This window comes from Helicoverpa zea, chromosome 31, assembly GCF_022581195.2.
Source record: "Helicoverpa zea isolate HzStark_Cry1AcR chromosome 31, ilHelZeax1.1, whole genome shotgun sequence".
In the NCBI taxonomy this organism is placed as follows: domain Eukaryota; kingdom Metazoa; phylum Arthropoda; class Insecta; order Lepidoptera; family Noctuidae; genus Helicoverpa; species Helicoverpa zea.
The window spans coordinates 12,157,952-12,218,899 of NC_061482.1; the positions used below are offsets into that span (position 1 = coordinate 12,157,952).

General features: G+C 36.4%; 5 protein-coding genes and 1 long non-coding RNA gene across 9 annotated transcripts in view; 4 read left to right on the plus strand and 2 right to left on the minus strand.

Annotated features, from left to right (window-relative positions):
- LOC124645257 (tyrosine 3-monooxygenase) overlaps positions 1–4,156 on the plus strand; it is a 7,082-nt gene extending 2,926 nt beyond the window's left edge. The window contains exons 2-8 of the mRNA XM_047185049.1: positions 796–907; positions 1,222–1,335; positions 1,431–1,472; positions 1,557–2,376; positions 2,977–3,103; positions 3,284–3,513; positions 3,603–4,156. Coding sequence (XP_047041005.1) covers positions 796–907; positions 1,222–1,335; positions 1,431–1,472; positions 1,557–2,376; positions 2,977–3,103; positions 3,284–3,513; positions 3,603–3,777 — 1,620 coding nt within the window. The 3' untranslated portion in view covers positions 3,778–4,156. The remainder of the gene's footprint in view (positions 1–795; positions 908–1,221; positions 1,336–1,430; positions 1,473–1,556; positions 2,377–2,976; positions 3,104–3,283; positions 3,514–3,602) is intronic.
- A 1,824-nt stretch (positions 4,157–5,980) lies between these two features.
- On the minus strand, positions 5,981–14,972 carry LOC124645294 (dynein regulatory complex subunit 4-like). Its single transcript, XM_047185095.1, has 10 exons — positions 14,892–14,972; positions 14,627–14,755; positions 14,347–14,418; positions 13,477–13,623; positions 12,906–13,037; positions 12,339–12,449; positions 10,674–10,826; positions 9,548–9,687; positions 7,132–7,381; positions 5,981–6,354 (listed from the first exon to the last, which is right to left on the minus strand). The coding sequence occupies exons 1-10, from the start codon at positions 14,970–14,972 to the stop codon at positions 6,187–6,189; spliced, it is 1,383 nt and encodes a 460-aa protein (XP_047041051.1). The 3' UTR covers positions 5,981–6,186.
- An 822-nt stretch (positions 14,973–15,794) lies between these two features.
- Positions 15,795–32,227, plus strand: LOC124644780 (endoplasmic reticulum mannosyl-oligosaccharide 1,2-alpha-mannosidase). Of its 3 annotated transcripts, none has more exons than XM_047184314.1 (12): positions 15,795–16,043; positions 16,431–16,627; positions 17,262–17,402; positions 19,389–19,494; positions 19,854–20,039; positions 20,474–20,622; positions 21,710–21,898; positions 23,539–23,726; positions 24,803–24,911; positions 28,326–28,505; positions 29,172–29,345; positions 29,657–32,227. In XM_047184314.1, exons 2-12 carry the CDS (start codon positions 16,472–16,474, stop codon positions 29,870–29,872), a joined length of 1,794 nt encoding a protein of 597 aa, XP_047040270.1. In that variant the 5' UTR covers positions 15,795–16,043; positions 16,431–16,471; the 3' UTR covers positions 29,873–32,227. The 3 variants fall into 3 exon arrangements, with proteins under 3 accessions (XP_047040270.1, XP_047040272.1, XP_047040271.1); XM_047184316.1 differs by having other exon boundaries at positions 29,205–29,345; XM_047184315.1 differs by having other exon boundaries at positions 15,809–15,872.
- Positions 32,228–33,179: 952 nt separating this feature from the next.
- Positions 33,180–34,706, plus strand: LOC124644783. Its single transcript, XR_006986111.1, has 2 exons — positions 33,180–33,432; positions 33,845–34,706. It is a non-coding gene; the product is annotated as an uncharacterized LOC124644783 (long non-coding RNA).
- A 67-nt stretch (positions 34,707–34,773) lies between these two features.
- Positions 34,774–42,983, minus strand: LOC124644782. Of its 2 annotated transcripts, XM_047184319.1 has the most exons (4): positions 42,798–42,983; positions 38,013–38,428; positions 36,674–36,881; positions 34,774–36,289 (listed from the first exon to the last, which is right to left on the minus strand). In XM_047184319.1, exons 2-4 carry the CDS (start codon positions 38,021–38,023, stop codon positions 36,032–36,034), a joined length of 477 nt encoding a protein of 158 aa, XP_047040275.1. In that variant the 5' UTR covers positions 38,024–38,428; positions 42,798–42,983; the 3' UTR covers positions 34,774–36,031. The 2 variants fall into 2 exon arrangements, with proteins under 2 accessions (XP_047040275.1, XP_047040274.1); XM_047184318.1 differs by lacking the exons at positions 38,013–38,428; positions 42,798–42,983 and adding an exon at positions 37,112–37,949.
- Positions 38,881–40,484, plus strand: LOC124644781 (pachytene checkpoint protein 2 homolog). The gene has a single exon (XM_047184317.1). It carries the CDS (start codon positions 39,024–39,026, stop codon positions 40,296–40,298), a length of 1,275 nt encoding a protein of 424 aa, XP_047040273.1. The 5' UTR covers positions 38,881–39,023; the 3' UTR covers positions 40,299–40,484.
- Positions 42,984–60,948: the final 17,965 nt, after the last annotated feature.

Genomic DNA, 60,948 nt, shown 5'->3' on the forward strand with positions numbered 1-60,948 from the left:
GAATTAGCTCAATGTAGTCATTAGTGAAACTCTGTCATCCGTAGAGCCGTTTAAATTACGTATAAAGACGTGCAAATTAAATGTAGCATTGAGAATGAGCGCGAATTTCGTACAATTAGCACCGTGGCTGGCTCGTCTTTGTTTCGCTCGAAGCTCTAAGTAAAGACATGAACGAGCGAGCGTCGCATTGTCACAGAATGACATCTTGTAGTCACAACTCTCAAGTGTATAATTGGCTCCATTTGAGCGCAGCCGACCAGAAAGTCGCGTTCCTTTGAAAGATTTCAGTCGCACGACTTCGCATCCGGGGCGACGCGCAAGCCGGGTATAATGGGAGCACTTTACACCCGGCCACACTCAGGAAATAAGCTTACGAACTTCGTAAAAGCAATTCCTGCTCTCACATGAAATATAATGCGATGTGACCGCTTTATATTTATAAGGATTTAGAAGATCAAACTGTTTTAGAGGCGAGTCCTTTGTGCTCGCTCGCTGGAGTGGAGACGTTTTCTCACCCACGCGTCAGCATTTTAAGTGTTTTCTTTAGAACGAAAGTTATAAATAAAAATAGAGTACTATTGAAAACTCGATTCGATGGCAACATACTATTGAAGAAAACTTGTCAAGTTTTCGATTAGAATAAATTGCTTTAAGAATTAACGACGTCCGATAACTCTGGGCCTATCAACACAAATCATCATTTTCATTTACGAATCATTTCATTCACACACTAGACACAAAACAGAATTTGTGAAGAAATACAATAATAATTAATGTTTTATTGTTTTGTTTTAGAACGGTTATCCGTCTCGTCGCCGCTCGCTCGTAGACGACGCCAGGTTCGAAACCCTGGTTGTAAAACAGACCAAACAAAGCGTTTTGGAAGAGGCTCGCGCCCGAGCCAATGGTAAGTACCCCTAAGCACGTAATATAGGACCACCGGCAAAACATCACGTCAGTGCAGAGAACCAATTTTGCAATCACATTTTTTTATGATCACTCCAGCTCTTACTGGATATCATTGTAAGCGAGTGCGCTTTTGAAACCGTAATAAAGTCACCGTGATAAAAGTATAATGTTGATATTCATGAACGATCGACGAAATTGCGGCGAAATCAAACGGGTCATTTCACTTATCGTTTATTATTTTTTTTTCTTTCCCTCCATTTTTTTAAATGTTTTATTTTTGGTTTTTCATATAATTTTTCTTCTTTAATTTAGACTCTGGCTTGGAATCCGATTTTATCCAAGACGGGATTCATATTGGCAATGGTGACAACTCCCCGACTGTCGAAGATGGCACCCAACAAGACGATACTAAGAATGGTCACCTCGGTAATTGTTGTTTTTTTTTTTAATATTTCAATCGTTTGATTTTCATTTATTTTTTATTTTGTTTCTTATTTTTCTTTTATTTTTATTACTTTTAGCTGATGCTGATATTGGTGATGACGCCGGAAAAACGGACGAGGGTCAGTATTTTACACGGTTTTGTTTATAACGACCGCTAATAATCTTTTAAGTGTCAATTTGTGCAATGTGTAATGTCGTTACAGATTATACTCTGACCGAAGAGGAGGTGATCCTGCAGAACGCTGCGAGTGAGTCTCCCGAGGCAGAGCAGGCGATTCAACAAGCCGCGCTGCTACTGCGCATGCGAGATGGAATGGGCTCTCTAGCGCGCATCCTCAAGACCATCGACAACTACAAGGGATGTGTGCAGCATCTCGAAACCCGTCCGTCCCAACTCTCCGGTGTCCAGTTTGATGCTCTCGTGAAAGTTAGCATGTCCCGCATCAACTTGCTGCAACTTATCAGATCTCTTCGTCAGTCAACATCCTTCGCTGGAGTTAACCTCGTTTCCGAGAACAACATCTCAAGCAAAACCCCGTGGTTCCCTCGCCACGCCTCAGATCTGGATAACTGCAATCATCTCATGACCAAATATGAACCTGAATTGGATATGAACCATCCTGGTTTCGCTGACAAGGACTACAGGGAACGCAGGAAGCAAATCGCTGAGATCGCTTTCGCGTATAAATACGGAGACCCAATCCCATCCATCAGCTACAAGGAAACCGAAAACGCGACCTGGCAGCGAGTGTTCAACACTGTGTTGGACCTCATGCCTAAACACGCCTGCAAGGAGTACAAAATTGCTTTTGGCAAGCTCCAAGCGGCGAACATCTTCGTGCCCCAGCACATTCCTCAGCTCGAGGACGTGAGCAACTTCCTCCGCAAGCACACCGGCTTCACGCTCCGCCCCGCTGCGGGTCTGCTCACCGCCCGCGACTTCCTCGCCTCCCTGGCCTTCCGAGTCTTCCAGTCTACTCAATACGTACGCCACGCCAACTCTCCCTTCCACACTCCTGAACCGTAAGTACCATTCATTTTCATTTCACTTTATTGACTCCCGATGACCATAATTTACATATTTTACAATTATTATTATCACGGAACAAAGTATCGGATACGAATATGTCCGAAACGTTAATTAGCGATAATTAAAATAACTTTAAAAGTTATTACCTTGACGCGTCTCTTTGCGGAAATATTACGCAAGAAGTCCTTGTTCTTGTTATGTAAATTGAACTAAATCTAAAACTTTGTATAAAAACTGAATATTAATTCCGGTTTTTTACTTGCAAGTTCTATGTAAGTAATAAGTAGGTACTTATTATGTAGGTGTTCACATATTCGCCGTCCTTGAACATAAAACAATTTGCGAGTCCGAAGAGAGGACGGCAGCAGCGTAGTGGCGTGATGGAACTGTAACTTTGTTAAATTGGATTGCTCGCTTATTATATAACTGGGTTACACTTTACGATGAATACAACCTAGAGTCAATACGTAGTATATCGAGTTCCTGCAACTGTCCAGAACCCTTTCGGATTATCGTTTGATTATTACAACATAAAGATGTCAACAGATCATTATTAACATGATAAAACCTAACAAATATTTGTATCTTTGCAGCGATTGTATCCACGAGCTCCTTGGACACATCCCACTCTTGGCCGACCCCAGCTTCGCTCAATTCTCTCAGGAGATTGGACTTGCATCTCTTGGCGCCTCGGACTCCGAAATCGAAAAGCTCTCTACTGTAAGTTTCGACTCTGGAGGCAAATAATAACAGTCTGAATACTTATCATTACTTATTACTGCCAATGCGAATATGTAAATTTTGTGAATGGGCCCAGCTGTTGCGAAATGTATCTTAACAGTGTTGCTGCATTAATACGCCCGATGGCGGTACATTATAAACGATGTTGTCTTTGCTCAGGTGTACTGGTTCACCGTTGAATTCGGACTGTGCAAGGAGAACCAACAGCTGAAGGCGTACGGTGCCGCTCTCTTGTCCTCAATCGGCGAGCTACTGCACGCCCTCAGTGACAAGCCGGAACTGAGACCCTTCGAGCCCGCGTCCACCTCTGTGCAACCCTACCAGGACCAGGAATACCAACCTATCTATTACGTAGCCGAAAGTTTCGAAGATGCCAAAGACAAGTTCAGGTAACTTGCAACACTTTATAGAACACACTTATTATTTATACTCGTACTTTTCACAAGTTCAAGTGCTAATACATACGCTCTTTTAACAGACGCTGGGTGTCGACCATGTCGCGACCCTTCGAGGTGCGCTTCAACCCTCACACGGAGCGCGTCGAGGTGCTGGACTCCGTGGACAAGCTGGAGACGCTGATCTGGCAGCTCAACACCGAGATGCTGCACCTCACCAACGCCGTCAAGAAGCTCAAGGACACTCAATTCGAGTAAACAGCCTACCCGTAGTACACTTCAATGGTTCATTGCACGCGGCCTCGCCGCATACTGTATAGCTAGTGATATAATAGATGTAAGACTGTTGTTGGCGTCTGTGGAGCGTATGTGTGAGTGATTGTGAAAACCATCCGATGGTACTTCGTTGAATTCCTTTTTGTACCTTACTGTATTATTTATTATGCCAGCTTATTGCCCGGGTCTCGAAAACTGCACGGAACTCCCGATTGCCCATTTACGGAGCCTGTGTGCGTTTCTCGAGACCTATACTATTATTAGAATTAATTTATAATTTAATGAAACACAAATGAATAAAAAATGGAGCACCAAAAATATATAAAAATGAATCATAAAATAAATATGCGTTTGCGTGGAATACGATGTTTTATTTAACAACCTGACAAATTGTCTATTGATACCAAAGCCTCTCACTTCACTTAAATCCATATCCACATCTTAAATTTTGACCATTTATTTCCATTCAATTCAAAATAACTACCATAACTCAAGTAAATATAGCTTGCACTTCGATATCAAAATTCTATTCATCTTCACATCATTTGAATACAATACAATTCATCTTATTAATTTCTGCCGCAAGCTTATACCAGACATTTATTGGAATCAGATTTAAAAGACAATTTAAAAGCAAAATTAAATAAATATAGGTAAGTAAAGGCACGGAGCAATCAGTAAAAGCGGCGGGCTTGCCGGAGCACACCTGTAATAAGATTTGTGGGCCCTCCGAGGAATACGATCGCAACTCCTCGAACCTAATCGGATTGTCAGAAAGAGAACATTAATTGACTTTTAAGACACTAGGAAGTCCAGAATTATTTTTAAAAGGTATTGAAATAAAATCTCTTGTACATACTTCCTTCCTTATAATTAGCGCAGATCTTTTAGAGGCAATGCTCATATTCGCACCTCTTTATTGACTCTCAATAAGCTTCGAATAACATGCGTGCGACTACTGGAATTTAATACAACCATTAAAGGCCTAGATTCTGCCTTATTTATAATTTTAACTCGCGTGAAGGTTATTCATTCTTGTCAACGACGAGCCAACCTGTTTATATTTCTGTTGAATAAATACTTTCGGGATGAACGATTTCTATATAGTTATGTATTTTTTAAATACAAAATTGTTTTTGTAGCTACAATGACAATACGACCTTTATCATAGATCGTTCGCGATGTCCTGTTATGGGGCATTACATTTTCAAACAACTATGTGAAATTAGGTCATAGCAAGGATATTTTGATTTCATTGGAATAAAGTACCTATTCCTGTGAAATAATCAAGCAACGACTAATCTAAAATCACGGGCTTGCCATCTAGCCTTACAATATCTCTACTCTATATTTCTTTACCACCGCAAGTCGTAAAAACAAATCTTTTACTACAAAAACTGGTAGTGCGTCAATAACAAGGGTATAGGGAAACCATTGAAATGTAAAAAAACCTTAATACAGATACAACATGTAGCGTGGTTGGTGCGTTGACATTAAACGAGTCAAGTGGAGAGGTACGGCCTCAAATCGAGCAAGGGCGCAGGCCGGCCGCTCGAACAAAGCAGGCTTGTATGACCGACGACCATTGCGTACGCAATATGCAACTAATATTTTGCACGCTTTTGTTAAACGCGTGCGAATACGAGACCAATATTCCTGTTTTACAACTGTTTTGCCACCTGATGTTTGCTTTTTTTCAGTTGTCGTTTATTATGAGTGTCAGAGATAATAGTAGGTACGTATGCCAGCTATGTTCTTGCTAAATAAGTAGGTATGCTATCTACTCGTGTGCTATAGGGAACGAACCTATTATTCCATATTATTATAGATTCCATATTTTTTGAAAAAGTCGAGTTCTCTTGAATAGTAGGTAAACAACGTAATAAGGAAAGTTCCTGGAGACTCAGAATTAATGAAGCGATTAAATCTCATGAATCATTGTGTACTCTTATCAAGTAACGCATTTTGTCATACTATTGTTATTACTCAACCAGATATCATGAACCACAACTAAACTACCGATTTTTTTACTACCTATAATTTGTAAAGGTAGCTACTGATAAATGGCAAGGAAACTTTTACTTACAATTACAGCCAGGTAAAGGTTATCAAATAAAACAATCAGTAGGCTACCTCAGACACAAGAAAGGTTTATTAGACACAAAGGCATAGACGTCGAATTTTTTTATACATTTTTTTGTTGCAAAATGATAACAGTATGAAGTTTTCACTTTTCATACCCGTTATGAAAATAGTCCATCTTTTTAGCGGTTCGGTGTTCGAATTTTAAAAGACTTTCCTATTTTTTTTAAACGCTTTTATTATAATTATAATTTCTGTATTACAAGAATACAGAATAGGTTATTTTATAAAATAGGAATCTCAATGTTATTATGTCGTGATCTTGTTTAGTTCTGTTATTTCTTCGTTGTCAGCAAGGATGACTGTATAGCTGTTTTTCAATGAAGTTACTTGATTTTGGAGAGCCCGAAGTCTAATTTCCACTAATTCGAAATTTTCTTGAAGATTATTTATTTGAATCTGCATACGCTGGCGGATCTGAAAAGAAATAATAAATACATAGGCAATATTAACTCCAAAAACGCGCAAAACGGAATATATATTACGTTTTCCTTTCTCGTACAAAGTATCCCATGTAGGACCTCCAAAAAAACTTGTCAGCCTTCGCTCAGTCAGGACAAATCAAAATCGGCACTCCTATATTAAGTTATCATGACAGCTAAAAATGCCACCAATCATTAAGTGCCCTGCCTACTTAATTAAGGTTTACGGGTATTCTAAAGCATTAGTTTAGGTATATCTACCCACTTAATGAATATTTTAACATAAACTAATTACATTATAAATTAATCAAATAAAAATTGCGCAGTTTTCAAAGTTCGACAATGACGTATGTGTGCCAAATTCTATTTTAAGATTTGTCAAACAAGTGTGGGTAAACGGCATTCTTTTGAATAATTAAGCTAGATTATTCGCTGCTCCTGAAACTTAAGATTTTTCAAGAAGACTTCGGAATGCTAGACTAGAAAGATGAACACGGGACCGAGAGAAAATATAAAGCTCTTTGAAACTATAAGACTGAAATGTTATGGTGACACAAACGAGTATCACGCCTGAAAGATATCCTGCAAAATGAACTGCAATTCTCTGGCAATCCAAAACACTCACTCAAAACTTATGACAACAAAGTATGCGCACGACCATAAGGCACAAAAAAGAAAAGAGATACCTGGGCAGTACTTACGAAAGATCTTCAGCTACCACATAATATACAACCTCATTTCGCAACCTCTACAAAGACAATCCTCAACTTACCTCGTCCCTTTCCTTCTGACAGGCCCGGCAATGGGCTCGACTCTGTATTAACTGTCTTTCGAGCTCCGATATCTGGGTCTGCAAGTATCTGCGCATGGAATCAGCCCTCTCTTTACATCGACCAAGTGATCTGCTGCTTTCAATTCTCATTTCTTCTAAATCCTTGAGCAACTGAGCACATTCGTTAGCCTTCTCCTTGTATCTGATCTCTTGTTGTGTCAACTTTTCTTCTACTCTCAGTGATTTGCATCTAAGGAATTGAAGGTGATAATGTAAATGCCGTTTTAGCTATTTCTTACCGTTTCATTGGTGTCCTGAGAGAATTTTACGTGCTTGGATAAAAAGTAGCCTAGTTATCTTTGACTAAGTATATTTTGATGGTCATAAGTTGGTTTACTGACCTAGCCTAACAAATTAATAAACTGACATTCACATATCATTGTACTAACTACCAGCGGTTCCATTCGTGTCTAGATTAAATTACTTCCCGTGCATAGACAAAAGTAGTTAAAAATAGCCTATAATAGGGTAGTGTCCAGGGTCGAAATAATGAAATAATATTTAGTCCGCTTTTTAGATAATCAAAAAATATTGGATACGTATTTTTTCTTTTTTTAATTAAACATAAAATGACAAAGATAATACACTTCAAAAATTAGGAGTGGGGGTTTTTACGTCACAGTGTCCTGAAAATTGTAGCAACTTGTGACGTCACACTCAACTTTAACACGCTATATCTTAACAAGTTCTGATCCAATTTAAAAAAGAAAAAATACGTATCGCTTAATTTTGGACAATCTACAAGACGGACTAATTATTATTTTTTAGGAAACTAGCCTATTAGGCATGTTATTATTTCTGCTAAGTTTCAACCAAGTTCATTCACGCACACACATTCACATAGCTTTTGCATGAAAGAATAACAGCCCTACATTACCTACACATACGTACTTACATACAAACTTTCAAGATCCTAGTATTAATAGGATAAAGAAAGATTTAATTCTAAAGTATCCTTAAGCAGCAGGTAGAAGTGCTCATAGCAATTAACGTGCAGGTACTAATCCGATCCGGGGTGTTCCCTATGACCAGTTTTAAGGGAACCCGATGTAGACAGGTAAAATTATAGACACCGCAACAAATAATAAATGTTGCAACTGATTCAACATCTTTTAAACTGATATTTATCGAGAACTCTGCTGGATAGTAGCAATATTATAAATCAGTTTGCGATGCGTTCACGCCTAAACAACTGAACCTCTTAATTTTCAGCCTAGAGCCTGAGAAAGGGCTATTTTTTATCCGGGTGTGAAAAGCAGTTCCTTCGAAACGCCAATCAGGCGTTGGGATCGGCTTCCAGTCTAACTGGTTGCAAGGGAACCAATGCATTCCCTAGAGATGCAAATTAGTCTATAAATGCAGCTTTTAGTTCCAAAACCTAGCAAGCAATATAAGCTTAGAAAACTTATAATTATAGTAAAAACAATTATATACCTAGTCATACTAAGGAAATGACGATATATAAACATAAAACGCACAACCCGATACGCGAAGGAAATTTCTATGAAACTGCATTATCTTAAGAAATAAACTATAATTATTCCGAGGTTGATTTTGAAGGTCCGGTATGACATAACTGCTGTCATTAATAATGATTGTATTTATTACCTTATGCATAAAAATTGCACAATGGCGATTTCAATGCCTGAGGTATTATCTAAGACCTCTTATTCAATTATGGGAAAATGTTGTGGAGGGAAATAAAGAAAATTTATAAGAAACTTTTCCGAATACACGTATAAAGCTTGTGGCACATTATAGCAGCACCGCAACAGCACGGCTGCAGCACGGCGTCGCCGTCGCCTCGAATTAAGACTCCGGCGAACGGACAGCGCGCCAACCACGCGCTTTCCGCTCGCCGTCGGCGCGCCGGCCGCGCGCCGGCCACGCGGGCGGCGAGTCGAGTTGTGTGGAAGCGGCAAGCACGCTGACTGCTCGCCGTTGGCTTTTTCATATTGACATTACGAAATATATTATAATATACACGATTTAATGCTCTAAATTGAATGACAACTTAAATGCTGGTGTGGAGCCGTGCTGTAGCGGTGCTGCTATAATGTGCCACAAGCTTAAATCTTTACTGTTTAATACCTTTTATAAAAGTAAAAGTAACAGTATATCTGTCGCGCTTTCACGCCTAAATTAATATACTGATATAATACACAGTCTAGACTTTCAGAGTCGGAGAAAGGATGAAGGCTACTTTTCGTCCCTTCGGTTCTCTTCGGACTTCATGTGAAACCGTAGGTAACAGCTAGCTAAAATAAACTAACGTATTGAACCTATGTAACACCAATCTATTTAAATACATAGACCATTCTGTAAAAACTACTTTATATTACTTGGTCAAACTTACTTGTAATCATCTAAACTTTTGGACATTTCCTCAATTTCCCGTGTTTTATCTTCCAGTGCTGCCTTTAGTAATTTATTCTCATCGACGAGTTTGGTTTTTTCGACTTTTTCTTGGTTCAAATTATTCACAGCAACGACTAACTGCAAGCGTAGTTTTATAAAACCTCTAGGCGCATCTATTTCAAGCCATTCTGCATTTACGATAGAAAATCAAGACTAAACTTGAAAGTCTAGATAAATCATCATCATCATCATCTCAGCCATAGGACGTCCACTGCTGAACATAGGCCTCCCCCTTAGATCTCCACAGATACCTGTTGGAGGCGACCTGCATCCAGCGTCTTCCGGCGACCTTTATAAGGTCGTCTATCCACCTTGTTGGTGGACGTCCTACGCTGCGCTTGCTAGATAAATGTCGTCAAGAAATTCTATTGAAAGAGGTTAAAAGCAACATGGTTTCAGGACAATCGTAGCATCCAAAAATGTAGCAAGAATACCCGGCCGGCCGGGCCGCTGGCTCTTTCTATAGCGTTAAGAGGACGAATTGGAATTTTTGGCGCCAAGGATCTCAATTTTTCTCAGTAAATACAAAACGGATCAAAATACAACTTGGTTACCTGAAAGTTCATGATATAAACCTTATTTTGTTAGACGTGAAAACATGATTAGGTAACTTTTATAACAGAGAAAAATATATCAAACATACCTCTTTTTAAAAAGAGATTCACATATTATGGGCAAACGGGACCGATTTAAGCCTCTGAACTTTTTTAGTAGTTGAGTATATACATACTCTTTAAAATTGTAGAAGGAATTTTTATCAAATTATCATTTCTAAATAATAAAATTACAAAACCATTTTGTCGCTTACGACTTTTAGTTATAAGCTAGCGCGCGTATTGTTATCCTCGCCCCGCTCAGACGCTCCGACCCCTTTTGGCGCCTTAGATGCGCGTACCGGTTATGGAATTATAGTTGACCAATTCGTCGCCTTAAGTTAGGGGACTCAAAAACACTTACATAAATAGGTACGTACTATAATACCGGGCCGCTGGCTCTTTCCATATTAAGTTCAGGGACTCTTAGTTAGGGGACACTTACACAAATGCGTACAATAATATACAAACCTTTTCTTTGACTCTGTGCAACTCATTAGAAAGTTGCTGGGAACTGTCTTCAGCCAGTCGTTGCAATTGTTTCGCCTCCTGTAGTTGTATCTGGGCTCCTTTTAGCAAGTCGGGTAGAGGAGCTAGTTCCTGTAACTTCTCTTGGAACTGCATCTACGTACACAGGTGTATCATTCAACTTCTGTAAGCTATCTAACATTAGCTTCGTATAAATTATGGCAAAAAACTATCGAAATTCATTTTCAAAATTCGATCTCTAATCGATGGATTGGTTATTGTAATCCACAGTAGGCAGGTAGGTACATTTGTTATACAGAGGTAGTTCAACAGCGAGAGGATAATACAGTCTTTACCTAGATAGACATGCACAAAAAATAGCAAGCAAACAACTCGAACTAAAAATCTTCGAAAACTTCTAGAACATTCTATAATCTAAATACGAGTTTCAAGGGGTATAATGTGTAAATAATGTGTAAACCGGATCAATAAGACGTTGTACTCTTTGATACTGAAGAGATCTGTTAATATTAATCACCTTCCGCATACTTAAATGCAGTTGACCTTCTACAATAATAATGTGCGATGTAAGGGTTGCTGTAAATTAACCCCTGTTTTTAGGGTTCCTTACCCGTAGGGTAAAATGGGACTCTATTGTTTTAGCTCCTCTGTCCGTCCGTCCGTCCGTCCGTCTGTCACCAAACTGTATCTCATGAACCGTGATAGTTAGAGAGTTGAAATTTTCACAGATGATGTATTTCTGTTGACGCTATAACAACAAATACTGAAAACTAGAATACAATAAATAATTTGGGGGGCTCCCATACAACAAACGTCATTTTTTATAAATAATAGTACGGAACCCTTCGTGCGCGAGTCCGACTGGCACTTGGCCGGTTTTTTTTAACATCTGCTTAAGTACATTGCAAATGTTTCGATTCACCCCTATAGATATTAAGATCGACCCCTTCCTTGCGCGTAATTTATGCACCTTTTTTTGCTAGGTCATAAAGGTAAAGCTTGTGAGTTGAAAGAGTGAAATCTTACGGACTGTTTTTATAATATTTTACTTATTAATAACCAAGCTCGTTGTTTCTGGCCACAGGGTTTATTCTATTACCTATGTGACTGTTGTGAGTAAATCCTACTTATATTATAAATGTGAAAGTTTGTGAGAATGTATGGATGTATGTTTGTTATTCAATCACGCAAAAACGGCTGGACCGATTTGAAATTTGGTATGTAGATAGGTGATACCCTGGATTAACGCATAGGCTACTTTTTATCAACACACCACGCTGGCGAAGCCGCTGGCGGAAGCTAGTAATTAATAAAAATGAATAATAGGTAAGCAATTTTTTTCGAAGTACCCATATACGTAAGTAATTGCGATGATGTCAAAAATAATATAAATAGTTAATCTCCAATATTGCACATATTGAATTCATTGAATATTGTTATACATTTCCATACAATAAAATCGAAACAAAATAAATATTAGTAACCAGGTATCTAACCTGTGGTTGCAATAGCGCCATCTATGTTTATACAGGGGAACTACGTACCAATATCTACATTCTATTACCTCTAGTTATTACACTAGCTTTAGCTAGATGGCGCTGCATATGCTCACGGCTAATGGTGACCAAAAAATAGTATTTTATTTACCTTCATCTTCTGTATTTCTATCTGTATTTGATCAGACACTTGTTTGTTATCGAACTCTATTATGTCTAACTGACGCTTGAGCTCCTCTACCTGTTGTTGAGCTTGAAGATACTGGGCATTCACATTAAAATGCAGATTAGTATTTGCATCTACATTATTGTATTATATTGAGTAATGTTAATCCTATCACCATGGAAATGGGGAAGTAATGCCCGTTTTCACCAACAATTTCTTAACGTTTTCCTAACTAAGTGTCACTTAGAATAAGGGCTCCCCCAATAATAAAGGTTATAAGGGACACTTAAACTTTGGTGAAAACGAAATTCGTATTAGGTGTTCCCTAAATGCTCTTAGGGGGTCCCTAAGTTTAGGTATTTGTTGGTGAAAATGGGCATTAGTATATCGAGAAGTAGTTACATAAGGAGGTACATAGGGACTACTTAAGGGCAAAGAGTTCATAAGCCTGCAATGGAAAGCTACACCTAGCTGTGACCGGTTAAACCTAGGTGTAGCCGCACTATGGTCGTTACCGTAACATATCTAAATAAAATCTTCAACGAAGCTCACCTTCATACGATACTCCTGCAATTGCTCAGTTTTCTCCACCAAAGTAATTTTTAACTCTTCCGTTTCCTCCCTCATATCCCTGACCTGAGTTTTCAGAACTGTCATTTCCTCATCAGAATGTTTTTTCGTTTCCTATTGTCATGATAAAAATACAATGCTCAGTAGGTATTTAAAGACTGTTATTTACACTGTTGTATAGAACAATTAAATAGGAATCTTCCTAACTGATTAATTGGCGTGGAAAACTTTGTTTTGTAATTAGATACCTACAATGATGAATGAGCACTAAGACTGTTCTCGATTAGTGCTAGCTGTGCGTCTTGATTAAAAACTGATTGCATAACAATCATCATCTGCGCAGGCTTTTCCCAACCACGTTGGGGTCGGCTTCCAGTCTTACCGGATGCAGCTGAGTAACAGGGTTTTACAAGGAGCGACTGCCTGTCTGACCTCCTCAACCCAATTACCCCAGCAATACCCCAATACACCTAGGTAAGACTGGTTCGTTGCCAGACTTACTGGCTTCCTGTACACTGGGCCTTGACAGGAGTTGAACGGGCAAACAAGGTACCTTTATTTCAGCAATCATCCCAGAACAGCAGATGTTATTGAGCTTTAATTCTAGGTCTTTCAGTTTAGCCTCATATTTTTCTCGCTGGAATCGCTCTTCATCTGCTGCATTTTTGGCTCTGATTAATTCCTCCCGAAGCTTTGCAATCTATGAGAATGAAAAGATTTGAATCATGTTCTAAAAAAGTGTTTTAACTTGCGATAAAATTGTCGCGTTTTATCGCAAGTTCAAACACTTTTTTGGAACATGATTAAATATTTCAAGTAATGGGCAAAAAATTCTAACAAAATTTCTCGCTGTCCCCCGCGAATGTTTCGTGTGAAATCGCGCCTGTTATAAGTAGGTATATGTATAGACACTCACTATTTAAATAATTAAGGGTGCGTCCACATCTGGCGAATGCGCCGCGAATGCGCAGCACGCGAGCCGATCGCGAGCTGTCCGCGAGCTGCGCGCGTGCAGTCACTGCAATAGTTCGGTGCGCCTCTTTAGCGCAACTCACGCAAGGCTCGTATAGAGCGCGCGAGCGGCGCGCGAGCGGCGCGCGATCTGCGCGCGATCTGCGCGCAATCAGTTCTCGCCCTTACAGTTCCGTATATTGGCTCAGTACTATCGAAGATGGCAGACGTCGCGCGCCGCCTGCGCGCCGCTCGCGTGCGGCGCTTAGGTCGCGCGCGAGCTGCGCGCGGGCGGCGCAGAAGCGGCGCACGAACAAAAATGCACGCGCGCAGCTCGCGAACAGCTCGCGATCGGCTCGCGTGCTGCGCATTCGCGGCGCATTCGCCTGATGTGGACGCACCCTAAGAGAGAGAGAAACCTAAGTTCATGAGATATTAGTTGGTATAGGATGATAGATAGACAGATACATACTTCTGGAAATTTTGAATAATTTTCTTCATTCGACGTATTGGTAGTTCCCAGTTTGAGCACGTCTTCAGGATCCTAAAATTCAATACATTGCTCAGGTATTATTTAACATGCACTCGCTTTCTGAGACTTTAGATCAGTATAAATTCGGTATATTATTCCCTAACAAATTATTAATGCAAGATTCTGCAGTTGCAAATGCTCGTCATTGCTCAATAAATTAGTGAAGGCGCTACAATACTAAAACCAATGAAACAAGTAGGTACTCAAGATAATAACTTACTATAGCACGAACTGATTCAACTCCTTTAGACTGTTTACGAGTGAATAAATCCATTCTGTCTCTTTTGATTGCCGCTAATTCCATCTGAATCTCTTTTACTTCTCCTTCCATGTCCCCCAACTTTTTTTGCTATGAAAAATGTGAATAATCAATAAAGCTCAAACGACCATAATGTACCTATAGCGAACATGATTATGCAACATTTTTTTCAAAATTCATGATGCCTCAATCGTCATTAATTATAAAAAATACACATTCTACGTACTAAAATCGATGCTTCTTCAGTATACTCAACATTTTCTGAGGTCTTCCCTTTGGTAAACGGCCAGAAATCTGATTGAGGCATTAACACTATTAAATGTTAAAAAGGATCCGGTAAAATATCCAATATTAATTTATGGACTATGTAACAGACTGGGTATAATGAGCACTTGTTTCCAAAAAGTATATTATGATTATGAAGCAAAATATTACGAAATTAAATTAACTATACAAAATAATCACAACTACCAAGAATCTTTTAGGAAATGTCAACTATAAATCTTCATTTTGTAAAAAATGGCCAGAGCTCCCTCCTGAATAACTGTATTCAATAATACACAAGGAGTATCAATACAAGTAGGTCGTACATTTGTCGAAAGGGCTTTCCCTCGTTTCGCATGTGTAGGTACAGAACGTGGGTGGCGTAAGTACGTACGAGCTTTGTCGGTTTTGATTCAAGGTGTGTGAGGAAAGATATTTATTTTAGTTTATCTTGAGTACCAATGATTGAATAAAGGTGAGAGTTGACATCTTTAAGAAACTTTAAAATCTTTAAAATCGGGAAACCGCAATATGCCTTTAGCAAACGTGATTGATACACTCTCAACTCTTCTTCGTGTAATAGGAGGCCTGTGCCCTGTAGTGGCTGATGATGATGCATGCAGCATTGTTAAGACATTTTAGACGCACCAAACTCTTTCAAATTTGATTAACAATATTTGAGCAATTTTTCCTATTGTGAAAATATTGAAATATACACGAAGACGTATTTGGTAGTTTTTGTTTTGAAAATAATAAATTTTTCATATTTTGCGATTTTTTATCTGTGCTTTTGTCTATGACGACAAGTGACAACTTTGACGTTCAGCGCATCAGTGGTTTCGTTCCTCTCATCTGGCCTGTGGCTCATTCATTCACTTTGATTTGTTCTGTCATCTGTATGTGCTGTGGCCGCTGTGGCTGTGATCTCGATCTGTGCGATCTGGTACATGTTCTTGCACTTCGTTTTTTATTGCGATTTTTATCTCGGAATTTATATTCCACAAAAATTATGTATGTACATATAACATAATGTTAATGAAGTGCTGTGTTTTGAATTGTGAGAACGTGATTTTTGCGAAAATGCTGCATGCCAGTTCATTTGGCACTCTTTTATGTAAGAACAATAATTATAAAATATTTGAGGCATTTGAAAATGGCATTGTCCTTTTATACTTTGCGGACGTGGAACTAGCTATAGTATACAAATAAGCTCTTAAATATTGAGCTCCCAAAATCTATGTGATCACTAAAAATAAGTTAAGATCCTACATGCCAGTGAAATTGTAAATTCTGTGCTACTTTTTAATAAGACTGTTATTTTTTTGTGCTCCACTTACCGGCTTCATTTACGATTATTTTGTGTTGTACGATTATAATATATTTTTTATTTATAACACATACGTAAATGAGCAAACATGCTTCTAACGAAATCACCTTTTTTTTTAATCCTGCGAATCTATATCGACATTCTTCTGATTCCAATTATTTTGTTTTCATTCAGAAACAAAACATGTTATAAATATAATGCACAAGTGAAAAGACATGAAATCCACCATGGATATGAAGATAGACTTTAATGAGGCTGGCCAGCCCCCTATAGTTCCTCAACCCAGTATTGGCAAGTGGAGTCTTAAGAGTGACACCTCCGTGCTGATCACAGACCAACAGCAGAGTGGGTCACATAGGAAAATTATTAGGGTAAGTAATTAAATTAGTCATTCAAATTTTATACTGCTTACTTTGGTCTGGCTTCTAATACTTGAACTCAAGGTGACTATAAAAACAAGAAAGACTACAGTTTTTTTAGGTTTACACTATTATGAAAGGAACAAGTTCATCTCCCTATTCTTTGTCCATGGTCGAACATGGTGACAATGGGATTGATAAAAGCTATGCTTCCAACATATTATATAAAAAAACTTTCTTAATTGGTCCATTAATTAAATTAACTCGATTTTACTGTGATAGCAGATAACTTTTGCAGAAACAGATTTGCTAGTGCTAGCTGCTGGCTTTCATTAATACCCAATTGCCAAATAAGATAATGTTCTCCATGCATACCTTGTTTACAATGTTCTGATGATTCTTAGCTTTTCATTGGCCTAATATTTTCAGGATAATTATGATTTTATTTGTTTACCTTGAGTTTTTAAAGACATGTTTTGTCCGTGTTGTTATAACCACAATTTTTAGACCACTACCTAGAGATAAACCTACTGAGGAATTATTTACATTCATCCATTAAAAAGAAATAAAAAATAAATAATCCATAAAAAGTAATAAACCTTTTTCGTAGCAATAGCATGTTCAAATTGTTTGTTATTTTTTTCAGAGATGGAATCGCCTCTCAAGACTGCAACGTTCCATAGTTTATGCCCTATTTGTTATAGCAGCTACTATCCTAGCTATGTTTTATATCTCAAGAATGTCTGCTGCTAATGTAAATAAGATTAATCATAGTGAATTAGCACAAGTAAGTATTTTTAATTTGTTAATTATTATTTTTAAGTAGCTTTGTTTCCATTTCTCTTCCTTGTACTAAGAATCTATTATGTTGTGATAAGACATGTATGTTTTCTTATCTATATCTTATCCCAGATAAAATATAGCAACCCGGAGATGTGTAGATCTATGACAGGGATCAGTCATTTCAAGGCCTGAATACACTAACAAAAACATTTTGCCTCAGTTTTTCTTGGTGAGTGACTAATTAAGGACACAAATATTATGATTATCAGGCTTCTATTACGGTATATTTGTGTCAAAAGGAAAATTAATTTGTCTCTTGTTTGTTATGCTACAAAACTATATTAATAACCAAATCATACAATAAATAATAACCTTTTAATTTGTTATAATAAAAATTATTATACAATACAATTCATATAATGTAAGTTAATTATTTGGTTATAAATAAAGAAAATCCTTATTAAAAAATAATGCTCTACATATATTGCAGTTACAGTACTTTGTCTTTTTATTGCCACTTAAATATAGAAGATGTCGTTATAACTACCAACACCCTAGTGGCCTAGCTAGTAAAGTAATTGTTTATCTGAATTATTTTTTATTTATTGAGTGTGTTATAAAAAATCCAGTTAACTGTGAATGAATAAAAATTACATTGACAAAGTTGACTGATCTTTTAGCTTAAACATGTTATTAAAAAAGTAGTTATGTGTATGTTTAGTAAAAGAACAAAAATACTCTTGTTGGTCCAGCAGAATGTTTGCAACTCATTTCCTGCAGTAACAAACTATTATCATGATAGCATTGTGCGTTTTCGACGTAAATAACTAAATAAGCACTTGTACCAGTAGCTTACTGTATAGAGTTACCAGATAATGTTTATCTAAATAATTGTTGTTCCCCACTTTGATTTCAGATAATGTTATATTGAATTATTACTGTGTTATACGATGATAATGTACTTATCAATATGGGTGTTAATTATTTGATAAGTAGCAATTTCATTCGCGTATCAAGTGCTCGCGTACTTTTTTTCTGTTAGTTTTTTTGGTGTTGCGGTTTTATTTGTTTTTTTTTATTACATTCGGAAAAACACATTCTTCAAAAGATTGATTAGATAATTAATTTATTTAGTGCACACTGTCTTAAAATTGTAGGAACTCGTCTATACGGTACTTAGCTTGTTTTATCCTGTTCACTTCATATAGAGTGTAGTCCCGCTGGCAGTTTCACTCTCGTCCATTGGGAACTACGTCGCCCACCGAAGTAATCTTATAATCTTCCTCAAGAAGTATACTGTCTAAAATCGATCCCATAGTTCCTAAGATTAGTGCCTTTAAACAAACTGTTTAGTATAATTTATGAAGATGAAGGTCAGACTTTTCCTACTTGTTGCTATTTAAAAAACCGGCCAAGTGCGAGTCGGACTCGTGCACGAAGGGTTCCGTAAATTACAGTTAAATCAACCTATCTCAAAAACTATAAGAGATACTTTGATCAAACCAAAAATCGTTGAAAGAGTTAATTAGCATGCATCACCTCTATTTTTTTTAGAATTTTATACCCCGTAGTTATAAAAATAGAGGGGGGGGGGACATACTTTTTACGACTTTGAGAGCTGATATCTCAAAAACCGTTCACTTTAAGAAAAATGTTTTTTAGAAAACTTTATATCATTTTAAAAGACCTTTCCATTGATACCCCACACGGGTATGTACATCGAAAAAAAAAATTTCATCCCTCAGTTACATGTATGGGGGGCCCCACCCCCAATTCTTTTTTTTACTATTTAGTGTCATATTTTTGTAGCGGTTCATACAACACATATTCCCATCAAATTTCATCACTGTAGTACTTATAGTTTCCGAGTAAATCGGCTGTGACAGACGGACAGACGGACAGACGGACATGACGAAACTATAAGGGTTCCGTTTTTGCCATTTTGGCTACGGAACCCTAAAAATGAATAAAGAAGAACTTATTGTTTTAGGAAACTCTTAAGAATGTGTCTCTAGTCAATGAGCAAGCATCAGAACAAGTTGTTCCGAGGAAGACTGCCGTAGATTTCGAGAAGCGAGAACGGCCCATCTTTACAGGTATTGTATTGTAGCATTTGTAGCTAGGTCTAATTGGCCGTGCGATTGCTGATAAGCATGTAATAATAAACCATAGCTTTGTTTGCGTTACAGTCATGTTTCATGTTTCAACGTCATTTGTGCGCACGATAAGGTTTTTTTAGCTCATGTTTTCGACTGGTACTTTGAACTGAATCGTTGAATTATTCGTCTTGTTTGTTTGTACTTGAGACTTGAGATCTCGAAATTCATTGATGAGTAGCTCGAATAATAATATGCATGATGCTACTACCAGGACTGTCTTTCTTCCACTCTATTTTAAACGTATTAATATTATAGGGTAAAAAGCTTATCTAATAACATATATTTACTACTTGTAGGACCTATAAACGCCCGACAATATGCCGTAGTGGAGAGCTTCAAGCACGCATGGCGTGGTTATAAGAAGCATGCTTGGGGCCACGACAATTTGAAACCGGTGTCCGGCATGGCTTTTGACTGGTTTTCTCTCGGTCTCACCATCGTGGATTCTCTGGATACAGCCTATATTATGGGACTGAAAAATGGTAAGTTATTCTTAAAGCGATTGGAGATTTTATTCGTGGCTGGCTGAAACGGACAAAATTTAAAGAACATTGACGATGTGTTTTTGAGACAAGTAGTTAAATTGATTTACTCTGGGCTGTGCGCATACAACAAAGTCTAGGTAAATAGAGCCAGATAAAATAAAAGACGTTGTTTGTATAGGACCTCTTAGATATTTTGGTACTTTATCCTAGTTTTTAGTATTTGTTATTATAGCAATACTAATAATGCATCAACTATGAAAGTTTCAACTGTCTCACTATCACTGTTTATGAGATACAGCCTGGTAGAGACAGCAAAGTCTCAGTCGAAACCGTTTTTCTCTTTGAGTCAACAGTCTCAGGACTCAGGTCTCAGGTCTCAGGACCCTAAACATTAATGTACATTTGTAAAAATTCGAATGTTTTGTCTCCAGAATTCGAGGAAGGCAAACAGTGGATTCAAGAGGAGCTGGTCTTCACAAAGAGCAAGGATGTGAATTTCTTCGAAGTCACCATCAGAGTTCTGGGCGGTTTGCTGTCTTGCTATCATTTCTCTCAAGACCGCATGTTTCTTACCAAAGCTGTGAGTATTATAAATGTTTAGCTGTTTACCCGCGTCCCATGGGAACTACTACCCGTATTAGGATAAAATATAGCCTGTTACTCGGGAATAGTGTAGCTACCCAACAGTGTTTTTTTTTTTCAAATCGGCTCAGTAATTACGGTGCATTTAGGGTACAAACAAACAAATATTTCTTCTCTGTTATATTAGTATAGATAACATTACTATATTTATTTTGTAAATTATGTTGAAAACAACACCTTTACACGTCGAATTTTCTTCGAAAGCGTGTTGAAGTCGCTATTTCCTATCCAACTAAGACATAGTGAAACAAACTTAATGTTTTTTGCCTTACCTATCAATTAACCAATTGTTTTTTGTTGGCAATGACCGGTTTGGCTGTCAGGAGCGACAGTGCTTGCAATCTGTTATTTTCTAGCTGCATCTATAATTATTATGGTACGTTAACCGTGGGTATTACCCACGCGACAGGGCGTTTACTCTGACAAGACTTATGTACATGTGTCCAGAGTTTTTTCACTCTAAATTGTCACTCACATATAACTGGCACTTGAATATTACTTATATCTCTAGACGTCATTAAAATTAATTTGATGAGTTTAAATATAATAATGGAGAACAAAATGACGAGTGGAGATGTCATACATAACGGCACATGTTACACTCCTTCTTTGGAACAAACCCATCTTTTGGTAATACCAAAAATTATTGACAGATGTCTCAAAGAACCCGAACGCCTCGTTCGTTAATTCGTAATTTTGGCCACACCTACCATAAGAAGGCCCTAAAAGAAGGCGCCTGACCTACCTGTCTTATGGCATCTCTGCTCATTTTTCCTTGCTCCGTGGATATCTATGTTAATATTATGAAGCTGAAAAGTTTGTTTGTTTGCTTGAACGCGCTAATCTCGGGAACTACTCCGATATGAAAAATTATTTCAGGGTTAGAGACCACATTTATCGAGGAAGGCTAGGCTTATAGGCTACTTTTATCCAGAGGTTTCCACGAGATGTGCTGACAGAATCTAGCATGTAATATGTACTTTTCACCAATTAAAACTACTAGAAACGCATCCAATATTATTCAGATTGATCTCGGAGACCGGCTGATGGCAGCATTCTCATCACCCTCGGGCATTCCATATTCGGACGTCAATCTCGGCGAGAGGACCGCGCATGCGCCCGAGTGGTCACACTACAGTACCACGGCCGAAGTCACTACGGTACAACTCGAGTTCAGAGAACTTGCGAGAGCCAGCAACAATCCTGGGTTTGAGGTGAGTCAGCTATGCTTTATTTTATTGGGTAATATTCAAACGACTTCCTCCGCTGTGGGTTAGCAGCGGTGAGGGAGTGTCAGACTCTTACTGACTAAAAACCGTTGTGTTCCTTCGTAGGCCTTTTATGTACCAGGGCCGCGGTAACTCTTTCGAACAATCTCGCAGCCCTGGCAAGAGTAAGCTATCCTGTCTCTATGGTATTCATTATGTAAAGCATCTTAAAATAATATCCTATTATTTAGTCGTTTTGATAGAAAACACCTCGAACTCTAATGGGAATCTTGGATAAATATTATGGCACTACTTTACATCGCTTTCAGGGACCTCACACCAGTGAGAAACAATTCCGAAAGTATACGTGAATCTGTATTTGTTGTATTGTAAACATTCACATTGCATGAAAATCGGTATGTCTAGAAATAATACGTTGCTGGTGAGATCAAGGCAGATACTTCAAACTTCAAATATTGATATAAGAGCATGTAAGAAGAAAACATGCTGTGCATCTAAACATTCACTTAAATCAATTGAACCATACAAGGGTTCAGTAGATACAATTCTAAATTGAGTAAATGCTACCATTAACAATTGAACCACTGTGTTATGCTAACTCGTTCGTAGTAAATGTCGTAACAGTGCGTCATACGACAAAAGCATTCTGATCAAATTAACTTCGTAGAATGAAATGCGTCACACATTCTCATCTCGAATGTAAACAAACTTGAATGGGTGACATTAGTCAGTTACGAAACTTAAGGCCAGTTTCCCCGGTTACTGATAAATTCAGATAAACTAAAACTTTTGGTTTCACAGGCAATATCTGACAGATAGAATGAACCTCAGATAATTATTTGACACTTTATCGGTAACCAGTGAGCTTAAAAAGTTTTAGCAACCAAAAAAATATGCTTGGTTTTACCAACTGTTGGGTCCAAGTCTTATCTACATTTGTGTTTCCAAATCAGCGTGATATCATGATTTCTAGCTACTTGTCTACAAAGTGTCTCAGGGGTCAACTAACAACCTCATTAGGTGCTTGACTCAATGACACTTACGCTCGAACGATGTATTTGGGTGTTATCGACTAAACAGCCGAGTAAGGTTTTTTGGGTGCAGACATTAAAAACTCCTTCACATTCCCGTATCTTAGCGTAAAGCTGTTTAAATCATGTTTGAGTACAACAGAGTAAAATATATGAGGTATTGCTGTATGGACTGAACATACACTAGCTAGCTGGTTCCCGATGTTTCAACCATATTTTATCTTGTACCAAGGTTTTTAATTACCTGGACCTATAAAATCAATACGGTCTCCCTAGGCTTCACAGCGCTGGACATAGTAAGCTGTAGACAAAATCCGAGTGTGATCAATAAGTTTCATCTACATACAAGAATTCGAATTAACGCGGCGTTTTGTTATATAGCAATGCTTTTTTCGTGCGAATTACCAAGTGCATAAAAATGTAATGATTTAGTTCGGATATAGAGAGATTTTGTAGGTAACTCGTGATAACTTTGAATTAACGAGAGGTTCGAAATATCGCAGGTTTGAATTAACAAGAGTCGACTGTATCTATATCAGTCGAATCGCTTTCTATGCTAAATTATGTACTTACAACCTTTTTCTTTATCTTCAGGATGCAGCAGCAGCCGTATCTGAAAAAATACACCACTTACCGAAAAAGCATGGTTTGGTGCCGATCTTCATCAATCCGAACACCGGCCATTTTCTGCCTCACGCCACCATCACCCTCGGAGCCAGAGGAGACAGCTATTACGAGTACCTGCTCAAACAGTGGCTGCAAACTGGCAAGACTGTTAACTAGTGAGTATTAAAAAAAACAATCCAACTAAAAGAGGTTACAATAACGAGTACTAGGAACTTCCTTTTTTGAACTGTGCTTTGAAAGGCTACAATGCGCTATTTGAAATAAGAACTGAGTATGTACTTTCTGTGGATTTCAATTACTGATCTATCCGTTGTGTTGCGATTGGAGTTTGAATTTTGATTTTAACTTCATAAAAATTATGTCAAAGTGATAGCTATGTTTAAATAACGTTTTTAATGGTAATCCTGCTTTGTCCTGTTTGCTCAAGCATTTCGTAACATGTGCTTTTTCAAGCTATGCGTTGTTATTTTATTTCCATACATCATCTCTAGGATATTTATAACTACAACGTTCAGAATATTAATTATATACTTAGTTAGTATGTATAGAAATTATATAACCTACTTTTGAACTTATAACGGCTGAATATAGACTTGAAAAGAAATCACAGACTCTCCTAACTTTATTTATTGAAATATTGGTTACTTTAATTTACCGTTGCTACGCGCCTCTGCTCATTTGAATATCTATATTTATCTTGTCAGTGAACACCACATCAAAATAAGTTGACGGTGAAATAACTTGTGCTGTTTTTGTCTATCGATTTTGCGAAAATATCAATACTTAAATAATATATGCGCATTTGCGCAACTTATTTTTTGTCGAATCAATGGATAACGTTATGTCTTGTTTGAGGTTAATGACCTTTTCGGCTATAAAATATTTGTTTTAGTATATTATAATGTTGAATAAATTATTAAGCCTTGCAATTATAATGTACAGTCATAGCGAATGTTACATTAGCTGCTCTCAATTCTATGTGGGTGCGACAATTAAGATTAATTAGCCTTTTAAAAGGTCAATCAAGTCGTTGTATGTTGCAACTATGCAAGCGAATTAAATAGTGATTCCTTGAGCTATTTCGAATGTAATAATAATATGTTTTTTTAACTTATAAACATATTCCTAAAATAGTAATGGGCCTTTTAATTTCATGACACAGAATATCGTTTTAAAGTTTGGAAAACAATAATTGTGTTATTTCAGGCATACTTCTTTAAATTGTTTACAGTTTACTCGACGACTATATGACTGCCATAGAGGGTGTTCGCAATTTCCTGGCGAAACGATCATCTCCTAATAAGCATTTGTTTATCGGCGAACTGTCGGCCGGATCCGAGGTGAGATGTCAAATACTATTTATTTTTTATATGATATTCTTTAATAATTAAATGTAGTCTTAGTAGGTTGAGTGTAGTGGGTCGTGGATAAGTCAAAGCCACGTGGAGAAATCCATTACAAGATTAAGCGACTTGGTGCTATCATCCCGTCGGACTCTCCTGGTGGGTTCCTCCATGGTTCGGAAGGCACGATAAATTGGTCCCGGCGGTTATTTGGACATAATTCGTCGCTGATTGTCCGCCACAGCGGCTGTTCTAATATAAGGATATAGCCAACTACGCACGACATATCATAGTGCACAAGCATTTGCTTGAACACAGGTGTTACTATTCATTTACTCTCAGCTCGATGGGACGGTAAACCCACACGACCGAAGATCAGGTGCAGGACCGACATTTACGTGCTCTCCAATGCACGGGTGTATCAATCACCAACTTCTAGGTTCCGGGCTGCTTTGTGATAAGGAGCAAATTAAAGAATGTGTTAGATCGCAGCTTTTTACAAAATATACAAACACCGAATTTAATCATGATGATAATAATTTCGATCATAATTTCTAATCCCGATAAAACCAATTAAAACCTATATTATCTAAGATTATTTCCGAAGTAACAACAAACAAATAAATATTGAAGATATGTACGCGTTTTTTGGGAATTTTATCATGGGCTTAGTTTAACAATGCGTATACAGATAGTTTATCTATCAATGATAAGTGGCTATCGTCGATAACTATTACGTGAGTGATGTCAATATTGTAAAGATATAATCTATTGAGATTAAGGAGTGTTATTACTGAGACCACGGTAAGGTAGGAAGCGATAATATTTATAAGAAACGACCTTCTGATTACTTATCTGTATTTACTATAATATGATAGAGAGGTAAAATCTTTTGTTAACCTCCGAAACTACTGAACCGATTAGATAAATTCTTCCATCGTGGTGGCGACTGGTTCGAATATTCACATCACATTGATCTTGAAAAATATTGACACAGCTATTGAACCGCACTTGACACTTGAGAACATATTATTCAATTCGCAATAAGTAGTACCTACTATTTGCATGCTCTTGTAAAAATATATTGTTGACACAACATACAGTAATGCAATACTGCTCTGCACTTAGAATTTAAAATCAGCCAATTTATATTATTAAATGTCTCGGGTTCGACCTATCATCATCATTGCATCAATTGCCGTCCACTTCTGAACTTAGACCTCCCATTACGAAAGCCAACCATAATTTTAACTGGTTTAATCGTTATTGGTCCAGTCAAAGCAAGTCATCATCTCCCGAGCTTTTTCCCAACTATGTTGTGGTCGGCTTCCAGTCTAACCCGATGCAGCTGAGTACCAGTGCTTTACAAGGAGCCACTGCCTATCTGACCTCCTCAACCCAGTTACCCGGGCGACCCAATACGACTCAGTTGTTTCAGTGAAAACGAGTACCTAACATTAATGAGGACCCATATTAATTACCGTCGTGTAGCGGTCTTATCGCGTTAATAGTTAATTAAATACCTTTGGTACTCAGTTAAATTCGATAATAATCAGGAAAATACAGTGACTAATTGGTAATTCGTGACCGATAAAACACGTTATCTACTCACGATTACAAACAACTTTCCCAAAGTTTTTTTTAGGCATATTCATTAGTTCTACGTGTATATGACAAATCTGAAATTTGTTGTAAGTAAACCGCTATGCTTGGTAGTTTACGTAAGTAGGGCCAAGCTTGATAGTTCCTATACGATAAATTCAAATACCTCAAATGCCTCGGAGCCCATTCAGCGAGCTCAAATAGATTATAACAACATTTTGTAATAACATACATTCCGTAAAACAAAACAGGTGAAATGTGCCTGTTTCACAAAGGCACCCATAGCTCTCTTTGGAAAACACTTCTATACTCTATTGTTGCATAAAATTTAAATATCGAAATTACTTTAGTTAAAGCCACCAGACAAGCTTTACATAATAGCTCTGTTAGTTTTGAATCTGAGTGCTGATTCCGAGTTTTGTGTGCGTTCGCAACTCGATACGTAATTATAAGTCTATTGAAATAAAGAGTCGTATGCTACGTCACATGATTTAGATATTACAATGGTCATTTATTTTGCCGGTTAATAATGCTTACACGCGCAAAAGTGAGCTGGAGTGCTATACGACCAAGTATCGATGACAGTCTTTATTAAATAAACAATTCTACGATAAGTGCTACGTGATTCAATGGTATGATAATCTTCGCATCGAAAAAAATTACTTGCAAAACTCGCACTAGGCACTCTGGTGTGAAACAAGTGAGTTAGACACCAAGGGACTGTCTTTCAAATAACTCTTCAATACGCCTTGAGTTATACATATGCAAAGGGCTACATACTTTGTACATACGGCATCGTTGACAGCCTCGTTGGTCTAGTGGTCGCAAGCGCAGCTTCTGTGCTCGAGGTCTCGGGTTCGATTCCCGGGTCGGGCCGAAATCACTTTGTGGATTTTCTTAAACTTTCACAAAGCAGCTCGTAGTCTGGAAGTTGGTGATTGATTCACCCGTGCATCGGAAACCACGTAAATGTCGGTCCTGCGCCTGATCTCTTTCCGGTCGTGTCGGATTTCCGTCCCACCGGGTTATGAGAGTGAAGGAATAGAGAGTGCACCTGTGTCTGCGCAAATGAACGGGCACTATAATATGTCCTGCGCTGACTCCGCAGCTGGCTGATCTCCTTAAATGAGAACAGCCGCCGTGGCCGAAATCGGCCGTTGACGCCATTTTTATTTATTTTACATACGGCATATCAAGTTCAGGTGTGGTGTCACCGACATTTGACTTAATTGTACAATTATTTTGACTACTTTTTCTGACTAAATGGCCGTCGCTCTAGCTCCAATTGTCAACTGCACAGCTGATTCTGCGGATCAAAACATTTCAGTATTCTGCAAACTTATTCAAATATTCAATATTCAACTATTCTTGTTCAACTATTCGGCCCGCGGTTTTACCCGCATCCCGTGGGAATCTCTGCACAAACCCTGATAAAAAGTAGCCAATAGTCTTTCTCGATAACTGGGCTAACACTGAATTTTTTTTCAAATTAGAACTGTAGTTCGAGGGATTACGCGTTCAAGCAAACAAACAAAATATCCAACAGTATAGTTATCGGCATGAATCTTGAGCTCTGACCTACATCTTCGTAGAAGTAATTTATTAGCAAAGAACCAATCCCGAGTGACGGCTATGACGCGATGCGCTGCGGGCCGATCACCGCTTTAGCCCGCCCCCGCGCCTCACTTCATACCACAAAAGGGACCCAATAAATTACTTCTGCGCAGGTGAAGGTCAGAGCTCAAGATTCGTGCCGATAACTATAACAGTAAGTTATTTAATAATAATAACTTTTATTTACATTTTCAGGCATTCAACCCTAAAATGGACCACCTAACCTGTTTCCTGCCAGGCACGTTGGCATTAGGCCATGCTAACGGGCTCCCGGATTGGCACATGACGATGGCTGAGGAATTACTCTACACCTGCTATTTGACCTACGCAGCGCACCCTACGTTCCTGGCGCCTGAGATTACTCATTTTTATATGGTAGGTATTATATAGGATACTTTTTTAAGCAGTTCAAAAAAAATCTTTCAGAATCAGTAAGAGCATATATCTGCATTATTTTATGTTTTGAGCGAGACTCATGTAGCTCACTTCCAAAACGTAACTTAAAAAATTACGCAGTACGTAATCGCGGTGACCGCTCGCTTTACCGTTGTGACCATAAAATCGATTCAAAATAAACATCTTTTTTAATCAGTAACTATTTTTTGTGCTAAAACGTCAAAATAAGTAGTCAAAGTTTGCGCACTGCTGATAAATTGTTTCATGGTTATGCTCTATGTTCACAGCGAGATAAATAGACAAATGCTATGTTAGTCCAGTCAGGTCTAACCTTATTTTAGACTTACTTCAAGTACACGTCGTTTTCCCGTGTTTACGTCCCGGGAAGACTGTAGCTTTCCACAATATTTTAGTGAAATAATTTTTCAAATCTGTTCAGAGTATCGGAGGCTTTAAAATACAAAGAAACAAACAAATGTTTTCTCTTTATTATATGATTATCTAGATTCTAGATGTATGGCTTATAAAAGGATTATTTTTTTATTTATTTAAAGAACAGTTAAAAATGTCAAAAACGTCACGATTTTTTTCTTTTCTTTTTTGTTTATTTTGTTTTTTTTTTTTTTTTTTTTTCACTTTTCCTAGGATAATATAGCAGCTCCCAAAAATGCTCCTCAGGCAAGCGTGGCTGAAGATATGTACACCAAAGCGGCAGATTCGCACTCCTTGCTGCGTCCAGAATTTGTTGAAAGTCTATGGTACATGTACCAGATAACTGGCAACACTACGTATCAAGATTGGGGCTGGCAGATATATCAGGTAAACCTTTTTGATTTCTATATAATATGTCAATGTGAAAATAACATTTACTATGCATATACAGCAATATTTTTATTGGCGATATATTTATTTTTTGTATGAATATAGTTTACCGAGTATTTGTATTCACAAATGCTTATACTCCAGAAATAAATAAAACTTTATACTTTCTAAAACTTCAGAAACGACTTCATTTATCATGTACATTGTTCTATTAGGTAGAAGCTCAATTTTAAGTATAAAATAAATGAAATGTATTTTAAATGTAATTATTTCTGAAACAAATTAAGTGTTAAATCTAAATTTTTCAGGGCTTCGAAAAATACGCTAAAGTGCCGAACGGTTACACGTCATTAGCCAACGTAAAAGTCGAGAAACCAGTGCAACGTGACATGATGGAATCATTCTTCTTATCGGAGACTCTTAAATACCTGTACTTACTGTTCAGCGACGACCGATTCACGATAGACTTGAATAAATACGTCATCAACTCGGAGGCACATCCTCTGCCTATTCACAAAAACTAGAAGTCATATTACTGCTTTATGTACAGTTCTGGGCGTTTGGCTATGTTTTGCTGAAATTCGCTTTACTAGTGAACCTTACGAGATGGTCAACATGGCCAATAGTTTTTGCTCTTTTTTCTTTTTTTTTTTTTTTGAAAGTTCTCTATTTAAATGACTCTTCTTATTTTTTATTTGTTCACTATAAAACGTCTACAGAACTGTACATGAACTGTAAGTTTCGATATACATCCATTTTGGATTGAATTTTAAAAGAATTATGCGTTATTCGCAAAATCTTTTGATATGAGGTCTGGACTGAGACCCATTTTGTACTTAATGGGTATTTTTTCTTAGATAATAGTAATAGTAGTGCAATTCCACAGTATATTAATGTGTCATGGATAAACGTGTCTGATTATACCTGTAGATCAGTATAAAGTTGTATCTGTACATTTATGTTATGCCATATACATTTATTTACTACATATATCTCTGTAACTACAGTACTTCGTATAGTACTATAGTTTTGGTATTTTATGAAGGTTGACCGAAGGACTTTGTATTAAGCTAAAATATGTTATTGTATAGTTATTCTATTTGTATTTGTGTATAAAAGATATACCGATAGGCATTTACATTTTAGGGCAAGTCTTTTTGAGTCGCAGTTAAAACTGCGGATTATAATGAATGGTAATCGAATTAATTGCACAATATCTCGTATTTAATCATAGTAGTATTTATTAGCTGCATTTTATAACTTAATACTGATTCAAGAATGGAATGTTGTCATCCCTCATACTCATAAGCAAGTAATGTTAATACATAGATATTTAATTCCTAATATTACTTCATAAGTACTTACTTAAATGTAACGAATTTATAAATGTTTTTATATACGCAAAGTTAGCAAATTAATGAATTTCACTCATACAATTTGATAAGAAACCAACACATATTTTCTGCAATTCTTCCATTAATATAGTTTGAATGAATCTTTTTGGCAGATTATATTTTGACGGGACCAAGGTTGAGGTGATTATTACGCTAAGTATATTTTGTAACCAAGGATATTATATAATTTCTTCTATGTACAGACAGCGTCTTGAACATGGTAACTCTAAGGTACTCAAGACATTAGACCTTGCTATATTATTTGAGTACCCTGAATGTCCATCTTTATAACGCTGACTGTAAATCATGTTCACATTATTCCAATTTTGTTAAAATTATTGTTTTGGGTTCAATTATCTATCAGAAATCTTGCGTTTTTAATGTGAACATTGAATAGTTATATTTATAGCTTTATTTCATAAACAAAAATGAATCTCATTCAACATTTTCACTGCTTTATGTTTTTTTATATAAATAGGTACTTTGGCTAATGGTCCTTAGGTAATAAAATAAAACGTATATGGAATATATTATATTATTTGTTTTTAGTTAGTAAATATTTCACTCGAGTCATTATCATATTTTTGTTATGAAAATTATAATATTTATAACAATTTTAAATTATACTTACTTAAGATATTATAGGAATTATTAGCCGAATGTGTAAAGTGTATGGCTGTGGCTGAATCTCGGATAGCCTGAAATAACCGTATGTATTCACTAGGTGGAAGGGTGGAACGGGATTACATAAAGTATAATTTCATGACTAGATTTCAAAAAAGCTCTTGTTTTTTTTTTGTAAGAATTAAATAGTAACTTGAAATGTTTCCGTCCTTGGTATTTACTCTATACTAATCATTTTCTTGTTATTTCTTACATTCATTACACTGATATTTATACAGTTATATGTTGATATTAGAACTTTCTAGAGACTACCAAAAAATTATATCCAATCAAGAGCGAATAGGTCCCGTTGAACTGCTTGAATCAAATTTTAGCAGCGAATAAATTGAATCTTGAGAGATAGCTTAGCGCAAAAATACGTAGCTTTATTTTATTGCATAATGACGTGCACATTATTGCTGCGTAAATTAATGCAATTATGTTATTACTTTATAAATACATATTTTTGCCACATTTTCTATGCAAAATTGTGCATAAATGCGGTAGTGGTAACTTCAGCTTCTGACGATCTATAATACCTGCCTATTATTACAATATTGCTCACATCATCAATGCACTGCTTATTGAAATACATACCAGAACACCCAGGATCGTGGAGTGAATAAAGACCGAAAAAATATACAAGCTTCGTCTTTATAGTGGTTAGGTACCTCCGGTAGATAGATATTATTTAAAATATAAGTACAGTGAGTACTACTTTAATGAATAATTGCTCTAAATGTGTGCAATAAATTCTAGTAGAAACATTAAATAATATATAATTTTTGTTTAATTTATTATATAAACACGTTTTTTAACTCATTTTGTGTTGTTGTTTTTGTCACATTTGCCAAATTAATGTAGCAATCATATCATAATAAATATTTGCTGTAATTCATAAGAATAGGGGAAGGTTTGATAACAAATGATAGGCATGAAGGTTGCTAGCAAATTCAGTCGAGATCATGCGTCTTATCAGCCCAGTAATTATAAAGATAATAGATATAAACGTTAAATTATCACATCTCTTTAGTAACAATGCATACACACAAAATACATACTTGTTAGATAGCGTAGTTTTAAGTACTTAAAGAATGTCGTAGGTGTACTTTATTGGGGTTTAGTTTAATTTAATTAAAGTTTGTTGTTCTTCCTTGTTACTATCTTACAGTGAGTGGCACCATTTAACTATGAGCGAACCATTTTCAGTTTTCAAATCGGCGATTTGACTAATGCAAGTTCCCAACTGGTTATGGTTTGGCTGTCGTTGTAGTTAAATGATCCAACTCTTCCTAAGAGTTATCATTTTACGTCTTAATACTTTGTTCTTTCTATTGTAAGTTTATTTTTTATTTTTAAACAAATTGAGTAAACAACATTCACTGTTTATTATCATATTTTCAAGGCAGTTATTGTTTTGAGAAACAACATTTGATGATGTAATTATTTAAGCAATTCGAAGACAATAGTACCTATTCTATACTCTTTATATAAATTAGAGATGAATGGAGTAAAAATCGTCATATATTTAAATGGTTTTTGCATTCAATGGTTTGTCATTATGATCTGATCAGTAAAATGGCAAGTTGGTAACTATCAGTATCTATATGCTGGTAAATTTATTTAAAATTATCATGTTTTTGTAAATCATCATAAGTATATTTTATTGTATCGAGACCACGCCTCGGCAAACGTAGTACGTCCTCAGGCACGGTGGAGTGATGACTTGCGCAAGACGGCTGGCAGGAGCTGGATGCGAGCAACCGAAAATCGATCTCAGTGGCGTGCACTTGGAGAGGCCTATGTCCAGCAGTGGACTGCGATAGGCAGATGATGATGATGATATTTTATTGTATTTGTTTAACTACTTGATGAAGCGTATATTTTATTTAATTAAACGTTTTGATCAATATGTGTGCACTAACATTTACATAGTATTTGGGTGTTCGTATACTAATAACAGTAATAACGGAATTTTAATTGAATGAACCGCAGCTATAACCCCTCGACTGTTGAACGGACTCCAGGTCGTCGTCGTCAAAAGTCGTGGTGGCCTAGTGGGTAAAGGACCAACCTCTCAAGTATGAGGGCGCGGGTTCGATCCCAGGTCAGGCAAGTACCAATGCAACTTTTCTAAGTTTGTATGTACTTTCTAAGTATATCTTAGACACCATTGACTGTGTTTCGGATGGCACGTTAAACTGTAGGTCCCGGCTGTCATTGAACATCCTTGGCAGTCGTTACGGGTAGTCAGAAGCCAGTAAGTCTGACACCAGTCTAACCAAGGGGTATCGGGTTGCCCGGGTAACTGGGTTGAGGAGGTCAGATAGGCAGTCGCTTCTTGTAAAGCACTGGTACTCAGCTGAATCCGGTTAGACTGGAAGCCGACCCCAACAGGATTGGGAAAAGGCTCGGAGGATGATGTTGAACGGACTCCAGGAGCTCTCTGTCAAAAAACGGTCATACTGTTGAACGGACTCCAGGAGCTCTCTGTCAAAAAACGGTCATCTGCCGCCACAGCCGAGAGGATAAAATACCAAAATCCTTTTAGTAACAAGATTGTATTTTCTCCGGTTATTGTTAAAGTCTCTGATAGCCTATCCGAAACTTGTCTGACAGATAAACTCTAGCTTCCGGTTTCACATGTACCAACAGCATTATTTAGCGGAAATTCTAAGCAGCTTTGATCTGGCACATAGCATTAACTTGACACTTTGTCGGTAACCAGTGAAACCTGGCCCTAGTCTGATGTAAATTCAGTGCGCATGGTAATTACACATTGTAGTAAATTGTAATTTAATAATCAGTTACCAATTAAAATTAGTGATAAGTTACCAAATATTCTTCGGATCTTCCTGAAACTATGGATATGATAAAAAAGCTTCTAAAAATGTGATGAAGCCTTGTCAACGTAACTGACAAAATAAAATGTAAGTTGCATAGGATAGGTACGTTGTACAATAAGTGTATTGTTTTGCAAGATTAAAATAATCATTGATCATTTCAGTGCTTTTCACCCAAAGGTTGGGCACCATATGATTTTTTCTCCATTAAAGTCATTTAGTGATCTGTAACTAACGTAGTTGAGACATTTTGCATAATCAAATATTTGTGTTGCTTTGTTTAACTTAAGTACTTACAGCAAAGAACAAAATTATGACTTATTAAGTTTTGAGGCTGGGTTTTATTAATAGTGACTATAATGCATTTATATCTACATAGTAAACACTACATCAAACTCGCAGTTTTAAAAGTTGATCTACTACATATTGGTTGTAATAAATGTACCTACCATTAATAATTTTTGTTTTATTTCCTTGTCACGAAAACAGAGGTAACTTACTAGTTTAAGGTCAAGTGAAACAAAATTAGGTTTCAAGTTAATTTTTATTGGTTGTACAAATGTGTACACTTCATATAAATACATATTTTAAAAATCTACAGTCTATTACTACACCAAGTACAGGCTCCCCTTCTGGACGGAGTCTGTTCCCCTTGTAATAGTTGACAAAATATAAAGTCAAAAATAAAGCTATAAATGATACACTTGGTAAATTCATAATAAGAAAGAACTAAAAATAGTGGCATTGTGGCTCTTACAACAAGTGTACAATACTTGTGCCCTAATTAGGAGCTAGTCTAGTGGTACCCACTACTAAGGCAAATGCTAGAGCTAAAACTTGATACATGTAACAAGTTAATTGCATATGTAGGAATATTGCCTTGAAATTAAATATTCACTAAATATTCCTCCATAAATGGAGTTTTAATAATATGACATATTTTATCTTATATTAAATATGGAAGAAGTTCCTTTTCCCTTCAATTTCTGGATAGCATAGATCATACTAATCGAGCATTAAGATTATTCCATAAAAAGAGATTGGCACAGTTATATTATGAAAAATAAAAAGTTCCTAAGAACACGTTCAAATGTGAAGAGATTCAACTTGCAGACTAGCCATTTTATAACAAGGTCTGTTGGATAAAATTGTGTTGTTTATTTATTATATAAATGAGTGCATAATTCGCACATTTACCTTATGGTTTTAAAAGTAAATCTAAAATCATTAAATTTTATGTCACTATTACACAACCTTTATGTTATCCAAAGGTAGATTGAATATACAGTCTTTGTTCTATTAATTGTAAACTTTAAATTATATTTCTAAATGTATCGTATTTTTTTTTCATTGCTATGTATGAAGGTCTTATTGTAGTTAATTTATAGAACTAATAATACAAAAATATATTTGTTACTTATCACATACTTGGAACAGGTTGGAATGGACATTTTTTTTTTTTGACTAAGTTAAATCTTGGCAGGTTATTTCAGTATTTATACCATTGAGTCACTTCATATAATTTCATGTTACAAAAACAGTCATGGTTCCTCGTAAAATAATCTACACTATAAATAAAAAATTTAGATGCTAGTTTCAATACCATTTTTAGCAAAATACATTCTATATGCAAATAGAAAATTTACTGTCAACACTGTGAAATGAAATACATGTTTCACAATGTGTTGAATAAATTGATTAATATTATAGATCACATGCGATATGTGGTTTTAAAAAAATAGTTTTATATTCTACATGAGCATAGTTTTAACCTGGATGTACCTTACATGAGGACACAGTCACAACACTGGATTGTGTAGTACAGACACTTGATGCCGCAGTCTTCTTCCTCAACTGTGGATGCAGTCGACCTGGCTTTGTGTGGAGGCGGAGGTCTTAAATATACACTGTCAACCTTATCTCCAAATTTCTCAGCATCTTTATCTGGCTTTTCAGATTTGTTTGCTACTTTTTCATTGTCAAGATAGTCATCCTTTATGTCGCTCTTGAACTCTTTGTTGTTTGTGTCTCCAGCCCCTTCCTGTAATTACACAACAACAGTATGTACATAGAACTTACTCAAGTTCAGAAAGCATTGAAAGAATAGTTCCCATGGAGGAAGGAAAGAGAGGAGATCCCTTCAAGAACATAAGTTAGGTGCCTTCTTGTAGACCAATGTAATGTATGGTAGGCGTGACCCCACAAACTAGAACTAACAAGGTCTTCCTTGTCAAATCAAAAACAATCTATCAAAGATTGGTCCTGATTGGTCATTTTATTAGAAGTTAATGTGCTGGTTCCAAAAAAACAGGTTCTAAAAATTTCTTATGAGGTTTTGTGTTATGACATCACCGCTAGTCATTTTGTTCTCTATGGTAACTCCTATTACAGTACCATAGAAATAATCATATTATTGTACACTTACCTTACCATCTTCTTTGCTGTCATGTCTTATAAACTCCTGTTTTTCTTCAGCATTCCCTGTACTGTCAGATGGCACGTCAGAAGCACCCACTGCTGTTCCAGCTGCTGCTATACTTGCAATAGGTACTTTAGTCCGCTCTGGCATTAGTAAATCTGTCTCCTCTTCTTTCTTCTTGTGTGGTTGGAAATCAGGTGAATCTCCAGACATACTTAAAAGAAGAATTTTTGCGATTAAATAAGCAAGTAGTGAAACTGAGCTCCAGTGCTAACGCGACTGTACTACCGAGGCTTACGGGTGCCGGCAGATTAAATTACATTTCACGATAATCCGCACACATTGTCACACAATTGTGTGTTGCTTCACAATTAATAATGTAAACAACACTTGATAAATGATGACTGCAGTTACATGTAAACAACATCCAATTACTTGGTTTACCTTACTACAGCAGTTTCTATTTGTTCCCCAGACAATCGACGCCATGTGCTAATGATAGTTTCAAAATTGTTGTTTTCTTGCATCTCGGCGTGTCATAAACATAGACTGACAAAAAAGTTTTACTTTTGTTAACAACAACAAATACGATTTATTGACGGTATTATAAGCCCTCGGATATTGTCAGAGCGTATTGTATTGATGGGATTTTGCGAGCTTATCTTATGTTATAGACACAAAGAATTTTATCAAATACTTTCAATAATAGTTTGAGAAGTTTAAAAAAAGAAGTATTTTACTTCGACTAACTCTGCAATCTCTACAACTATGGATGAGTGGTGTCGAAACATACATGGAACTAAACCTAATGTCATGCAGACATGCATTGTCTCTGCTTATTGTCAGTGGTTACGAAACGTCATTGACAATGATACCAAGTATTTAATCTCGCCTTTTTAGGGGTATTCTATGTATTAAACATCAAGTACAAATTAATTATTTTAGCTTTAAAGTCTTTTTTTTTTTCCATAAACGTTATATCATTGCAATACATAATCATATTTTGAGAAACATTTGCAGTGAAAGGATTTTTGGAGTAAAACAAAGACATCGTTTGTTCGGGATGTGGTACTATTGCCGCGAATGATAAAGTCACGCTTCATTTATCTAATATTAACTTAGGTAAACTATTAAAAAAAAACCATTTCATATTTAAAATTCCCAATACAGTCGTCGCATCTACCTTAACAGATTTTCGTCAATCTCTGTCTCTCGACTAAAGACATCATATTATTTCGTACCGGTAATTGTCAACTTATTACTGTTGCGCGAATATTATTGATAAAAATAATAATTAATAGTTCATATTTTTGATTACTCATTTGATACGGATGTAGATACTTACTATCTATACATTGATGGCGATCTTTCATATTTTCCTTTCGGGTATGTGTCATTGGTTCCACTGTAAACGACATCTTTTTTCTTATTTTTTCTAGTAGGTATCCATATTATTCCAAAGCCAGTTTTATTACTTTTACTTTTGGGTGAACTAAACGATGACAAGCCGTAGCTTTTCGATGAGCTGGCTCCAAAACCGGATGACTTTCCACTAGAACCAGAACCAAGTCCACTTGGAAGTTTTGGTGTTGAACTAGAAGTTTTGTTACTAGATGATTTGCTACTGACTGGAGACTTGCCAAATCCGCTGGAACTGCTTTTGCCGAAACCTCCAGCTCCACTTTTTCCATAAGAACCGGCCCCACTTTTACCTGTAGGACCGGCTCCAAGCTTCTTACTTATCGGTGCCAGGTTGCTGACCTAAACAAAGAGCATTATATCACAAACAATCAATACTCGAACCAAAGCTCAAGAGCTGTCTTAAACACTCTTCAAACCCAAAGATAACAATACCAGTGTACAATATTAAAGAAAAGTTGTAGGTATATGAAATCTTTTTTAATCTCACGATACACAACTGTAACAAAAATCTGTGCTTGCAAAATTGCACAAGATAATGACTCGTTGAAGATTATAATAACCTTTTTAATTTATGTTTCTTTTCATTTGTAACTGTAACACAAGAAATTTTCCCTGGCAGATTACCATTTACCTGGCAATCTTTCTTTCGTAAAGACAAATCGTTTTTTTTTTTGTGATAGGTACTTCACTAGATGTTTTTAGGGCAGAATCATTGACAACATTACTTATTCATCATTAATCCTTCTCAGTATTAATCTGAGACAATATCGCATCAATAAACAACACTAGAATTTAATAATCTGTGGTAAGTATACCTATACGCTTTTTCTTTTCGGTGTAGGTACCCACACGGCGATAAAAGTTAAATTGTTGAGTGTCTTTTTTTTAGTTTAGCCTAGTTGCCGACTGAATACGAAAAAATTACCAAGTTTTGATGTCATTGTTTGCTATCATGAAGCCCGTATTACATATAGAAGTTCTTCAAAAGCCGAGCAGTCATCTACTTAAGGATGAAGTTCTTGAACTTGTACGACCGTTTGTGATGGATTGTGTAGTGCTAAGCCCTAGTCATACATTAGCTTCATTTGATTATTACCCGATTTTAAAAGAACATGTGCTTGTGATTCGTTGTTGCGAGACCGAAACTGATGCTCCGGTTATAGCGGACGAAGCAGAACTTATATTTTATGTTTACAAATTGAACCCTTCCGGAGTAGAAACACCAGAAGCAGGAACACATACCTGTGAAGAGACTGGTGAAGAATTCGCCATTTCGCACATACGGACATTGCCTAGTGAAGATTTTCACGGACTGTGGGAGTCGCTTATTTTCGATAACCAAATAAAGCAGGACATTGTTCGCTTTGTGGAAGCGGCGTTCGAGTTCACCGACCACGATTTAGATTCGAACATTGCAGGGTGGAACCGAGTGGTACTGTTCCATGGACCTGCAGGTAGTGGGAAGACGAGCTTGTGTCGAGCGCTTGCACAAAAATTATCGATTCGTCTCGCTGACAGTTTTTCACAAACGCGCTTAATCGAGATAAATGCACATTCTCTCGTCTCAAAGTGGTTCGCAGAAAGCGGAAAATCCGTATCGCGCCTGTTGGAGCAGCTCAGGGAGATGATGGAAGACCCACGGATGCTGGTGTGCGTGCTGGTAGACGAGGTGGAATCGCTGGCGTATACACGCCAGGCCTCACTGTCAGGAGTAGAGCCTTCCGACTCGATACGCGCTGTTAACGCACTCCTCACGCAGCTGGACCGGCTGCGGCACCGGCCTAACGCTCTCGTGCTTACCACGTCTAACGTGACGGATGCGATCGACGTGGCATTCGTGGACCGCGCCGATATCAAGCGGTTGATCGGCCCGCCGTCCGCGAGTGCTGCATACGCGATTCTACGCAGCTGCTGCTGCGAGCTTATGACTCGTGGCCTAGTGGCGCCGCGCGAGCCCCTGTTTGAGCTGTATTACCTGGAGGCAGTGCGTTTTACAGTCATGGAGCCGCTGAAGACCAGCCTGCGCCTGTGGAACGTCGCTTGCGAAGCCGCGCGACGTGGGTTGTCGGGTCACGAGCTGCGCCGCCTTCCGTTCCTCGCGTACGCGTGGCACATGCGAGATGACAAGAGGCCGGTGGTTTTCATGAAGGCGTTAGCCACGGCGGTAAGGGACTGCTTGCTTGATGTCGCGACACTAGCCCGGCACTAGACTACGCCGCGCCGATGCAGCGCTCATCCCGGTCAATTCTGGGACGCCTAACTTTCTCAACGATTCAGTTGTCATTTATTAATAGATCTTTAGTTAAAAGATTGATTATATTTTTTTCTTTTCTTAGCCCGAAGGTACTGTCCCATTGCTGTGCAAAGGTTGATTATCATGTTTATTAAAAGTTTCTTGTAGTAAAAATAGCGTTTTTTATTTTTCAAATCCTGAACAAGTAGGTACCTAAGTAAGAAATCTAAAACCACCACATCTAACTTCCAAAGACTACAAAACCATAGTACCTACTCACCCTACATACTAACTCAATAACTCTTCTTATATTTATATAAAAATTAATTGCTGTTTGTTTATTAGTCTCACTATATAAAAGTCGAGAATGGCTGGACCGATTTAGCTTATTTTGGTTTTAAAATTTTATAGCCTCTAATTAATTATAATAGGATTTGATGATGACGATGTCAAAGATTTCGATTTTTATATAAAACTAGCTTCTGCCAGCGGTTTCACCCGCATCCCGTGGGAACCTCTGCACGAACGGATAAAAAGTAGCCTATAGCCTTCCTCGATAAATGGGCTATCTAACACCGAAAGAATTGTTCAAATCGGACCACTAGTTCCCGAGATTAGCGCGTTCAAACAAACAAACTCTTCAGCTTTATAATATTAGTATAGATAACCAACCAATGAGTCATTCATGTAACTGTGGATAAATAAACCTTTTATTTCTACCTATTACCTAGGTATTATTTATTAATGAAGACTAATCTTTAACAGATTCGTCTTGGTTTGACAAGGAACACGAACGCCTCGTTAGTTCTAGTAACTGATCACGACTACCACTTATCCTATTAGATAGCTATCACGGTTTTCGTTACTTGAGCTACAAGGCGCCCAACCTACCTGTATTATGACATCTCCGCTCATCTTTCCTTGCTCCGTGGTTTGGAGTCTCAAGGTTCCGAAACTTCTGAACGGATTAGAAAATTTCTGTCACTTTTAGGCAGCTAGAATATCTTCGAAACATAGGTACATAGGCTACATTTTGTCCGGGTACGGGAAGCGATTGCACCGGTATGCGGGTGAAACCGCGGGGAACTTATAGTACCTACAGTTATATAACACTGACTATCAGACCACGTATAGCAAATAAGTATTACGTACGTAGTTGGTAGTAACACTAGTAACTATAATATATACGTTGGACAGGTGATTACCTTCATTATGTAGTGATTGATAAAAAATACTTCGCCGACTATCCGCTTCGTAACTATCCATCAGTTTTACAACTGCCTAAGCATAATAAAATATTTGTTGAATTGTACCTAAAATTAAACTGGAGTTTACTATTGTTTTCGCAGGTAAGTTGTAATAAATTTATCTCTTAAATAGTCGGCTACGTGTAAGTATCTACATTTCACAGGAGTGACATAATTATTAGTTTGAAACAAAGCCTGTGTTTGTTTCAAATACAATCCGAAGGAAATATGTAGGTATGTCTTGTTATTGTTGATTTTTCAGCGAATGTCGATAACTCCTAAGATCATTTAAGAACCCGACAGGATATTGTTTCGGCATTTTGCCAGCTCTATGCTCAGCCATTTTTGAAAACTCTAGTAACCGCGCATGGGTTCATTAGGTAGGTACCTAGTGATCATTCGCTGCTTCAATTCAAAACTACCATATATAAAAATTACACTTTTTTACAGAGGAGCTCATTTACAGACTTACGATTGCATTTTTGCGATAAAAATACTTTTGTATTTTTTTTAATTTGTGGTACTTTTGAATTGAAGCAGCGAATTATTAAAATTTAAGTCTAGCAGCTAGACACTCAAACTGTCGCAAATAAAGTGCGACGAAATAAGTAATTAGCATAACCATTTAAAAATTATCATAGATAGGAAATAACAACACAACTTCATACACAGTCGCATGAGGAAAGCTGCGAACATATCAATGTAGGTACTTAATTATTAGGTCCTATAATTAACAGAAATAATTCATTACTATATCAGATGACGCATTGCACTTTCTTAGTAATATTTGTACACTTGATATTTGTGGTTGAGTATCAGCAGAGCTTGATCTAAAAGGTCAATATGGGTACGAAAAGGAGGACTTTGCCTCATGTAGAGTTTACAATCGTAACGAAACCAATTAAGTAATTAAAGCAGACATTCGCAGTTTCACAAGATTACACTAGCATGTAAAAGTGGAACATATTATGGTCGGTTTCTTACATGTACTAAGTACCTACATGACTATAAAGTACAACTTTCATTTAAATGCCAGCAAAAATACGATAGATGCTAGGTATTCTTACCTGTAGGAATAAGGATTAAATGAAAGTTGAGTAGCTATATTGCTATAAACGACCGTGACTTAGCTGAACTAATGCACGTATCACAATATTAATATGTGTGTAACAAGATATAGTTTCACAACTTAGAAAACAGCTATGGCAAAATAAAAACCGGTACTCACTGTTTAATCTGTTAACAAATCCACTATCACGTGTATGTTATATCACATAGGTTCATGGTTAACGGTAAACCATAGGAGCGCGGTATTTCGTTCGTAGTATGTGGCACAGAACATATGTCCGCGCAATCGTTAGGCCACTGCCAGACTGGTGCGGCGCGGTGTTGCCACGACTTCCAACCAAGTCTGTTAGCCACCCTACTCGTATTGAAATTAAAACGCTGATTGAAGCCTTAGTTGAAAGAAAATTGTGACTCATTAAAAGCTGTCACCAAGTTCAAATAAAGGGCTTATTACACTTTACCAAATTCAGTCCGCTCAATGATTCAGTCAAATGTAATCGCATTTAGGAAGGTAGGTTTCATTCAATCTTTTAGAAACCTAATTAGACGACTGAATTTTATAAAAATGTAATAAGCCCTTTACTTGAACTTGGCTTTTAATGAGTCACAATTTTCTTTGAAGGTTCAATGCATGAAGGAATTACTCAGAATTTTTATTCTTTTTAGGACCTTTTTTAGGTCCTTTTTAGGACCTATTATACGGACCTATCCTTGCTTCCATGTTGATATCGGAACTTGTGAAAACTGTCCTAAAACTTTCAAACTTATACTCGTACGTATTGTAAGTTAATTTAATTTAAATGGTACAAGTCGTTCAATCCCAAAGCTTTACATTTCAAGACTTAATCACTATAACTACCTGTATAGGACAGGACATTTGTAACTACAATAATTAGGTACCTATCCGGTGCGGGATAAAATAATATTATGTTTAAACTTCTTAATCCACTTTTATTCAGACATCAAACTAGTAGAAGTATTTAAATTCCATATTTTTTTTGTAACATAAAAAAATATTCAAAAGATTTGTATAAAAATCCTCTCAAAATTACAATGACTTCAGACTTTCAAAGCCAATACTTGCCTATAACATAGGTAATACCTACCTAATTTAAATGTTACTTGACTGTTCAAACATTTATATGATTCAATTGCAGGTTAGCTTAACTTTTCTTTGTTTGAATATCTGGTTAAATTGCGTTAGAATTTACGTTCAGCATAAAAGGATTAGAGTTAAGCAAACATATCCCTCATGGGTTTATGCCTCGCTTGTGTCTAATTAGGGTGCAGCAGGGTTCGTTACATATGTTATGATTATATTATTTATTCATGCGACAGGCCCGGTTTAGTACAACCATTTATGGCGGCTTTTACACTATAGCTTAAATGTTTAATTTGAATTTAGGTGCTGTAGAAGTTATACAAAAGTAACATTATGACAGGTACAGTACCATCTTCTTATATCTAATCGTACTGGCTGTTACAGTATTTATTTTTTATATTTCAAATATTTTCATATGTCACTTGACTTGTCAAATTTCACTCAATAAAAATTTTTCCCTTTACATAATATCGTATTTTTCAATTACAACTATTTTACAACAAATGTACCTGTCATAATGTTACTTTTGTATAACTTCTAGACACAAGTAGTAAAAGCCTTTTTAAATTGTAAATCCTATGATCATTTTATAATTAAATAGCGATGAAGTTGGACTGTAAAACAGCAGGTAAATAACTAAATTTTCGATTCACCGAAGTAGTTTTAACTCAAAATGGTGCAATTTCCTTTTTACTGGTATCACTAGCCATGTAAGTACCTACAAGCGTTTAATATCGAACACGATAACATTTCGCAATGAATTATGCCTAGTAGTAATATATCTACGAAGTAAATACCTAAGTACTTACGTCAATGACCGTCTTTGTATACTGGGTCAGGATTGAGACCTGACTCACGAAGCTTCCTTTCCCTTAACAGGCATATAATGACATTATATTATTGTGTAGGTGACCGTGCAAAGGATATTTTGTTCAATAAGAACCGTCTTGATCTTTGCTCCTACGCAGCACCTCTATCAGATTGATTTTATTGTTGAATCAGTCTATTGCTTGATATTTCAAGTGCTTACAATTTATTTTATCTGGAGTCTGATCTATTTGAGGTCAAAGGCATGACCTGTGGGTCTCTTATCATTGCTTGTAATTATACTTACTTACCTACATATTATGCTTCTTTCCACCTTAGTCAGCTAGTTAAATAAATATGAACAATATTTATATATTTCTGAAACAAAAGTTATTCGCCGAGTTAACTAACCCTGCCAAAGAATAATTGTATCTACTCATCTCACCTGAAACTCTTTGCAAAATAAATGTTGGCTTGTTTTTTGTAAACTTCATTAAAAAGGGTCCAATTGATCAAAAGTCTGAAATTAAATCGATGTTTACATTCGGCCTCTTTCACCAAAAACTTCCGTAACTATTATTAAGTACCTATTAACTGTCGCCCGTAGCACAGATTACTAAATAGTTACTACGTACGTAGTTTCACCCGCGTCCCGGGGTAACTTCTTGCCGTACCCGGACAGACTATGGCCTATGTTACTCGAGAATAGTCTAGTTTCCCAACAGTGAAGAATTTTTAATGTCAGTTCTGTAATTTCCTAGCCTTTAGGGTACAAAAAACAAATCAAATCAAATCAAATCAAATCAAATCCATTTATTGTTTGTCACAGGTAAAAGGTAGTTCTTACAAGTTTCATAGTTGTATCACTGTAACATACCCATGGGGTGTACAATATTTGTTAATAATTATAAATGTAGGTAGTTATATAATTAGTTGTTTGTACATTTTACATTCAAATCTCATTACACATTCATAGTCATAATTATTACAATATTACAATTTTCATTAGCGAGTCAATTAAATGAATTCAATACAATCTCAATAATGTCATTCAATATTAAAGTCACAATAGCTAAATTCATTCTATTCAATGTTTTGGTCATTAAGAAATTCGTTAATTGAATAATATGTCTTACATAGCAGAAATTCTTTCAGTTTTAGTTTAAAAACATTTAATGAAGAGATACTCTTAATATAGTTTGGGAGTTTGTTATAAATTTTTACAGCCATACCAAATACACTTGATTGAAATTTTACTGTTCTACATTTGATGTTTCTAAGCTCAGTTCTGTGCCTCGTACTTCTCAATGTTTGATAATTATCAATATCACGTTTTATCATCATTGCCGCTTCTAGTATGTATATTGAAGGAAGAGTTAAGATTTTCAGCCTTTTAAAGACTTGCCTACATGAATCCATCTGTCCAAGTCCAGATATGCTTCTAATGCACTTTTTTTGTGCTTTTAGAGCTAATTCTCTGTTTGTTGAATTTCCCCAAAATAGAATACCGTATTTTAGTACAGAACCCACATATGCATGATAAACACTTAGTAGGGTACTCTCATTTGCAACTTTCCTTAACATATAGAGTGCATATGAAAACTGATTTAGCTTTTTACAAACGTGATCAACCTGTATTTTCCAGTTTAGATCAGAGTCAATATATATACCAAGAAATTTAGTGCTTTTTACTTCTTCAATGGTTTCACCTTTATATTGTATGTTTAGGGTTTTAGTTTTTTTGTTTATGTTAGCAAATGAAATATAACATGTTTTTTGTAGGTTAATTTTGAGATTATTGTTATTTAACCAATTAATTATAGATTCTACTGATTTATTTATATTAATTTCATAACTGTCTGTATCTTGGTCCTCATCGGTGAATATTGCTGTACTGTCATCTGCGAATAATATCATGTCTTGATTTATAACTTTTGGGAGATCGTTTATGTAAACTACGAACAAAAGAGGACCAAGAATACTTCCTTGAGGCACCCCATACTTAACCGTTTTAGGCGTAGATTGATACGTTTGTTCATGTTTTGTTTCCTGTAAAACTCTTGCTATTTGTGTTAATTGAACCCTATTTTCGAGATATGATTTTATAAGATTTAGTGCAGTCCCTCTAACTCCGTATTGTTCTAATTTATTTAAGAGGATATAATGGTCGACGTAATCAAATGCTTTTGACATGTCCATAAATATTGCAGTTATACGTTGTTTGTTGTCCAGACCAGTCATTACTTTCTTCAAAAAATTGTAAAGTGCGTCAATGGTTGATTTGCCTTTACGAAATCCGAATTGTTCATGTGTGAATATGTTATTAGATTCAAGATAATTATTTAAATTATTATAAATTACTCTTTCAAAAATTTTTGCCATAACTGGTATTAAGGCTATTGGCCTATAACATTTCATATCTTCTCTATCCTCCTTTTTAAATAATGGGTTTATAACTGTAATTTTTAGTTTAGAGGGAAATATTCCGTGTTCTAGACACAAATTTATAATGGAGCTTAGTACTGGAGCTATGATGTGGGAAACTCGTTTAATTATTTTAGTATTTATATTGTCGTAACCGGTGCTATTTGTGTTTTTTAATGCTTTTATTATTTGGTCAACTTCATATGGATTTGTCGGTTTCATGAACATTGAGTTGCAATTTTTATATGTCAGTGTTTTTGGATAAGTATTATTTTCCTTAGTTGTAGGTTTTATGTCATTTATAAAATAATCGTTAAAATATTCAGCTATTTCTTCCGGCATCGTAATTATTTTGTCCTTTACTTTAATTTTCCTTATATCCTCCTTGGGAGTTACCGTTTTATAGTTATTTACTATCTGCCATGTTGCTTTGGATTTGTTGGGAGCTGAATTAATGTAGTAGTTGTTTTGAGCTTTTTGGGTTTTTTTAATTATAATTCTTAGTCTTTTTGTGTATTCTTTGAAGTATTTTTTATCTTTCGGATTTGATGTTAGCCTATACTTCCAAAGTAGTTGACGTTTACGTTTAGAACATACACGGATGCCGTTACTTATCCATTTAGGTTTCTTTGAAATGGGTATTTTAACTCGTACGATAGGGAAGCATAGATCATAAAATAGCCTAAATAGCTCATGGAAAGTCTCATAAGCCTTTTCAGGATCATTCGTGGTATAACATTCCCTAAAACTAAGGCTTTCAATGTAATTTATAAATTTCTTTACATTATCCTCACTATAGTCCCGCTTAGATTTGAACCAATGCGTGATGTGGTAACTTTTCTTTATCGGAAACGTTAAAATTTGTGCTTTATGATCAGATAATGACAGTTCAATCACTTGTATTTTTGAGCCCCTTATGTTATGGGCTATATTGTCAATACATGTCATGCTACTTAGTCTAGTCGGCTGATTTATAGTTAGTTTTAAATTGTAACACGCTAGTAATTGCTCAAATTCTCGGGATAGCTTGCTGTTCTCTAATCTATTGATGTTAAAATCACCGCAAAGTATAATTTTTTTGTTTTTAAAACAAATTATATTTAACAAGTCCGTAAGTCTACTAAAAAATAAGTCTATATAGTCTTTGCCATTTTTTGGAGGTCGATAGACACATAATATTATGATTTTGTGTTCTATTAGTTCAATACCACTACATTCAAATATATTACAAATACTTAATCTTTTAGCTTCAGTTACTATTTTAAACTTATAATTCGATTTAATTATTATACAAGAACCTCCATGCCTATTTTTGCGCGAGAAGGAGTCTCCTAGTGTAAAATTAGGCATTTTAAGTAGTGCTGCGTCTTCTTCAGTCATATTATGTTCGGTGACGCAGAGAATGTCTACAGGATTACAGTTTATATTTTCCACATTTTCGCATAATGAGTACAGATGAACCAAAAGCTCGTCTAATTTAGTAAGGAGACCGTTAATGTTTTGATGCAGGATATTCATGTGTTGATATACGAAAAAAACTATTATTGCTCTGGGTAACATTTTCATTACTTAAATTTGAATTGACTTGTTCTGTTTGTATTGATGTCTGGGTACTTTTATCAATAGTTATGGGCTTTATATGATGTGTGTTAGGTTTATCTTTGACGTATCTTTCATAGCTTTGCCTATAACCAATTCTCAAAATTTCCTTAAGCAGCAATTGTGAAGCATGTAGAGATAGAAAGCGATACTTTGGAATATACATTGAGTATTTCATATCCACATATGTTGCATGTGTGTACTGAGAACAGATGAATTTCAGTCTATAATTCAACATTTTTTCATTTAAATAAGTGTTAAAAAGAATTTCAGAAAATAAAATGTTTGTGTTTTTAGTAGTATTTAAAAAGTTCATAATACCGAATTGAGTTTCTTCTGGGTTTTTTTCATTAACGCCGCCTAGAACGATCACGAAGTCATTTTTATTCAATAATTTTATTTCTGCTTTTTCTGTGTCCAATACCTCACGAAGAGATGCTCCTGGCTTCCAGAAGCATCGTACTAAAAATTCCTCACCTAGAAGTTTTTGTAGAGTTCTTTGTATAAATCGTCCCTGTTGATCCGCTATGATAATAACTTTCTTCATATTTATGTTCAATTTGTCAGTTTGTGTTATAGATGATAATTTTGATACTGTGATCGATTTCAGTTTATCTGCCTGAACGTTATTGTTGCCCGTTGATGTATTTATTAAATTATCTTTGTCACCTTTTTGAAGTGAGTCTTTGGACGTAATGCTTTGTTGACTGATATTTTGGTGGAAGGTCGAATTTGAATCTATTAAGTTAATTTCTAGATTCGTGTTTCTTTCACACAAGTTTGTATTTTTACTCATTTTTGTTGGAGTATCATTGTTTACTGCGGTCTGTTTGAAATATTTAGTTTTCTGTGCCGATGCGATTGTTTGCTTTTTATTTGTCACAGGCGTTACTTTATTTTGTCGATTACTCCGTTTACTCCGCGAACGTGGTGTAGAATTTTTTGTTTCATCAGTATTTATTTCCTTGAATGTTTCTATTATTTTAATATATTTTTGTACATCGGTTTTAAGTCGAAAATTTTCAGTATTTAAATTTTCTATTTCCTGATGAGCGCTTTGTAACTCCTCCAATAACTTTTGATTTTTTTCTTGTAGGTCAGTTATAGTTTGGCTTGCATTTAAGGAAGTATTTGGTAAACTCATCATAGTCGTGTCAAAAAGAGTTGAATTGTTGGCAGTAATGTCACATAATGAACTTGATCTGCATAATCTAATATTTCGGTAGGTAATGTTGTCATCCATATTTATTTACATCAGGTGATTAATTTTTCAGTTTACTCCCAAGATAGACTAAAAGAAGAGACAACAAAAAAAAAATATATATATACAAAACATAAAAAGATCTGCGTGGCGTTGACTCGAACCTGCGCACTGTAGTATCGCAGGCGCACCTGTTATCCTCTGAGCCGCTGACCAACTCAACGGCGGGGTCGAAAATACCGGTGTTCTTTGTAGTTTTGAGTGCTAGCGTAATTAGCGTTTCACTGTTGTGACCAAATAAGGTAACACATCGCGCCGCACGCTCTCGCTGTCTGATGAGTCACTGGTTCACATTCACAACACCGTCTTTAGTTGGAATTTTTTTGCACTTTTTCTGTTGTTTCTCACTCACTGTTGGTTATTAGTTTATTTTGATTATTGTAACATGTGACCTGTATTATTAACTGTCAATTTAAGTATGTTTAAACTGAGGATTTGGCTTTTCTGATTTTAAAAAAATATATTGACACGGAGCTTCAACTCATTGCTTGCGCTTCGTACGCTAGCGCGCCGCGAGTTTCAACAACAATTTTTTTCTCTTGATCATATTGACAAATCCTTGATAGGTATCGTATTGATAAATCCTTTGCAGTTTACCTAGTTACCTACCTCAAAAACAGGACTAACCGAATTATGACATAGCGCGGAAGCAAGTGCATTCCATCGACTCGATACAGGTAAGCCGATTAGTGGATCGGCGATTTCTATTAATCGAGTTTCGACTGTTACCTCCACAAACTGTAATATACGAGGTGACGGATAGCGGATTTATTCTCCACCTTCAGCTGAACTTGAATGAGCTCGTGGCTAAGTCAAAGCCGCGAAAGCTATACTAATATTATAAAGCTGAAGAGTTTGTTTGTTTGTTTGTTTGCTTGAACGCGCTAATATCAGGAACTACTGGTTCGATTTGAAAAATTCTTTCAGTGTTAGATAGCCCATTTATCGAGGAAGGCTATAGGCTTTTTATTCGGGTTCGAGCAGAAGTTCCCACGGGATGCGATTGAAACCGCTGGCAGAAGTTAGTCGATAGATAAGGTTAAGCAACCATCGGCGCGACCAGTTTGGTTCGTGGATTCGTAACCATCTTGTCACGACGAGTTCTTCCGTGGTTCGGTAGGCACGACCAATTCGTGACTCCTGGCTGTCATCTGAACATCTTTGGTAGTCTTTCCAGGTAGTCAGGAAGCCAGAAAATCAAAGGTTTACCTAGGTTACTGGATTGATCAAATAGAGAAGGTGAGAGTCCACCCCAAGATAGTTGGGAAAAGGCTTGGCAGATAACGATTCAGCTGATTCCCTTCGGCAAATTAAATTATTGGCAAAAATCTTCTTGTGGTGTGCCATTGTAGGATAATAATGTTATGTGTTGCATAGGTAGTATTGTTTGACTGACCAAGGTGAACTGAGTCGTAAACCTTTAATGCCTTACCTATGCAAACATTGTAAACATTTTCCTACGATATATGGCTATAGCTTCAAATGACAAATCCAACTTACTTGGGAACAGTGTTACTTTCTAACAGTGAAATAATTTTTCAAATCAGCTCCGTAGTTGCGGAGTCTAAGATATTATCCTAAAGATACAAATAAACAAGTTTCTTCTTTATTATGAATTATATATTAGAAATCTTTATTTTTTTTTTTTAAAGTTTGAATGTTTAATTTATATATAAAAAAAAAAATTCTACTTCGACGCCTGATCGATGCTCTTTTATATTATGTTTTATGTTTATATATATTTTGTATATAGTATACAGTATTTTATTTTTAGTTTTGTATAAAGATAAGTAGTTTAAGTTTGTATATATGTATAGTGTGTACAGTATATCTATTAGAAATTATATAAATTAACGTAGACAAGTTTATATTGTTTTACACAATGTATTAGGTACATTACATTTAACACCATGTCATGTCTCAGTTTCAGTCGGACACGAAACCGCATTGTCAGTCGTACGTGACCCGCACGACTGTATCCCAACAACGCCCCTTGCATAGAAATGCATCTCCCAGTACTGTTGCTAATCCCTTGTATTCAACTAGAAAACGTAATGAAGACACAAATATTTTATCAACATTCTAATATTAAAAGTTTATTTAAAATATTCCTGCTATATATTCACAGTATATTTACATTAATTGAAAATAAAATAAAATAAACTTATATATATATATACAACTTAAAACTAATACAGTGCATCAAAAAATTGCTCCTCATCGCTGTCACTGGGTAATGTACCCAAAGAATCAACATTCTTAAATCCACCGCAATCAGTAAGTACAGCACTGATACATAGAATTGATCATTTACCGCTGTTCGCAATATCTTTCAATTGTTTTGATAGGAATTTGACATCACTTGCAAGAAGACAATATCAAAATGATAGCTCTAGTAAGCAAAATAGATAGAATAGTAAGCAAATGAACATTCAAAAAGCAGCCTACTGCTTTTGATTTTTGTTAAAATAACTCTTACGTCGTTCTTGCCTCGGCATTTTTGTTTAAAAATTGAGATAGCCATGAAAAAATCAAGAGTCGTTCTTGTTACTTTAGCTTCCATAGCGAGACAGTGCGCTTTTCACGGTGCAGTATTAATGTCTTTGTGTCTGCATCCAAACTTTAGAATGCACTTCCTAAGTGCAGAGGACTTTATGTGAAAGTTTCTAGACACTGGATATTGTACGCTCTTCTTTAAATATTGTGACTTTCTGGAAACTTGTGCATAATAAGTATCGTCTTCATCAGTTTTTAGCTTTTAAATAAACTTCTTATTCAGGCATATGTTGACAGGGTCTTCAAAAACTCTGAAGTACGTTAAGTACTATGGAATCTTAGCATTAGCACAAATTGAATCTTCATTTCCAAAAACCTTATTCATCATTCGTCAGACGCTTTTAAACTAAGCAGTACTCGTGATTTAAAAGAAACTTACTATGTCTTAATACTCTAAGGAGAACAGCGTAGGAACTGTTTTCGTCGAACCTGCGAATACATCCATCCTCCGAGCCTTTTTCCCAACTATGTTGGGGTCGGCTTCCAGTCTAACCGGATTCAGCTGAGTACCAGTGCTTTACAAGAAGCGACTGCCTATCTGACCTCCTCAACACAGTTACCCGGGCAACCCGATACCCTTTGCCCTGCAATAGAAAAACCTGCACCATGTTGAACCTGCGAACACAAAAACACAAAATAATATTTAGGCTTTATATTAAACAAATGGTCAGAGTAAGTACATCCATAACTATTACCGCCATTCTTTACCAAGAACACAATATTCCACTAACCTTGCGTATATTTGTAAATTGGTTTGTGGAAGTCACGTTGGCCATTTAACATCTGCCTAAATGTATTATTAAGTGGCAATTGTCATTTATTAAATGGTCACGACCAGTGGGCTGTAGCGAGGTACAGAGTACAATGGAGGAACAAATAACTACTGGAGCTGCTATAACGGAAAATCTCCTGATAATGCAGCGTGCCAATAGCTATGCGGGTGACGAGGATCGTTACTGCCTTCGCCCTTATACTTACCTAACTACCCCTTTATTGTAATACCAAAAATCATTGACAGATATCTCAAAGAATCCGAAAATCCTCGTTAGTTCACTTGTAATTGATCGTTTTGTTCGTGCCCACCTTACGCAATTGACCTAGAACAAGGCACCTGACCTACCTGCAGTATGGCACCTCCGCTCGTCTTTCCTTACTCCGTGCATCTACCATCAGCACAATACTAACTGATAATTAGGAAGTCAGACAGTGCAATTGCCCTTCGGTACCTAATTGTGCAACAACCCATACATTTGTGACGGCGTGAATGAAGCTCTGCAGAAAAATAGTGCATTGTAATTGGTACACAAACGATCTTGTTTTCAATGCTTTTATTTGTATTTGGAACCCAAAATATTAAAGTTCAATATTCGTTCAGATTTTTAGATGAACTCCAACTTAGGTTTATATTTGTTTTAGTTCCAAGACTACCTAAATAAGTTTTAGGAACACGTTAACAAGAATGTGTTAAGTCTAGGAATACCAGCTTATATATTATTAGGGTAGACTTCATCTCTTTACCATCGACATGGCCATCTATCCTAACCTATGCGGATCGGATTGCTCTAGATAGGGGTGTTTTTCCTTAACAGTGCATCCTCTGACCCGTCAGCGGATATTATTAGAGGTAGGACTATGCTATATGCCTATTAACAAATTTATGCAGGTAATGGAGATAGCATAATGTAAAACATTTTATTAACTACAAATTTAAAACGCACAGACTATTTATGCCCATGCTTATGGAATGGAGAAAAATATTGATGTTAAAATGCCAAGAACGAGTGTGTATCAAACGACGAACACTTCTATTAATATTGGAGGAAATCGCTCTGTTTATTAATTCCGATCACATTTTACAACTGGTTATTTAGCCATTGATGAGCACCTGCTAAACTATTTAACGGGCTATTGATTCCTCGAACTGAACAATAGTAGTAATATGAGAATATAATTACCAAGTATATAAGTTTATTTTATTTTCAATTAATGTAAATATATTGTGAACAAAAAAATATTACCAAGTTAGTGTAAAAAATATCTATAGGTAGTTTCTGTGTTTATGGTGTAACATTAGAAACTAATGCTTAACAACAACTGGAGTTAGTGACGGTATGCAACACGGAACAGATTGTTGGTACGAGTATTCAGATACGGTATTAAGATGCCAGAAAGTCTGACACCAGTCTTCATCATCATCATCATCATCTCAGCCATAGGACGTCCACTGCTAAACATAGGCCTCCCCCTTAGATCTCCACAGATATCTGTTGGAGGCGACCTGCATCCAGCGTTTTGCGGCGACCTTTATAAAGTCGTCTGTCCATCTTGTTGGGACCAGTCTTACCAAGGGGTATTGGGTTGCCCGCGGTTGGGTTGCGGAGATCAAATAGATAGTCACTCCTTGTACACTAGCACCAGTGCTCAGCTGCATCTGGTTAGACTGGAAGCTGTACCCAATATAGCTGAAAAGGCAAGTCAGATGACGAATATTACTGTTTTATTTTCTGTAGGTATACTTAATAGTTAGGTGTATCGGGAGTAAATTGAGTCATTTCTGGTTTCTTGACTAGGTACTGGGAATTTGTTGTGTACCTCTAAATAAGTAAACTGAGTAAAACTTTATAACAGTCACGACTGTTCTTAGATTCACGTTTGTACCTTGAACAGGAAAATACAAAATATTAATTTTAATGTACACTTAGTTCAAGAAACTGCTGATATCATGTCTAAGGGAAAATATGAGTCTTAACATCATATTTACCGACATCATCACACAACTTTAAATAAAACAAATTACTGTTAGGTATCTACTGTCATTGTCTGTCTGTCTCACAAAATAGTAAACATTATTATCCGGCAAAATGAAAGAAGGTGTAATATTCAAATCACGTGATGTAACATCCGACTCTTTATTTCAGCCAAGTTATGATAACGAGATTGGTAAATTACTAAATTGGAAATTCGCACTCTGCTTTGGATTGTTCGAAAGAGTTACCGCGGTCCTGGTACATAAAGGGCTTAAGAAGGAACATGGTGGATTTTAGTCAGTTAGAGTCTGACGCTCCCTCACGCTGCAATCACAGAGAGATCATTTGATGATTTCCCATAAAAAGGCACTCTGCTAATCCCACTAGACCTACTAATATTATCTATATTATCCCTACTAATATTATAAATGCGAAAGTAAATCTGTCTGTCTGTCTGTTACGCTTTCACGTCTAAACTCTAAACCACTGAACTGATTTTTATAAAATTTGGTACAGAGATAGAGTTGACCTTGAGAAAGAACATAGGATAGGTTTTTATCCCGGACTTTTGAAGAATTCTCTTGGAAACGCGATATTACCGAACTCTACGCGGGCGAAGCCGCGGGCGGAAGCTAGTATTATATAAAGGTCTAAATGTGAAGATTTTTAAGAATGTATTGATATATGTTTGTTATTCTATCACCCAAAAACGGCTGGACCGATTTGGTTGAAATTTGGTATGTAGATAGGTGATTCCCTAGATTAAAACATAGGCTTCTTTTTATCATGGCACCACGCGAGCGAAGCCGTGAGCGTAAGCAAGTACATCATAATTCTAGACTCTAGATTGTTTATTACTACTGCCTATAAGCTACTGTCATTGCCTGCGGGATTGGAAGCTTACGTCATGTGGCAACCGGTCGCTTGACCCATGGCGTCAGTCTTGTGCAGATTGTTAAGATCTTGTTGAGCTATTAATTAAACGTGCTGTATTTTGATGAGAACACACATTAAAATGTTTTGGTACTATAATCGTCTCGAAGGAATTACTTACGTCCTTTCTTACGTTTTTGACTATAACTGTAAAATACTACATTAACATGTTATGTTGTTTTAAAGAAAAACGATCATTTATATATCTACCTATCTATGTTTTAATATTGAATTAATAAAATATCAAATGTTGGAGAATCTGATTGCATCATGTACCTACTTAATGTCTGTCTGTTGCTACATAATGTTTATTGTGAAAGAAAATTACGCTCTTTCTTTGCGTTTGTAAACAATTCTATAAATTGTAAAATAAATAAATATAATCTAGTTAACCTACAATAGTAGTGAATCAGTTATTTACTAATATAATAAAGAGGAGACTCTACATTTTTTGTTTGTAACTACTTTGAAGGGTCCAAAACTGCTGTACCGATTTGAAACATCCTTTCACCTTTGGGAATCTCGACTATCCCAGAGTAACATAGGCTGTATTTCGCCCGGGTAGAGAAGGAAGTTACCCCTAGACGCGGGTGAAACCGCGGGAAAACAGCTAGGTAATAAGTAATAAATAGTGAGAGTTTTCACCTCGGTTTACATAAGGGAGCCACTTGGTCACATGATTTCGATGTTACAGAAGTAAGCAGTTTTTATTTGTTGACGCCATCATCATCCTCCGAGCCTTTTCCCAACTATGTTGGGGTCGGCTTCCAGTCTAGCGACTGCCTTATCTGACCTCCTCTACCCAGTTACCCGGGCAACCCAATACCCCTTGGTTAGACTGGTGTCAGACTTACTGGCTTCTGACTACCCGTAACGACTGCCAAGGATGTTCAATGACAGCCGGGACCTACAGTTCAACGTGCCATCCGAAACATAGTCATGGGTATCTAAGATATACTTAGAAAGTACATACAAACTTACAAAAGTTGTATTGGTACATGCTTGACATGGAATCGAAAACGCGCCCTCATACTCGAGCGGTTGGTTCCTTGCCCACTAGGCCACCACGACATTTGATGACGGCATACTAGAATGTAAATACCCTGACATTATTTGCGTCATATAAAAATATTTTGTAATTATTGCATACTGAAATGCAAAAAAGGTTATTACGAGTCTACTAAGTATATGCTAGCTGACCAGGAAATATATATTATATGGAACTGGGCGTAGCAAAGCATTTATGTAATTCTTTGACACATTTGTTTAATATCTAGGTATGTAAGTAGCACTTTATGGAAATAAATAAATAAAAATTGAAATTCTTTCAATCTCAGCTCTAACATTTTTTGGTATCATAAACTTAATTGGCTTTTGTTGTCCTAAAAAGTTTGATAAAATCACAGAAGACATATAGACACTGGCTGAAAGTTGCTTTCGTGTAAATAGTTATAAAAACTAACAAATTGAATTTCGAACAAAGTATCAGTACCTACTGCAACGTGGCAATGCAGCCTTATGGCCATAAACCATTTTTTAAAACGTTGACAGCGATGTGGGATTTAATAGCTCACATGATCGCTCACATATTTGTCATTTCATTCATTGTTCGCGGTTTTTAGATTGGAAATATTACTTTTTATGTTGTTCCGTAGTTGATTTCTACCAAAAAATATATTGTATTGTTTAAAGTATTTTAAACAGCTTAAAATTTTGATAGGTTTAGCCATGTTAAGGGAATCGATCACGAAAGTTTTTTTTTTATATATACGTATATAAAATATGTACATACCTATTCAAAGATCGATCTCAGAACAATTCCGAATATGTATTTTATAGAAGCATTACATATTATTTTTTACCTACTTCAAGATCCGAGAGTTCGAAAAACAAAGCTGCAGTGCAAAGGCCTTATTTGTAAGTAACAACCTGTTTGACCGGTTCGAGCAACCTACTGCCAAAGTTGCTGGGTTCGTCAACCGTTTGCATCATACAGCTGAGTCAATATCGAAACAACCGTGGATGATCACCTGTCTACATAATCATAACTAATATGGAACTTTTTTTTTTTTTAACGACGTCAATAATCATCAAATGACCCCTCCCGTGTGGGTTAGCAGCGGAGAGGGAGTGTCAGGCTCTTACTGACTAAAAACCGTCGTGTTCCGTCATAGGCCATACCAGGGCCGCGGTATCTCTTTCGAACAACCCGCAGCCCCGGCAGAACTAATATGGAACCTTCAGTTAGCTTTTGTAAAGAAAACATTACCTAAATAGGTGGATGTTAGAATAGCTTCTTATACATATCTACCTCTAATACTATGGAGAAAACATTATTTTGTTTGTTTGTACCCTCAAGGCTTCGAAACTACTGAATTCATTTCAAAAATTCTTTCAATAGGTATTGGAGAGACTCTTCCCGAATAAGATAGACTATCTTTTACCCAGTTACGGGCAGTGGTTCCCACGGGACGCAGGTAAAACCGCGGGTAAATGGCTAGTCATAACTAATATATAACCTTCATTTGGTTGTTATAAGAAAACATTGCCTAAATAGGTTGATTTGTATGTAAGTATATATTTAGAACGAGTTGAGTAGACAAACAATGAATGATACATCACCTTTGTGGTAATAAAAGATAATACACTAATCTTGCTGGTTATTTTTAAAACAACAGAAAACAGTGAAATTATGCTTGATTTTTCTAGATTGGAAGATAGTTAACCTAATTATTTTTTGTAGCACATGATTCAATAGATAATGATGATGATTAAAACTTGTGAGCGAAAATGGTACCATTCTTGGTATGCACAGCTTATGAAGAAATAAATACTTATGTAAAGCAAGGCTCAACACATGATCTTTATTATACCATAAAAACAAAAGTGAAATATTCAATAATATATTAGTTTTTATAAACGCCATCACTAAATCACTAGTTTCACAATACCATCTCTATGCAGACGACTTGCAACTTTATCAGCATTTTAGACTTGAAGAGCTTCCGAGAGCGATTGATGCCATCAATAATGATCTTGGAAACATAAGTCGATGGGCAAAGGATTTCGGTCTTTTAGTGAATCCTGCCAAGTCACAAGCTCTCATTATTGGTGGCAGATACTTCCTTAATAAACTGCCTTCTCCACCACCGGTCTCATATGATAGCGTTGCCATCCCATACTCCTCAAAAGTCAAGAACTTGGGGATACTTATGGATTGTCATTTGTCCTGGGGTTCACACGTTGCAGAAGTAAGCAGGAGGGTTTTTTGCTCGTTTCAGTCACTCAAACGTCTCCAGAAGTTCCTGCCTTTTCCGACAAAAATTACTCTCGCTCAGTCGCTTCTTCTCCCTCTTTTAGATTATGCTGATGTCTCGTTTCTTGATGCGACTGAGGAACTTCTTGACAAACTCGAGCGCCTGCAGAATCTGTGCATCCGCTTCATTTTTGGTCTCCGGAAATATGACCATGTGTCAGAATTTCGGAGCCAGCTGAAGTGGCTGCCAATTCGGCGGCGTCGAGATGCTCATATTCTATCTTTTCTCTTCTCTCTTCTTCACAATCCCAACGCTCCAAGTTATCTTAGGGAACGCTTTGAGTTCCTTGTTCCTAGAGGCAAACCCTGTCGCTCTTCTGTATCTCTTCTTCTCCGTGTCCCTCCTCATACTTCGAGCCGTTATGATGGATCCTTTACTGTTCGCGCTGTGAGGCTTTGGAACGCTCTGCCTCACAGTATACGTGAGAGCACATCGTTAGATATCTTCAAGAGACGAACTAAGGAACATTTCCTATCAGCATGACCCTATTTGTATGTATGTATTTATTTATTTATTTATTATATCTTATGTATTATATATATGTATGTATTTTATGTTATGTAATTTTTATCTTTGTTTAGTTTAATGTTGTGCACTTGTAACTTACTCTTCCATATCGCATCTCTCTATCGCTCTAAGGTTTGCTGTCAGAGAACCCAACTCTGGGTTAAGCTCGCCTTTGTACATAACTTTTCTGTATTGTGTGTGTATTAAAATATGTGTGTGTACAATAAAGAATAATAATAATAATAATAATAGGAGACTCTCTGAGTCCCCTATGGTTCTGCCTCGCTCTTAACCCCTTATCTAACCGACTCCACAACTGTAAAGCCGGATATAGCCTTAAATACACAACAACAGACGAAACCACTATCTCACATCTGATATATATGGATGACATTAAATTATACACCAAAACAGAAAAGGAAATGAAACAGTTAATAGACACTACGACAGAGTTCAGTAAAGATATCAATATGGAGTTCGGGCTAGATAAATGCAAAACACTACACATAATCAGAGGAAAAATAAAACCAGGTGACTACACGATTAACACTACAGACACAATTACAGCTATGGAACCTACAGACTTATACAAATATTTAGGATACAAACAACTAAAAGGGATTGATCACACAGCTATTAAGAACACCTTAAGCACAGAATATAAGCGGAGAGTAACCGCGGTATGTAAAACACAACTCACTGGAAAACACCTCATCAAAGCACTCAACACATACGCGATACCAATATTAACTTACTCATTTGGCATAATTAAATGGTCTAAAACTGATATTCAACAGCTAGAAAGAACCACACGCACCACGCTCACTAAACATAACAATCTTCACCCTAAATCCGCAGTAGAAAGGCTTACCATCAAACGCCAAAATGGAGGGAGAGGCCTCATAGACATTCACAATCTTTGGCAAAAACAGATTAATAGACTCAGAACATTCTTCCACACAAAATCACACACTAGTCACATTCACAAAGCCGTAGCTGTAAACGATCATAACTACACTCCACTTAACCTACACGAACAAACAGACACACAACACAAC

Coding starts and splice junctions, on each gene's coding strand:
- LOC124645294 (XM_047185095.1), bottom strand. CDS start 14,972: ATGCCTCAATCAGATTTCTGGCCGTTTACCAAAGGGAAGACCTCAGAA. Junction 14,756..14,891: donor CTGAAGAAGCATCGATTTTA/GTACGTAGAATG, acceptor CATTTTTCATAG/CAAAAAAAGTTGGGGGACAT. Junction 13,624..14,346: donor ATTATTCAAAATTTCCAGAA/GTATGTATCTGT, acceptor TCATTCTCATAG/ATTGCAAAGCTTCGGGAGGA.
- LOC124644780 (XM_047184314.1), top strand. CDS start 16,472: ATGAAATCCACCATGGATATGAAGATAGACTTTAATGAGGCTGGCCAG. Junction 20,623..21,709: donor GCATGTTTCTTACCAAAGCT/GTGAGTATTATA, acceptor AATATTATTCAG/ATTGATCTCGGAGACCGGCT. Junction 24,912..28,325: donor AACTGTCGGCCGGATCCGAG/GTGAGATGTCAA, acceptor TTACATTTTCAG/GCATTCAACCCTAAAATGGA.
- LOC124644782 (XM_047184318.1), bottom strand. CDS start 37,194: ATGCAAGAAAACAACAATTTTGAAACTATCATTAGCACATGGCGTCGA. Junction 36,882..37,111: donor ATAGAAACTGCTGTAGTAAG/GTAAACCAAGTA, acceptor TCTTCTTTTAAG/TATGTCTGGAGATTCACCTG. Junction 36,290..36,673: donor ACAGCAAAGAAGATGGTAAG/GTAAGTGTACAA, acceptor GTGTAATTACAG/GAAGGGGCTGGAGACACAAA.
- LOC124644781 (XM_047184317.1), top strand. CDS start 39,024: ATGTCATTGTTTGCTATCATGAAGCCCGTATTACATATAGAAGTTCTT.